The 72,089-nt window shown below is 38.5% G+C and overlaps 1 long non-coding RNA gene and 4 gene segments (V, D, J or C); all 5 read left to right on the top strand.

Annotated features, from left to right (window-relative positions):
• Window positions 1–24,519: 24,519 nt before the first annotated feature.
• Window positions 24,520–25,186, top strand: LOC119262063. The segment is given in 2 exon segments: window positions 24,520–24,681; window positions 24,824–25,186. Coding segments are annotated over 2 exon segments (381 nt in total).
• A 7,473-nt stretch (window positions 25,187–32,659) lies between these two features.
• LOC119264971 lies at window positions 32,660–33,830 on the top strand. The segment is given in 3 exon segments: window positions 32,660–32,725; window positions 32,806–33,098; window positions 33,822–33,830. Coding segments are annotated over 3 exon segments (342 nt in total).
• Window positions 33,831–35,704: 1,874 nt separating this feature from the next.
• Window positions 35,705–36,999, top strand: LOC119262100. The gene is made up of 2 exons (XR_005129428.1): window positions 35,705–35,776; window positions 35,922–36,999. It is a non-coding gene; the product is annotated as an uncharacterized LOC119262100 (long non-coding RNA).
• An 18,686-nt stretch (window positions 37,000–55,685) lies between these two features.
• LOC119262061 lies at window positions 55,686–56,959 on the top strand. The segment is given in 2 exon segments: window positions 55,686–55,764; window positions 55,900–56,959. Coding segments are annotated over 2 exon segments (387 nt in total).
• Window positions 56,960–61,917: 4,958 nt separating this feature from the next.
• On the top strand, window positions 61,918–62,523 carry LOC119262076. The segment is given in 2 exon segments: window positions 61,918–62,089; window positions 62,175–62,523. Coding segments are annotated over 2 exon segments (360 nt in total).
• Window positions 62,524–72,089: the final 9,566 nt, after the last annotated feature.

The raw sequence follows: 72,089 nt of genomic DNA on the forward strand, positions 1-72,089 counted from the left end.
AGAATATTGAGCTGAGTCTGTGTAAAACATGAAGTGTGGAGGAAATCACATTAAAAAATAATGAAATGTTAGAAATTTAAACAAGTGCAAAAGTTTTTGTGCATCAGATTCAGAAATGAAGATGAAGAACTACAGGTCTCTTCTCAGTTACAACATCAGTCAAATTAAAATCTAACATATAATCTAAATCACATTTTTAACTTCTCTTGGGCATTTATAGTTGAAGTATTATGTACGTAAGGACTTCTATGAGTATAATCATAAACACCATTTTATCAAAGGTGGAACAAAAGAAACAACAGCTGATGACCATTAAAACAGAAAAGCTGCATCCCTCAGTTCTTCTAACAGATGCACTGACAAATGTAGGAGGAGTCTTTACATGCTTGAACAGCAGCACCTAATCTCTCCTCACTATCTGAACACTGGAACCACCATGATGTTTCTGTGCTCCCTGACTGTCTTTATCATCGTGATAGGTGAGTACAATTTACTACATTTAAATCTGTGTGAAATACATCTTTACGTTTTCTATTATCACCTTGTTTGGTGTTGTGTATGTTTGATACGTTTGGTTCAACTAAAAATTAAAAATCCTTATTTCTTCACAGAGATCTGTGTTTCACAGTCAATAGAACCACTGGAGAACACAACTCAAGCTCTTGAAAACGAGAAAGTTACTCTCTCCTGCAAATATGTGTTTGATCGTGTTGCAAGCAGTCTACAGTGGTACCGTCAGTATCCTGGATCCAGACCAGAGTATCTACTGATGTTCATTCCAGCTACAAAAACTGTGAGCCATGCAACTCCACCTTTCCCACGACTGAATGCTACAGAAAATAACAAAACAGTGAATCTGACAATCTCCTCTGCTGCAGTATCAGACTCTGCACTCTACTACTGCACCCTGCAGCCCACAGTGACAGGAAACCCAGCTACACTGTACAGAAACTAACTGTCACTTTGTCACTAGCAAACCAATCATAACACGGCCAAACGTCTTTATTGACTAGTAAACAGAGTTTTGAATGATTGAACCCTCATTCTGAAATGTCATTTATTCTTTTAAAGAGGCTCTGAAAAAAATGTTGTTCTGTAGTTACATATTCATTCAGCACAGATTCGACTGTTGTGTCTACAAGCTTTTGAGGCATTTCTACAAATCTACAGCTGGTTGTTAAAGTAGAAGAAAACTCTACACACAAACTGGCCTACTGTGTAGAAATGTCCTACGACAGCACAACAGTGTAGAAAAATAGCTCCCTAAATATTTCAATATGATCATTATGCAGTTTAAGGGAACTTATCAGAAAAAAACTGTTTAAAATTATAGGTAATAAATTTTGTTCTATGTCACACTTAAATAGTCTAATAAGAACATTAAGCTGAGTCTGTGTACAACACGTGAAGTAGGAATGAAATGACATAAAAAATCGAATGAAATTCAAATCAAAGATTTAAACTAAATCACAGGTTAAATGGATTTTGGGCATTTATAGTTTAAGAATTATGAACATCAGAATTTCTATGAGTATAATCACATAAACACCACACTGGCAAAGTGAAGGTAGCACAGAATAAAACAACACAACCAATTACAACAGATGTCTATCAAAAAAAAGTAAAGCTGCATTCCTCTGTTCTTCTAACAGATCCACTGACAAATGTAGGAGGAGTCTTTACATGCTTGAACAGCAGCACCACATCTCTCCTCATTATCTGAACACTGGAACCACCATGATGTTTCTGTGCTCTCTGACTGTCTTTATGATTATGATAGGTAAGTGTAGATGACCACATTTTTATGAGAAATACATTTTTATGTTTCTTCTTATTGACTTTGTGGTGAGGTGTATGTATATAGTAAGTTTAGTTGAGTGGAAAAACATCTAATAAATTCTACAACATTTTTGTGATCTTTATTTCTTCACAGTGAACTGTGTTTCACAGTCAATAGAACCACTGGAGAACAAAGTTCATGCTCTTGAAGATGAGACAGTTACTCTCTCCTGCAGGTATGGATCTCGTGATACTGATAACTATCTGCACTGGTATCGTCAGTATCCTGGATCCAGACCAGAGTATTTACTGATGATATATACAGCAATAAAAGCTGTGAGCCATGCAACTCCACCTTTCCCACGACTGAATGTTACAGAAAATAACAAAACAGTGGATCTGATCATCTCCTCTGCTGCAGTATCAGACTCTGCACTCTACTACTGCGCCCTGCAGCCCACAGTGACAGGAAACCCAGCTACACTGTACAAAAACTCACTGCAGGATGATGCTTTGAATTTTTCAGAGTTTAAAACACGTTTCAGACTTTTTAACTGACTTGGACTGTGAAGTAAAATGACTTTGATTTGAGTGACCCTGTGTCTTAATTATGTTTATTTTATTCAGTCAAATGATTGAACATTCAGTTTTGTCACTAACAAAACAATCATAACACGGCTGAACTACTTCACTGACTAGTGAACTCAGCTTTGAACGATTGTACACTCATAAGATAATTATATTACCTGGTACTGGTTCTTGAACAAGGGAGAATTATTGGAGCTGTGGGCAGTTTTAAATGTTTTTCTCTTAAAAGTGTAACTCAGTAAGTGTACAGGTGTTCTGCTTTTTCTACTGCTTTATTATTGCAGTACAAGTATTTTCCATTACTGGTCAAAATAAAACCTGTAGTTTTTAATGATTTGATGCAAAAATGTCACTGAGTCATTTTATTGATTCCTTCTGCTGATTCTTCTTTGTCTCTGAGCTGCTCTATACATATATATATATATATATGTTATTGCTGGACGTTGATGCCCTGTGTTAGTCTTTTATCAGTGACTGTGAACAATTTGTACATATTCACAGGAGCTTTAGATGTTATTCTGTTTCTCTGTTTACATAATTAATTCAGTGAATGCTAAGGCAACAGGCAACGCCTCAAAAGAACAGTGAGCCCACCTCCTCTGTTTTACAACATAATATCTTCAGCTCCATCCAGAAAGACTCCCTCTGGTTCACATCCATTACTATCAATGTCACTTGGACTGCTTATCTAAGACTGAGTGGTGGAAGAAGAGCATGAAGCTTGACATACACAAATGACTCCTTGAAAATCTATGTGGTGTAATGGCCTTCTGGTCATATCAAGTGTCTTCTTCTTTCGGATGCTCCCTTTAGGGGTCGCCACAGCATATCATCTGCCTCCATCTTGCCCTATCCACTGCCTCCTCTACTTTTACACTAACCATCTCCATGTCCACCTTCACTACATCCATAAACCTTCTCTGAGGGCTACCTCTTCTCCTTCTACCCGGCAGCTCCATCTCCACCGTTATTTGACCAATATATCCACTATTCCTCCTCAACATATGTCCAAACCATCTCAACCTGGCCTCTCTGGCTTTATCTCCAAACTGCTCCACCATCACTGTCCCTCTGATCTGCTCATTTCTAATCTTGTCCATCCTTGTCACTCTCATTGAAAATCTCAGCATCTTCATCTCCGCCACCTCCAGCTCAGCCTCCTGTCTTTTAGACAATGTCACAGTCTCCAAACCATACATCATAGCAGGACGCACTACTGTCTTGTAAACCTTTCCTTTCACTCTTGCTGCTATCCTTCTGTCACACATCAGCCCTGACATCTGTCTCCACCCACTCCATCCTGCCTGCACCCTCTTCTTCACGTCTTTTCTACACTGTCCATTGGTCTGGATGGTTGACCCAAGATATTTGAAGTCATCCACCTTTACGACCTCTACTCCTTGCATCTTCACCTTTCCGCCTGCCTCCCTCTCATTCACACACATGTATTCCATCTTGTCTCTACTGACCTTCATTCCTCTCCTCTCCAGTGCAAACCTCCACCTCTCCAGATTCTCTTCCACCTGCTCTCTACTCTCACCACAGATTACAATGTCATCTGCAAACATCATGGTCCATGGAGCCTCCTGCCTGACCTCATCTGTCAACCATTCTATTACCATTGCAAACAAGAAGGGGCTCAAAGCTGATCCCTGATGTAACCCTACCTTCACCTTGAAACCATTTGTCACTCCAACTGCACACCTCACCACTGTCTCACTATCCTCATACATGTCCTGCACCACCCTAACATACTTTTCAGCTACACCTGCCTTCCTCATACTGTACCACAGTTCCTCTCTTGGCACCCTATCATATGCCTTCTCTAGATCCACAAAGACACAATGTAGCTCCTTCTGACCTTCTCTGTACTTCTCTACCAACACTCTCAATGCAAAAATTGCATCTGTGGTACTCTTTCTGGGCATGAAACCAAACTGCTGCTCACTGATCTGAACCTCTCGCCTTAGCCTTGCTTCAACAACTCTTTCCCATACCTTCATGGTGTGGCTCATCAACTTTATACCTCTGTAGTTACTGCAGCTCTGCACATCACCCTTGTTCTTAAAAATGGTTTACCAGTACACTGCTTCTCCACTCATCAGGCATCCTCTCACTCTCCAGGATTTTGTTGAACACCCTGGTTAAAAAGTCCACTGCCTTCTCTCCTAAACATCTCCATAGCTCCACAGGTATGTCATTTGGACCAACTGCCTTTCCATTCTTCATCCTTTTTAAAGCTGCCCTCACTTCCACCTTACCAATTCTCTGCACTTCCTGATCCACTATCTCTCACCCTGTTGTCCTCCTCTCTCTCTCTTCCTCATTCATTAGTTTTTCAAATTACTCCTTCCATCTATTCAACACTCTCTGTTCACTCACTAGTACATTTCCCTCTCTATAATTTATCAGCCTAACCTGTACATCCTTTCCAGCTCTATCTCTCTGTTTAGCCAAATGATACAAGTCCTTTACTCCTTCTTTACTGTCCAGCCTCTCATACAGCTCATCATAGGCCTGAGCCTTTGCCTTTGCCACTATTCTTTTCGCTATGCGACTAGCCTCACAGTATTCCTGCCTACTTCCCTCAGGCTCATGATCCTGTCTGACACTCTCTTTAAATCCAGAACACTTTTCCCAAGCTGCTCCTTTAGGATTATCCCTACTCCATTTCTCTTCCTCTCTACACCATGATAGAACAGTTTGAATCCACCTCCAATGTTCCTGGCCTTGCTTCCTTTCCATCTGGTCTCCTGGACACACAGAATATCTACCTGGTCATATCAAGTGTACTTTCTTAAAATAAGTGAAATGATCAGCGTTAATTCTCAAAACAAGCTCAGTCACCAGTTGATAAATTCAGCATGTAGGATTCGTGAACAATTGTTTAATAAAAAAAAAAAAACTTTCATGGCTACATTAAGTAGATTTAACATGTCTTCATCTGTCATAATCTTTATGTAGTTGGGTGTCATTGTGGAAGTTATTACTATGTAACACACAGAAGTGTAGTGATGGAAGTCGACCAGAAGAGGGCAGGTCTAATCTAGACTTGCTGGTTTGAAATGAGTTTTGCTTTAGAGGAAGGTGAATCGAGGCACTGAGCAGTGAAAACATTCAAATGTGAGAGTGCAGATTTATCTTGTTATTCACAGATGTTCTGGCCCTGATTCTGAAATGTCATTCATTCTTTTAAAGAGGCTCTGAAAAAAATGTTGTTCTGTAGTTACATATTCATTCAGCACAGATTCGACTGTTGTGTCTACAAGCTTTTGAGGCATTACTACAAATCTACAGCTGGTTGTTAAAGTAGAAGAAAACTCTACACACAAACTGGCCTACTGTGTAGGAAATGTCCTACGACAGCACAACAGTGTAGAAAAATAGCTCCCTAAAGATTTCAAAATGATCATTACACAGTCTAAGTGAACTTATCAGAAAAACATGCTTAATATTATAGGTAATACATTTTGTTCTTCAGATTTAAATAGTCTAATAAGAACATTAAGCTGAGTCTGTGTACAACATGTGAAGTAGGAATGAACTGACATAAAAAATCGAATGAAATTCAAATCAAAGATTTAAACTAAATCACATGTTAAATGGATTTTGGGCATTTATGGTTTAAGAATTATGAACATCAGAATTTTTATGAGTATAATCACCTAAACACCACATTGACAAAGTGAAGGTAGCACAGAATAAAACAACACAACCAATTACAACAGATGTGTATCAAAAAAAAGTAAAGCTGCATTCCTCTGTTCTTCTAACAGATCCACTGACAAATGTAGGAGGAGTCTTTACATGCTTGAACAGTAGCACCACATCTCTCCTCATTATCTGAACACTGGAACCACCATGATGTTTCTGTGCTCTCTGACTGTCTTTATGATTATGATAGGTAAGTGTAGATGACCACATTTTTATCAGAAAGACATTTTTATGTTTCTTCTTATTGACTTTGTGGTGAGGTGTATGTATATAGTAAGTATTTAGTTAAGTGGAAAAACATCTAATAAATTCTACAACATTTTTGTGATCTTTATTTCTTCACAGTGAACTGTGTTTCACAGTCAATAGAACCACTGGAGAACAAAATTCATGCTCTTGAAGATGAGACAGTTACTCTCTCCTGCAGGTATGGATCTAGTGACACTGGGAACTATCTGCACTGGTATCGTCAGCATCCTGGATCCAGACCAGAGTATTTACTGATGATATATCCAGCATCAAAAGCTGTGAGCCATGCAACCCCACCTTTCCCACGACTGAATGCTACAGAAAATAACAAAACAGTGGATCTGATCATCTCCTCTGCTGCAGTATCAGACTCTGCACTCTACTACTGCGCCCTGCAGCCCACAGTGACAGGAAACCCAGCTGCACTGTACAAAAACATTTCACATGCAGAATCACATTTGTTTCACAAGGGGGAGCTGTTTGTCTTCATCTCACTGAAGATCATTTCTCTTTGTGAAGGTTTACAAATGTTTACCTGCCCTGAGTTTAATCAGTGGGTACATATAAGAACATTTCTAGAACCACAGCCTGACATTAGTTTGTTTGGTAACACTTTATTTGAAGGTTATCTACGTAGGGACCACATAACACATTAATAACACTGAATAAGATATTTATGAAGCAATATTTGAGTACATATGACCAGCTCATGCCAGTAACAACAAAATAGCATGAAATGCTCCATTACTTTTAAAAGAGGATTCTTAACACTCTACAGAGTTTTGTCCATCTGTCACTCTGTATACTTCATTAGCACCCTTTTACCCTGTACTTCAACTGTTACTACCCCCACAAGACCACCACAGAGCACTTATTATTCAAGTGGATGGTCTTGTGTTAGTTTTTGATGTGTTTGTATGAGTGGATCAGACACAGCAGTGCTGCTGGAGTCTTTAAACACCTCAGTGTCACTGCTGGACTTAGAATTGTCCACCAAGCAAAAATATCCAGCCAGCAGTGTCCTGTGGGCAGCGTCCTATGACCACTGATTAGACTAGACTAGACTAGAGCATGACCAACACAAACTGTGCAGCAGTAGATGCTCTATTGCCTCTGATTTTACATCTAAAAGGTAAATTAATAAAGGAGTATTCGCAGGATGCAGGATCACTTTGGTTTTAAAAGGGGGAGCTGTTTGTGTTCATCTTCCAGAAGATCATGTCTTTCTGTTAAGGCTTACAAATGTTTGTGTCCTGAGTTTAATCAGTGGGTACATACAAGGACATTTCTAGAACCACAGCCTGATATTATTTTGTTAGTTAACACTTTATTTGAAGTTTACCCACATAAGGAATACATAGCACATGTATAAGCACTGTATTTATGAAGCAGTATTGGAGAACATATGGCCAGCTCATGCAAGTAACATGAAATGCTCTATAAAGTAAATGACATTGCATTGACATAAGGCTACCTACAAAAGGGCTTTATGACGCATTCATAAGCACTGAATAATGTGTTTATGAAGCTCTACTTGAACATTTAGTAAGTGCTTATGTCGGTTCTCGCAACCTGACATAAGATGTTTTATGAAATAAATGACATTGTACTGACATAATAAGAATAAACGTTGAACATATTTACAGCACTAAACATATTTAAACCCCATACATAATTGCATCAATCATCTTATCCATGCCATGGAGCAATGAGGGGATGGTTTCCAGGCATATTTAACCTGATATCAGTACAATGTCGTCTTAAGAATGCTGACATAAATAGTTATGTATAGTGTTTTAAATGTGTTTAGTGCTGTAAATATGTTCAACGTTTATTCTTATTATGTCAGTACAATGTCATTTATTTCATAAAACATCTTATGTCAGGTTGCGAGAACCGACATAAGCACTTAATAAATGTTCAAGTAATACTTCATAAACACATTATTCAGTGCTTATGAATGCGTCATGAAGTCCTTAAGTAGGTAGCCTTCAAATAAAGTGTTACCGATTTAGTTTTGACACTAGGTCTTAACATAGACAAGCTTAATATTTTACCGCAAACCACAGCGATCTCCGACCATTACTTAATTTCATATGAGCTACGATTTAGCCATAACATATATACGTCCCCTCGTTATTCAACAAAGCGCACAATAAAACCTTCTACCGCCCTACAATTTATAGAAAATCTTCCAGAGTTATCAACCCCAGTCTCCACTCCATCAGATCCAATTGAACTAGATTTACTAACCGATTATTTAGAAAATACCTTACGATCCACTTTAGAAAATGTGGCCCCACTTAAAATAAAAAGAATAAGGCAGAAAAAGTTCGCCCCGTGGTACAACGATAAAACCCGGACCTTAAAACAAACAGCTCGGAAATTATAGCGGAAATGGCGTCATACCAAACTAGAAGTGTTCCACACTGCCTGGAAGGACAGCCTTATAGAGTATAGAAATGCTCTCACTGAAGCTCGCTCAGCATATCTGGCCTCGCTGATCGAGAATAATAAGTATAATCCTAGAGTTCTGTTTAATGTGATTTCCCAAATCACACAAAATCAGGCAGGTAATGAACCAGAAATCCCAGCAACTCTCACTAGTGAAGTTTTTATGGACTTCTTTAATAATAAAATTGATAATATTAGACAACAAATTCAACCCACAGTATCAAATTCAAATCCAGCTTTGCTGCCATCTGACTTGGCTGATATAGAACAAAACACAGCTGTAGAAAAGAGTCTGGAAACCTTTTACCCCCTCCCACAGCTGGAGCTAGAGAAGATTATCTCCTCTGCAAATTGCACAACCTGCACACTCGATGCAATTCCATCAAAATTACTCAAAGAAGTACTGCCAGTTATTATAAACCCTATCTCAACTATTGTAAACTCATCCCTTAGTCTGGGCCATGTACCCAAAGCTTTTAAACTTGCTGTTATCAAACCTCTGATCAAGAAACCAAATCTTGATGTCAACGTTTTGTCCAATTACAGGCCTGTTTCGAACTTACCGTTTATATCTAAGATCTTAGAAAAAGCTGTGGCCCAACAACTTAGTTCATATCTACACAAGAACCATATATATGAAAAATTTCAGTCTGGATTCAGGCCACACCATAGCACTGAGACGGCTCTAGTTAAGATAACTAATGATCTTCTTCTTGCCTCTGATCAAGGTTACATATCTCTCTTAGTGCTACTTGACCTCAGCGCGGCTTTCGATACAATAGACCACAATATTCTCCTAGTAAGGTTAGAAAACATGGTTGGAGTCACAGGGACGGCCCTATCATGGTTCAGATCTTACCTATCAGAACGTTATCAGTTTGTTAGGGTAAACAATTTAGCTTCCAATTATTCAAAAGTGAGATTTGGAATTCCGCAGGGGTCTATATTAGGACCATTACTATTTACACTATACATGTTACCGTTAGGCACAGTTATAAGTAATCATGGCGTAAACTTTCATTGTTATGCAGACGATACTCAACTGTACATATCAGCCATGATAAGCCATGACAAATACAGTTTAAAGAAAATGGAGGACTGTGTAAAAGACATGAAATGCTGGATGTCACGCAACTTCCTCCTATTAAACAGTAACAAAAGTAAATCACCAGATTTAATCCTAAATCTCGCCGACTTTCCAGCCGCACCTGGATTAGCAGCAAAAAATCAGATTTATCATTCGATCAACACATAGGCAGCATCACTAGGACAGGTTTCTACATCTTCACAACATTGCCAAGATCAGAAATGCCCTGTCCCTGCGTGATGCAGAAACACTAGTACACGCCTTTATTACTTCTAGGCTAGACTACTGTAACGCGCTACTGTCAGGATGTACGAGCAGGAATTTAAACAAACTCCAATTAGTCCAAAACGCTGCAGCCAGGGTCCTCACTAAAACTAGAAAATTTGAGCATATTAGTCCAGTGCTATCATCACTTCATTGGCTACCTATTAAATTCCGTATTGATTATAAAATCCTTTTACTGACTTATAAAGCCCTACATGGTCTTGCTCCTGAATACCTGCAAGACCTTATTTCTCATTATGATCCATCATGACCAGATCAGATCCCAGAGCGCTGGCTTATTAATAGTTCCTAGAATTCAGAAGGTTTCATCTGGGGGAAGAGCTTTTTCTTATAAAGCCCCCAAACTCTGGAATGATCTTCCAGAAACTGTTTGGGACTCAGACACAGTCTCAATCTTTAAGACTAGGCTGAAAACACACTTGTTCAGTTTAGCTTTTGGTAGGTAATGTTCCCCCCCTAGATAAAGGCAGCAGATCCAGGGGTCCATGGACACAGGGAATTATAGTAAACTGAGACGCTGGTGCTGTCGTCCCGCTGCTCGCACGCGGTCACTCAAGTTTGTGGACGGTGGAGTGGAGGGATGCCGAACTGTTTCAGAGTGCTGCCATGTCTGTGTGTCCTTCTGGTTCTCTCCTTTTAGTTAAGCTGTCATAGTCAGATCTGCCGGAGTCGTTAGCCACACTCTGTAAATGTTTACATTCCCTGTTTATGTACAAACGGATAGAACAAAACTAATCCCATTTACCTGCTTTTTTCCGAGTATACAACCGCCCACATGTCCGGCTGGACACTGAAGGACGACTGACTGCCGAGCCCCCCTGCTACCCACTTCAGACCAGCTGCCCACGCCTCATCTACCACCAACTACCTTGGATGAGCTGCCCACCCTACGCTGATGTTCTCATAGACTCCTAGATATTCCTAATATCAATATTACTGCTGATAATATTAGTAGTATAATCACTTGTAGGTAGTTTGACCAGAGGAGGATGGGTCCCCCCTGGTGAGGCTGGTTCCTCCCAAGGTTTCTTCCTCAGTTCTGAGGGAGTTTTTCCTTGCCACTGTTGCCCCCGGCTTGCCCACTGGGGGGTTTCTGTACATTCTGTACATTCTTACAGTCCTGTTGAAACTTTGTATTTTCTGAAATTCTGTAAAGCTGCTTTGTGACAACATCCGTTGTAAAAAGCGCTATACAAATAAATTTGATTTGATTTGATTTGAGTTAGAGGCCTAGTACTTTGTTCCTATAGCAGATCCACTGACAAATATAGGAGGAGTCTTTACGTGCACCACACATGCACCACATCTCTCCTCACTATCTGAACACTGGAACCACCATGATGTCTCTGTGCTGTCTGAGCTGTCTGACTGTCTTTGTGATTTTGCTAAGTAAGTGTAACTGACAACATTTCTATCTCTATGAAATATACATTTTGTGTATTTAAAGTGTTTGTTGTTGTTTTTGCTTTGTTTCTTAGTGGTGATGTGTCTGAGTATGTCAGAGATAAATTCGGCTGTTTTGGGTGATTATTATTCTATTTCTTCACAGGGAACTCTTCTGCACAGTCAATAGAACCACTGGAGAACAAAATACAGGTTCATGCTCGTGAAGATGAGACAGTTACTCTCTCCTGCGAGTATAATGGTGATATGAGAAGTCTGCAGTGGTATCGTCAGTATCCTGGATCCAGACCAGAGTATTTACTGCTGAAATATCCAGGATCAACTGATGTGACCCGTGCAGATCCTACTTTCTTACGACTGGATGCTACAGATGTCAATACAAACAATAGGAAATTTTGGAATCTCTCAATCTCTTCCACTGCAGTATCAGACTCTGCACTCTACTACTGTGCTCTGACGCCCACAGTGACAGGAAACCCAGCTACACTGTACAAAAACTGTTTTATATGAATGAGGTAGAGTCCTGCTTTTCTCAGCAGGGGGAGCTCTTATTACACTCAACAAGCTTTTCTTTCTTCCTGATGTCAATTCATCTGTGAAGATCTATTAGTGGTTAACAATGTAACCCAAGTCCAGTACTTGAGTGAAAGTAGAAATACCCTTAGTAAAGTCCAAAAATATTACCAAAATATTACCCAAAGGCTGTCTGAATGTTTTTGTTTTGTTTTCATTTGTTTGATTTTATTTTTTTATTTGATTGATTTTTTGCTTGCAGCAAAATGCAGAAAGAAACAGAGCTAACGTTACCAGGGCCGTAACTAGGATCAGAATTTTAGTGAGGCCCAGTTTGCACACATGTAATCTACATCTCATAGTAGATAAAATAGCTTCCAAATATGAGTGTTACACCAACTGTATGTTTCTCCTTTATTGTTTTTTAACCAAATCATTGCTCCTTTTTACCAATCCATATCTGTTATGCACATTTTCCTTTCATTTGTTCTTTCCCCATCCCTCCATTCTTTGCCATGAACTATCACTGTTCCATGCACAGATTTGACTCCTAACCAATTCATTTTATTTAATTAGTTATTTAACCATTTGTTTATATGTTTATTTTCAGCTGAACATACATATTGAAACCTTTACTAAATCAAGTGATAGTTACATATTGACAGCTGCCTTGCTGAAGGTAAAGGTGATGGACTGGCAAAGTATGTTGCCAGATCTAAACCAAATTGAGGACCTGTGGGACATCCTCAAGCGAAAGGAGGCACGCAAGGTAGTATAACATCCACCATCTCCATGATGTCATTATGGAGAAGTGGAAGAGGATTCCAGCAGCAACCTGTGCATATATATTATTTATACTCACACATATATGCACTATATTGCCAAAAGTTTTCACTCACCCAGTCAAATAATTGAATTTAGGTGTTCCAATCAATTCCACTGCCACAGTTGTATAAAACCAAACCCCTAGGCCTGTAGACTGCTTCTACAAACATTATTGAAATAATCGGTCGCTCTCAGGAGCTCAGTGAGTTCAAGCATGGTACCGTGATAGGTCGCCACCTGTGCAACAAATCCAGTCATGAAATTTCTTCTGCTACTAAATATTCCACCAATATTCACCAACTTTCTGCAGAGTCAATCGCTACATACCTTCAAACTTCATGTGACCATCAGATTACCTTAAGAACAGCATAGAGAGCTTCATGGAATGGGTTTACATGGCCAATCAGCTGCATCCAAGCCTTACATCACCAAGTACAATGCAAAGCGTCGAATGCAGTGGTGTAAAGCACCGCCACTGGACTCTAGTGCAGGGGAGACGTGTTTTCTGGAGTGACAAATCACACTTCTCCATATGGCAATCCGATGGACCAGTCTGGGTTTGGTGGTTACCAGGAGAACAGTGCTTGTCTGACTGTATTGTGCCAAATGTAAAGTTTGGTGGAGGGGGGAATATAGTATGGGGTTGTTTTTCAGGAGTTGGGCTCGGCCTCTTAGTTCCAGTGAAAGGAACTCTGAATGTGTCAGCACCAAGAGATTTTGGACAATTTCATGCTCCCAACTTTGTGGGAACAGTTCGGGGATGGCCCCTTCCTGTTCCAACATGACTGCACACCAGTGCACAAAGCAAGGTCCATAAAGACATGGACGAGCAAGTTTGGTGTGGAAGAACTTGACTGGCCTGCACAGAGTCCTGACTTCAACCCGAAAGCACATCTTTGGGATGAATTAGAGCGGAGACGGTGAGCCAGGCCTTCCAATTTGAAAATCTATATCACGTAGCTTGACTGTAGACTAGATAACTCTTACCTGTTACAATATCTATCTGGTTGCTGTTTGCATTCAACTTTATAGTAGAAAAAAAGTGATGTTGGTAATTTATGCTTTTTATTTATTTTTGTGTTCACCATTTAGATTAATGCTCTCCATTTTACCAGTGTAGATTAGCTAATAGTGTGTGTTTATGTATCCTACAGGTGGATTACCTTGAGGCTGAATGACAGAAAAGTGATAATAGCATATGACAGTAAAGTACTTCTTTACTCCCTTCCATTGGTTGACAACCTCAGCCTCTGATAGCTTGACAGACTCAACCCAGCTATAGAGAATGCTAACAACAACAACACCTCTTTAAAACCCAAGGAATAGATAAATAATGACAGAAGACATGCCCTGTTGGATTTGTTATTATGGATTTATTTTACAAAGTCTCCAAAAAGACAGAGCAGTTCAAGACTGGATTACAAACTTGCTGAAAGGGATTCGATCACAACTGAGCCTTCATTAAAATGGCAAAACACCAGCCTTCTGGAAAAAATATGAGATTCAGCATTTCTAAGAAGTGGATTCTTTTATGTACAACATCCTTGAATTTTGCATATGACACTGTAGACCTGAGAGGGTTAAAGAAGCTGAAATGAAATAAAAGATCCACAAGAAACTCTGAGACTGCAGTTTATTTTGTTTCTTATTATAAATTCAAACACAGGTTCATGCTTGTGATCAAGCATGGTATCGTCGGTTTCCTGGATCAAGAACAGAGTTCATGCTGCTGAAATCAGCATCAGCTGATGTTACCCATGCACACCATCCTTCCCATGGCTGAGTACTATAAAATCTACAGTCAAAGATTTTTTCTACCTTCCTGATGACTAAGATCTACCAGTGGCGAACACAACCACTGCACTTCTGCACTTGAGTGAAAGTAGAAATACTTTCAAATGAGCACAGTGGAAAAAGAGCAGACACATAGTAGTTGGCATGGCTTGGCATTTTCCTCCAAAAAAAAATAAGCAGAGATATCCCTGAAAAAGACAGAGTCTAGATGGCAGCGCATGTTGCTGCAAAATACATATGTACACCTCAGCATTAAAAGTACCTTCACAACAGTGCAACTTATGCATGCACTGGTACTAACACACCCCCAAACCATGACAGACGCTGGCTTTGAACTTTGATTTGGTCAGTCTAGATTAAAACTTTACTCTTTGGCCTGTAGTCACTTGTTTCCACTTTTTTATCAGTCTATCTCAGAAAAGCTTTAGCCCAGAGAAGTCAGCTGTGTTTCTGGATGCTGTTGATTAATGGTTTCTGCTTTACAGAGCAGGGTCATAATTTGCATTTGGACATGCTGCAACTTTGAGTGTTTACTGACAAGTGTTTCTTCAAGTATTCCTGAGACCATGTGGTCATATTGTTTACAGAAGCATGGTGCTACTTATTGTACTAATTCTGAAAGTTATTGAACCATATTATTGGAAAAATGGCTTATTGTAACTTATCTTCTCAGGTTGATTACTTCTGTCACGATTGGCCCCTCCTAGCACTGTCCATGTGCGTCTGTTTACATGTCCATGTGCTTTCTTTGTTTTGATTCCCAGTCCAGGCCCCTTGTTTTCTGACTCTGCCCCTGAGTGTTGCCACCTGTATCCATAGTTAGCCCTCGTGTATTGAAGCCCTGTGTTTGCCCCTTGTTGTCGTTGGTCTTTGCTTGTGCTGGATGTGCTATATGTATTGGATGTATTATATGGTTCAAAGTGTTTTGTTAAGTGTTTGGCTTTATGTGTTCTAGTCTGCTTTGTTGTTTCATCAACAATATATAATATAACAACAATAAATCTTGAATAAATCTTGCTTTTCTCAGTGCATTCATCTGCCTCATCGCTCCACATTACAACTTCACTGATATGTGTGGTTAATTTTACTCATTTAATAATGAACTTACACTGGCAACACATGCAGTTGCAGGGTTTAATAACAACATTTTCCCTCTGCATATTCAAGAATTGAACTGGTCCAAACAGGAACCAATTAAACTTCCTTAGTGATAAGTTCTACATGTTGATCATCTTACCTCCATTTGTGAGAAAGCTGGACCAGGTATATTAACCTTGATTAATGATTTCATAGTCTTTTTGATCATTTTATGTCACTCTAAAGTGTCGAACTAGGCTAATTATATACCTTACTTGCCAGTTAGATTATTGGCTGAAATAGTCATATCTTTATTTTCAGAGCATTTTTCACACCAGCTCAAAATGCTTTACAGACAGGTGTTAAAGATTAACAGTAATAGAAGAAATGATGAGTATTAATCTGAAATCATACAAGACAATGGCACTGATCAAATTAAGAAGATAAATACCAAAGAAATGTTAAAGATATATTGCTCTATTCTGCACATACACTCAGACAAATGTTCACATTGACATAGAAATATGTAGAATCAAACAAAAGTTCAATGTTTCATTGTCAAGTCTGACAACATGGGCAAAAACACTTGCTCTGTGTCTATTAGCATAACAGTGTTAGCTTCTTAACTAGCATAAGTCTTCTTATGATGAACTATCAACAAAGCCATCATCCTAAAAATATTAATCAATTCATTAATGCACCGTATCACTGTACATTCTGATGCTGTGATTGATCATATAGTAGAGGTGGGCAACTTCATCTTCATCTAGAAGAGTAGCAGATTAGCTTCATTGTAATTTTCAGCTGTAAGTTTGAGCAAACAGATGATCCCTTGCTGGGATTAGTAATGCTTGAAATTGTGCTTGCTGTTTGCTTTGCTGTTTGCTTTGAAATCTGGACTATAGGATAAAGGTATATAAAATCCATTATATATTGGGTGCATTTGACATCACAGCCTCAAACACAACATGCTTTTACTTTTATCACCAAAGTTTTCTCACTTCGGTTTGTATTTATTATTTGAATTTATCATCTGCGGCAGACTGAGGTAACTAAGGCTAATATTAGAGAGGTGATTAAACAGGCCCAGACGATGTCCAATGCCGTAATCTGCTCTGGCTGCATCCCAATGCAGCACAGCGCTGAAGCCTACAGGGCAAGCCTGGTCTTATAGGTAGGGATGGTGTCCACCCCACACGGGAGGGTGCTGCCTTACTTTCATGCAGCATAGCACATAGTCTTTTAGTTAGTCAGCAGAGTAGTGTAAACAGCTGCTGACAGTCCAGAGCCGGGACCAGGCCGCAGACAGACAGGCTAAACCGACCGTCTGCGATCCGCCTTGAGGCGTCACCCAAGATCAACTTTATAGAGACTGTGTCTTTGCCCCGAATTAAAACTAAATTTAATCATAGAAAAACTCAATCAGTCCATTTAAATAACCTAATCAACATATATCCATGTTCTGATGATAGCACTAACACCTTAGATCTAAAATTTGGACTACTTAATATAAGATCACTAAACTCTAAAGCAGTCGTCGTAAATGAAATCATAAGTGATCATAAATTTGACTTACTGAAACGTGGGTTAGACCAGATGAATATTTAGCTTTAAATGAAGCCACGCCTGTAGGCTATAATTATGCACATAGGCCATATATAATATACCAAAATACTCTCGATATCAGTCAGAAACAATGCAACACTTTTACTTCCTTTGAGGTCCTTTCTGTTCACGTTACAAATCTAATCACAAAAAAGAAGGCGTTCTCATTATTTAACATTTACAGGCCACCAGGGTCATACTCTGAATTTATAAAAGAATTTAGTGACTTCGCTGCAAACCTGGCTGTGTGCAACGATAAAGTAATAATTGTAGGGGATTTTAATATTCACTTTGAGAAGGTAGACGACCCATTAAAAAAGGCATTTACCTCAATCCTAGACTCTGTTGGTTTTACCCAAAATGTAACAGGGCCTACACACTACTGTAGTCATACGTTAGATTTAGTTTTGACACTAGGTCTTAACATTAAAGCTTAATATCCTATCGCAAACCATATATATACGTCCCCTCGTTATTCAACAAAGTGCTCAATAAAACCTTCTACCACCCTACAATTTATAGAAAATCTCCCAGAGTTATCAACCCCAGTCTCCACTCCATCAGACCCAATGGAACTAGATTTACTAACCGGTTATTTAGAAAATACCTTACGATCCACTTTAGAAAATGTGGCCCCACTTAAAATAAAAAGAATAAGGCAGAAAAAGCTCGCCCCGTGGTACAACGATAAAACCCGGACCTTAAAACAAAATTAGAGCGGAAATGGCGTCAAACCAAACTGCAAGTGTTCCACTCTGGAACCAGAAATTCCAGCAACTCTCACTAGTGAAGTATTTTATGGACTTCTTTAATAATAAAATTGAAAATATTAGACAACAAATTCAACCCACAGTATCAAATTCAAATCCAGCTTGGCTGTCATCTGACTTGGCTGATATAGAACAAAACACAGCTGTAGAAAAGAGCCTGGAAACCTTTTACCCCCTCCCACAGCTGGAGCTAGAGAAGATTATCTCTTCTGCAAATTGCACAACCTGCATACTCGATGCAATTCCATCAAAATTACTCAAAGAACTACTGCCAGTTATTATAAACCCTATTTCAACTATTGTAAACTCGTGCCTTAGTCTGGGCCATGTACCCAAAGCTTTTAAACTAGCAGTTATCAAACCTCTGATCAAGAAATCAAATCTTGATGTCGCCGTTTTGTCTAATTACAGGCCTGTTTCTGAATTACACATTCATACAGTATGATACCATTCCACACACAACATACAGGATCTTAGGAATTTCTTGCAGGATTCTCATTTAGATGCTGTTGGCAGAAAACCTTCTTTAAAACTGTGATGCTGTGATTCTAACAGTAATCCTTGTGGGGCAGCTGCCTTAGTGACCTGGATCAGTTTGATGTCCTGTCATTTTCTTTTCAGCCACTTTTTTTTTTGCTCTCTGTAATGAGTAAGTCATGTTTCTAAGATTATTACGAGTTATTAAATGGTGTAAAAAGTGCTCATGCTTGTGATGTTTATATATAATCTATTTTTATTTTTACTTTTGTACAATAGAAGATGTGGTGTGTGAACTTCCTCCTTCTCCTTGTGGTTTGTCTGTGGTGTTCAGTGTTGAATTAACTCATGAATCCAACTGCCATTTGTTTAATATACCTTTATTCATTCATTCATTCATTCATTTATTCATTCATTATCAGTTTCTTTTAGCTTATGCTTGTGGTCCAACTTTTATTTCTTCCACAAAGACAGAAAGCTCAGTGGAGCAGCTCCCCAAAGCAGGAGTTTCCTGTTGTAGTTTCTCATAACTGTACTCACTTCAGAGAGACTCACACTAACACACAGATCAGCATTAGAGCACTGAGAGCTTAAACACACTACTCATCTCGACTCATCTGATCATATTCACAATGAAGAGAAACCTACTCATCATCCTCATCATCACATCAGGTACTCACTGTGAAGATGAGCTTGGAAATATTTGAAAAATTATCGCTTTAGTGAAATGTTTAATATTCATTTTCTTCTTTTTTGAATTGTTTACAGGTGTGTTTGGTGCTGATCAAATTGAACCATCAGAAGATCAGAAGACTGATATTTTTGAAAAAGAGGGAGAATCTGTTACACTGAAATGTTCTTATGACACAAGTAGTGAAAATGTCTATCTCTACTGGTACAGACAGTATCCTAACAGAGTTCTACAGTATTTACTGCGGAGAGGAGCTCGACGGGAGAGTTATAGCCATACCTCAGACAGCAGATTTTCATCTACTACATCCCGGTCATCCACTGAGCTCACTGTTAGAGAACTAAGACTGGCAGATACAGCTCTCTACTACTGTGCTCTACTGAGGCCAGTGATCCAAAGTCTATGAGGCGCTTTACAAAAACTCACACACCTTCTGTTTGCTTTGAACACAAGAAGATCAAAGTAACCTCCAAACCACAATGTATTATCTGTTATTACACACTTTCTAAGCAGAAAAGGTGAAGCTACATGTAGCAGATGCAAAATAAAATGTAAGTATGCTGCATGTTGCAGGGTGTTGCATTCTAATTTATATTAAAAATGTGTGTGTAGTGCACATCCTAATGTATTCAATAATAAATTATGCAGAAGTAATGCAAACTCTAGACTGACACGACTAGAGCGATATGACAAGAGAGCATTATATGTTTGTCAGACAAGCATAAGCAGTTGATGATTTAGTATAAAGCCATATATATAGTCGTATTGTGGCTAGGTGTGAAATCAAGTCTAGATAATTCAGAGAATATGGATTCATGGAACTGTGATGTGAGGACAGATGGCAAATTTCGAAATGGCTAATGGGGCTATTACAGTTATGTTATAGCATATTTCCTGAGGCCAAAAGTCCAAATATCTAAACTAAATTCACAAAAGTTTGCATAAGCCCAAACAAACAGAATCTAAAAAGAACACGCATTAATAAAGATAGCAAATTATCTCTCAGGGGTACACCATCAATAGTGACTCTATAAACTTGATTCTAGGCTTTTTGTTTAGTATTTCTGTTTCAAAACATTCGGTTAGGAAAATGTACAAATATGTATTTTTTTCTCCAGGGAGAAAAAAGCTTAAGTACAACATTGGACCTTGATGGTACATTGATATATTTCGGATCTTGATGAATGAAAAAAGGACCTGCACTGTACTTTTTTTCTGACAGTGTACAGTTGCTTGATCTGAGCATGCTGTAAATAGTTGGATAGCATTTAAGTCATATTAGATCTGTGCCTAACACAACTATCAAGAGACAGATCTTCTATGTGCCAACTTCACCAAATAGTAATAATTTTTAAATCAATTTAATGCATATTGATAGTCTCACCAAAAATATGTATTTTGGGGACATTAAAAGAACAATGCTCCAGGGGAAGCATGTCTCCACACATTGGATAGTAAAGGCTAAGCTCTTAACCATAAACCTCTAGTGATGCCTCTGGTTAGAATGATGGTCTCCATGTTAGCTGGGGTTCCTCTATTAGTCTGTTTTGGCCAGTGTCCTGTGTCTGGATGTTGTCTGCATAAACATTTAAAAGATAAGCGCAACTGCATGTCATCGGAATGTGTTAACCAGAGGTAGTACAGCACGCACTGTGATCAGACCTGTGTGTGCAATGCGGCCAGCTTGACCACATTTGTGGTTTAATGTTAGGTGTGTGTCACCCGGAATAGTTAATATTTAGTGAGAGAGGAGGGAACGATATTTAATGTTGTCAGTAGGGTTTTTTAGACTTTTGTAGGGTTATGAACATGACAGTTGAAACATAGTTTGTTATCTGAGATGGACAGAAGACAGATCTCCCATCACTCCTGTCTGTATTTTCGTCCATGTGTTTATCAATTGTGCTTGAGTTGTGGGTCCTAAGTGGAAATATCTGGAAACAGAGGCTACAAATCGCTTCCTTCCCCCCAGAACTAAACTCAGCACCATGGGGCACCGGGCCTTCTGTTCTGCTGCTCCTCGCTTATGAAATTCTCTCCCTGACCATCTGAGGGGACCACAGTCAAGTGAGAGTTTCAAAAAAGGACTTAAATCCTTTCTCTTCAGCAGAACTTACAACCCTTAATCTTCATATGGAGTGTAAAGATGTTTTTATAGTAGTTCTTCAATTTTATAGAGATGTTTCTACTATATAGCACTTTGAAATTCAGTTCAAATGTAAAGCGTGTTACAAATAAAATGTATTATTATTATTATTATTATTTGAAAAGCGCAAGTGTAAATGTGCCATGTCTTGACTAGATTATGATCTGATAAACACAATATGATCAAGGTGATTGGATGCAAATGTGAAGTGTATACAAGGCCTAAGCTGTGCAGAGGTGAGTAATTGCATGTTATACTTATGCTGTTACATTTACTTAGATAACCTTCTGAATGAATTATATTTGGGTGATGGGTTTGACTGCTTTTGCCTACAAGACTCCTGGATGTTATTTTAAAAATGAATCTGAAAATGTGGATTAATAGAAGAAAAAGTTCTTTTTAGAAACTGAATTTCAGACAATTGAACATCAACTGTAAATTTTAGTTTCAGATTTGATCTAACTCTATTGCAAGTTCAGTTTTAGTTCAGAATTTTGCATTAAAATTCAAATTTCTAATGGCACAATTCTCCACTCCATCTCATTAGCTGTGGAAACTACCCAGCACTGAATCATATTCTATTTCAAGGTATAGCAGGATTTCCTTTTCATGCTCAGAAACATAATTACAGAAATCTTCCAGCAGAGGGCAGATTTCTTCTAAAAATTCTTTAAGAACTGACAGATGGTGTCATGTGTTCCTGTTTTAGGGGAAACTGAAGTAACATGAAGCAAAACTGAGCTACAATCAACTGCTGTTCAGTCATGGCATGTCTTGGTGGTTGGTGTCTTCTTTTTCTCATGTTAGGTAAGATACATACAACTAATGCAGAGCTTTGTCAGATAAGAAATGTCACATCTCCAAATATGCATTGAAGAAATGGTTCACTTTGATAAATTTTCACTGAGCTTATGATAAATCTGTTCAGCAGGTTACGCGTCTGGAGAAGGAATAGAACCAAGTTCTTCCACTGTCAGTGTTCTACAGGGAGATTCTGTAACTTTGTCCTGCAATTATACTGGATCAGCTTTCACTGATTATTTGCTATGGTATCGTCAGTATCCCAGATCCAGGCCTGAGTTCCTCATCTTGGTCAGTGAAACTAACATTACACAAAATGCTGATCCGCCAGTTGCTGGAGTGGGTACAAATATAATTCAAGAGAAAAACCGTGTGGATCTGTTGATCTCCTCTGCTGCAGTATCAGACTCTGCGCTCTACTACTGTGCTCTGAGGCCCACTTTGACAGGACACCATGAAATACTGTACAAAAACTCTTTGGCACTCAGACCTCAGTTTAAGAGATTTTCTGTCTAATTTATTCTCTTACCACAGGGGCGCTCAATCCTACACACCCTCACTCAAGCTTGCATCATGTCCCATCTTGCTCAGTACTCTATGGATCACATACAGGACATCTTTGAGCAAAATGTAGCATAAATGCTCATTGACGTGACTTTTAGTGCCACATTTAACTCTAAAAATGTTTTCTTTGTCCTCTCAATCAGGTGTCATGATAGTTTCATTTTTTTATTTTTAACACACAGTGTAATCTTGGATAGGGTGACCTTGGATAGTTACTCAAAAGGTAAGATAACTTGCTTCATTTTAGAAACATTAAGAAGCTGTTCAGGAGCTAAAGTGCCAGATCTTATTGATGAGGTTAGTCACTGAATCACTAAAAAGAACTGCAGTGACCACATAGTCAGTATTTCCAGAATATGTTGTATTGCTTTAGGACATCTACTGGTTTTCATCAGTTCATAAGCACACAGCCAGGTGGTTTTGATGCACTGTGTTGTGTTTTGTTTAATTTATAACAATTAAGCAAAATTTCTTGTTCATACGCAGAGATGCAATTGTGGAAATCTTCCAGAAGAGGGTAGATTTTATCTTGAAATTATTTATGTGCTGAAACTTATTTTGTGTGTCAGAGCTTCATGAGACTGAACTTGCCATTCATTGTATGTCAGTGACTCCCTTTTTCATTTTAGGAAAAAAATGAATATTTCAAGTATATTTTCTAGTTAATTACCACAGTCAGGCTTACATTTGCTAATCCAAAATATCCCTAAAGATACTGGTATCATCAGCATTGCAGATCAGAGTTCCTGTTTCTGGTTAGTATCAGACTCTCTAATATTGTGTTCTGCTCACAGTAAAAACAAAAAAACAAACAAAAAAAAACACACCATGACACACTGGACAAGAGTCCTCTTTAGCCTGAGCAAAACTACTGCTTTATTAATCTCTTCTACTGTCTTAAAATGCATAACAGAGTTGTGTTCTTTAGGGACGGCACTGGCTTTCCAAAGTGCTCTCTAGTTTATATTTCTTGTAAGGAGATGAACAAAATCAACCATGTTGATGTTGATTCAACCATTATTAATTCTATAAATAGTGTGGTATTAGATTAATGAGTTAATTAATGAGATTAATGTGTTAGTGTATATCATTTTTTTCAAAAAACATATTTTTTTCAAAAAACAATAAAGTTTGTCAGTTTAAACATTTGATATGTTGTCTATTTTCAATGAAATATGGGTTTTAAATGGTTTTCACATCATTGCATTTTGTTTTTACATTTTGCACTGCGTCCCAACTTTTGGAAATGGTGTATTATTATTATTATTATTATTATTATTATTATTATTATTATTATTATTATTACTTAGCTTTCTACATTGCCATTATCTAGCCCCTGTAACCAGTCAGATCCTTTCCAAGGATGTCTGATTTAACTGCAGTTTTATGTATTACTGGTTCTGCTTCTATGTTGGACAAATACAGTCTTTTATACAACAAAGTTTATTTTGGGCCTGTACATGTGACTTACACTTGACTACACCACTGATTTAGCCAATTTGTTGCTGCACAATTGATCACCACCCACCCCCACCCTATCTATCAATGAAAAGGGTAGATGATTCTTAGAACAGTAGTGACACTAAAATGGGGCCACTGTGGCTGCAGATTTTCATTCCACCAAAGCAAAAGCAAAAATGGTCAGTTGTTCGAAGAATTAGCAATTAATTAAATGAACAGAATCAGCTGTGTGACAACTCCTGATCTGCCTTCCTGTGTTCTTATTACAGACTCAATGACAAATGTAGGAGGAGTCTTTACATATTGGAACAGTAGCAGCAAATCTCTCCTCTTTATCTGAACACTGGAACCACCACGATGTGTCTGTGCTCTCTGACTGTCTTTATGATCATACTAAGTAAGTATAGCAGACTAAGTTTTTTCTACTTTTTTATACTGATGTGTATGTGAGTGATAAATTATGTTGTGTGCCAATTATTTTTTTTTCTGCAACACTGAAAGCTTATTAATGTTTTTAAATTAATTACATTTTTCTACAGGGAACTGTGTTTCACAGTCAATAGCACCACTAGAGGACAAAATGCAGGTTCATGCTCTCGAAGGTGAGAGAGCTAATCTCTCCTGCAAGTATGATAAAGCAGACTATCTGTTTTGGTACCGTCAGTATCCTGGATCCAGACCAGAATATTTACTGACGATCATCCCATCAACAAAATCTGTAACTCCAGTCCTCCAACAACTGAAAGCTGAAGTGGATGGAAAAAGAGTGGATCTGTTGATCTCCTCTGCTGCAGTATCAGACTCTGCACTCTACTACTGTGCCATGACGCCCACAGTGACAGGAAACCCAGCTACACTGTACACAAAGTCTTTCATATGACTCACACAGGGCAGTGCTGTTATCAACAGGGGGAGCTATTTGTCTTTTTTCGTTTAGACTTTCAGCTTTTTAAACCTCCAGGCTAGAATACTAGATTTCTCTGGAACCCAACTCTTTATCAAGTTGACAACAAAAAGCTGATGCTGCTTTTCTAAACTAAACACACATTTATCATATTAGTGTTTAATCAGCAGATACACAGAAAAACGTTTCTGGAATCATATGACATCATAATGTTCTACTATTATGATACAAACAGATTTGCATTTTGCAGTGTGTGATGTAATTTGTTAAACTTTTCCCTTTTTCCTTATTTTAAGTACTCAATATAATTCTGATTCAAATTCTGGTGAATACCAGAATCTCATCTGATTTAATCTTTAAAGATTTAATCTGATATCACAGCGCAACAACAGTTTTGGGTCTATTTTAGCAGAAAGGTTTGAATATGTCATTTTGGTCTCATGATTAAGTCTTTAATGTAAAATAAATACAGCAGTTTAGTCCTCAATGTCCCTTTAGTTTTATTTTCAAAATTCTGAACTGTGTGATTAAGCTTTGTAGGAATGCTTTGCTGCAGCACATTTCCCAAAAACAAGCTTATTCATCTCTGCTTTGTGTGGAATTCCTTTTTAGCAATTAGGCCTGAACTACAAAACATGTCTAACACTGAATTACTGTAGACATTATTAATTACTTAAGGAATAGATTTGATTCTTGTATGAGAAACCAGCTGACAGTGTTATGCATAATTTCCCAGAAGAGAGTAGGGTTTAATTTTCATTTGCTAAAGGGCTGAAACAGAGTTATGTGATGAAGTGAGAGACCACATGTAAGAGAAGACATGTAAGTAATGTAGTTCAAACATGGCATTCTCTGTTTATGTCTGACTTCTACTTGTACTTTCCACTGTAAATATAATCAGTATATATATTTGGATTATAATTTGTATTATTTAAGAATATAACACACAGTACACATCATATAGACTGGGAACAAAAAAGAAATGAGAGCAGGGGAAGTTGGGGGCAGTAGTAGTGATATGTCTCCCCCTCTATAGAGACTCTACTTGGACTCTCCCTTGCCCCACCCACCTGCACATCTGCAAGTGACCCTTGACTCTTTACCTTCTTTTTATAAAGCCATTTGTTTGGTAAAGAGTTTGTGAAGTCTGTGTTTGTTTTCTTGAGTTCTGAGCCTGTTTCTTTGTCTTGGTTTTCCTTGTTCTTGACCCCTGCTTATCCTTATCAATCTCTAGTTTTCGAGGATGGCTCTGCCTCTTATTTTGCCAGTCTGTGTTTTGACCCCTGCCTTCTGTGACTGAGCACTGGACTGCCCCTAAAAACCAGCTCACAGTTGCAACCTGCTTCAACCTTTATATTACATATATAAAATATATATATATTATATTATAGGCAGGCCATATAATAAAAAGAAGAAATCTAGAATTGCTTTGCATTAATATCAGGTGCAAAGCATAGCTGCTGTAGGATCTTCTTTGCAGATATAAAGCCTGCCATCAATTGCATTTTCTGAGTTAATGAATACTGGTAACATGAATTATCATTTATTATCATTTATAAGTCAGGAGTTGTTCTTCTAACATAACTTACAGACCACATCTTTCTGGAAACCTAAAACAACCAGGCAATCCCAAAACATAAGAAGAAAGATACATTTTGAATTATTCTCACACATCTTGCAACTAGGATCTGTTTAATGTTTCATTAAGTGCAGTTCATGTGGTGTACAGTACATTCTATGAATAGCCTTGAAATGAATGGGCACATACAGATAGAATCCCAGCCAGACAAGCTCTCTTTTCAATACAGACAGTATGCAATGGTTTAAAGTATTATTATTATAGTTTCTTTGAATGATCCTTTGGGGGGGGGGGGGGTTTGTCTGTGTGTGCTGGCCTTCCGCCTGACTCTCCTCTCTTCTGCCAGGTTCAAGGTCTTCTCCTCACCTGTCTTTTGCTGTTTCTTGAGCAAGCATTGCCAGCTGCTGTGGTTTGCAGCAGTGTCCTCCCAGATGTCTGTGTTGATGTCCAGAGGTTTCATGTCGCACTTGCAAACAACTTTATATCTCAGCTGGGGGCGACCTTGGGGTTGCCTTCATACTGTCGTGATAAGATGCCCTCATACTTGCCCCTGATGTTACCTGTTGCTGCTGCATTGGACATTGTGACTAAGCTCCTGCCAGTACTCGTTGGCACATCTTCTTGATGTGTGCTGTACTTTTCTCCTGGCTGATCTGGTCTTCTCACTTAGTGAGCGCTTGTATTCAGAAAGGGCAGCACGCTTTATTTCAATAACATGGGTCAACTCCGCAGACTTGGCATCAAACCAGTCGCAGTTCTTGGAGGTCTTTCTCCCAAAGATAGCAAGAGCTGATTTCTGAATTGCCTCACGCAGGTACTTCCATGACTCGGAAGCGGTGTTACATGTGTAGCCTGTAGTCAGAGCATCCTCAAAAGGTCAGAGTCATAGTCAGTGCAGTGGTATGAGTGGGTGAGAAGCATGTGCTTAAGGCTTGTATGTTTGACACTGACCATGTCGAACTGGTGCCATTGTTACGATCGAGGGTGGAGCCATGACACTCTGTGTTGTGGCTTCGTCTGGAAATAGGAATTGGTCACGCATGGTCTCCACCAACTCTGGCATTGAGGTCGCCAAGGAGGACAAGGTGTTCGCCTCTGTGGATGTTCTTGATGACGTCGTTCAGGTTGGTGTAGAACTCATCTTTTGCCTCAGGTGTAGAGGTCAAGGTTGGGGCATTGGCACTAATGAGTGTAACTGGTCCCTCAGAGGTATGGAGTCAGAGAGTTAGCAGATGTTCTGATCCCTTGTCATCAGGTTCAACCATATTCAGCAATGTGTTCCTGACTGCAAAGCCTACTCTGTGCTCTCTGCGATCCTCAGCGCTCTTTCCTTGCGTGAAGGTGTAGTCTTTCTCCTTCAAAGATTCAGATTCAGCTAGGCATGTTTCTTGCAGAACGACTATGTCTACCTTCAGTCTCAGTAGCTCGTTTTTGACGACTGCTGTCTTTCTTGCGTCACTAATGTTCTGGGGATCTTCAAGTCCAGTTGTCATGGTGTGGACATTCCAACATCCCAGTTTAAAAGCTGGTCTCTTCTTAGTGTTTGTTCTTGGTGTATTCTTGCCTGGTGCAGAAGTTGCAGTCTGCTTGTCGGATTTCCTTATCCTCATGCACCCAATGAGGAAGGCAGACTGCGGTGGGACAACACCTTACTGGCTGGGGACTGCCCAGCTTGAGGCGGGGATAGCTTGATAGCTTGATAGCTGTCCAATGAGATGTAAAGATCTCTCCCACTGTCGGGAGCAACCCCTGGTGCCACTCTCTACGCCAATTGAGCATTGTAGCTTATAATTGGTAGACCGCTGCTTGCCGTGTTGTTTTGACACTGTGAAGCAAAGCTAGAATGTATGGGGGGCTGATGTTCATGCTCTGTCTGCTTCTCTCTCTCCCATTTATGCTCTACATATACACCACTGACAACTTTTTTTATGCACCTGACTTAAACTAGTTAAGCCTGTATGCATACATCACTGCATTGCTGTGGCACAGGAAATGATTTTCATAGGTGACACTGTCACAAACTCAAATGCCTCTTATGTTGTTTATGGTTGCTAAATTAATTCCAACTGAGAAACTACAAATAGCAAATGCAAGAAATTAATCAACAATGGCAGCAAAAATATATTTTGCACTGAGTGTGCACAGGTGATAGACATAAAGCTACAAGCAACATCACTTACACTTAAATCAGGGTTACAAGTTGCTTATATCTGATGCCTCGATAGAAGGCAATCTTTTAATTCAGTTAAAAGATCAGGATTACACCCAAAATATGTTGTAATTTTCTGTTTGCACATTTCTCTCGTATCAGCTAAACTAGTCCAATACGGGTTTGATTCTATGTGGTTCATTCTTTTTTCCCCTTCCTGCCTTCTATCTAGATTTTGCGCATAATTGGAACCATGTCACTGCAGACAGTGTATTAAAAATTGTAGTCCATCTGTTTCTCTGCATAATTTGTTTATCCCTTTACTCAAGTTACTATTTGGATGGTGCATCATTTTCAGCACTGCAGTAACACTGTGATGCTTGTGTGTGTTACGCTGGTGTGAGTAGATCAGACACAGAAGTGCTGCTGGTGTTTTTAAACAGTGTTCATTCACTGTCCACTGTAGACATTCCTAGTTTGCTTGTCTTTGTAGATGTAAAGGCAGAGACATAAGCTCATCTGTTGATGCACAGTGTTGATCCTCTAGTCCTTCAACAGTGCTCACAGGATGCCTTTGGCTGGATGTTTTTGCTTGGTGGACTATTTTCAGTCCACCAGCAACACTGAGGTATTTTAAAAACTCCAGCAGCACTGCTGAGTCTGATACACTTATACCACCATATCAGTGTCACTACAGTTCTTAAGAATGCTCCAAAACCCAAATAATACTTGCTCTGTGGGGGTCCTGACCCAGGGGCGATTCTAGGATCAGCGCTTTAAGGGTGCTGAGACACCCAATGAGACACCCCACCCTTTATTTCATCATATCTTCTATAATTCTATAATGTTATTTAGCTGATGCGCATAGGAACAGTAGTAGTCTAGCACCTTAGCTTTAACAACATATAGGGCTACCATTGGCACAATAGCTCCATCTTCTCTTACTCGAATTCAAACAGTGAGCGGTCATTGACTGACGACCTGTAATATAACTTGCTAGATAAAAAATAGCTAACAATAACAAAGAGTGACCTGTGATTCAGATTGTAATGTGTTGGTGCTGAGTGATAAGAAATCCTCGTCTGTGCTGCTGACCACCACACTGTAACTGGCTCTAGTGTGCCTGCATGTGTGTGTGTGCAGATCATAACATTTGCTTATCAAAGACATACTTGTGTTTAAAAACATAAGAATTTTTAATCTTATTTTAAGGGGTGCTGGGACTCAGTTTAGGGTGGTTTTAAGTGGATCTGATTAAAGATAAAATGAGCAAGTAGGCCTACAAGGTAGCTGTAAAGAATAATGTGGCAAATGAGCGTATATACTCCTTGTATACATATATCTACATATATCTGCATATATCAAAGCACAGTGGTGTTCTGCACATTTCAGTTTGGTTTATATTTTTCTTTAACGCCTGTTTATCGGCATATGATAATTGATTATTCACCTGTGTATTGATTATTTAATTTTGTCTGTGTTGTAGCCAAGTATGTTATGCTGTAAATTGAGGTATGTGTGGTTAATAAATAGAGATTTACACTTTTGTAAAAAGTATCTGGATGTGAATATATTGACTATGTTTTGTTAGCTAGGCGTGTTGATATCGCAGTGTACCCAGATGTGAGTTGAGCATTTGGGCTAGAATTGGGCCTAGATTCAAACCAAAGTCTGGACCAATGAAGTTTATGACAGCTGTGCAGTATTTGGCCTAGATGATACGTGGGAGATCCAAGCCTGAATTGTAAGATGTTGATTCACCTTTCAAAATTGAAACAAAATCCAACAGTGATTCAACCTTGAACCACAATGTTGATTCAACTGTGAATAACTTCTAGCTGGGTAGATAAACAGCTCAGTAACACAGGATAACAGAAATGACACTTTTTTGCTTGATGGGTTAAAACATACACAGCCCCAAGGCCCCTGGCATTGCATTCCTTTGTAAGTAAAATGAGTTTATTCAGCAATTGTTCTCTGCAGTGTCTGTAGCTTTTACTGTACAAGGACACTCCATCCCAGTTTCAGTTTGAGGTCACTAATAACAATTATGCTTGATTTTGATGAGAAAACTAAGCTGATAAGTTTAAACTCACTCTTACTCTATCTGTGGAAAGCTGACAGTAACGATGTAAAGAGGAGGAGATTAGAACTGAGTGCTGTACAGTTCAGACTGAACAGAGATCAGCACACAGCTTTCAGAAGAGCAGCTGCAGTTCAGCCTTTAAACCTTCCTGTTTCAGTGACCATGTTATTTTTAATAGTGATGTTTATGTTGTCTGTTAAAGGTAAGACTTTGTATTCTTAATACGCTCCAAATCTTTCCATTTTTCTTATAAAAAATAATGCTAGATAGTAATATAATTAAGTTACTCATTCTTTCATTTATTTGAACATAGTCTCTGTTTTCTTGTTCAGGTAACAGAGCTGCAGAACTAATCTCTCCATATAGTGCAGCTGTGTTCACCAATGAGGGTGAAAATGCTACACTCTCTTGTAATTACAGCGGTTCTGTTAGAAGTCTTTACTGGTATCTCCAGAATTCAGCATCACCTCCTCAGTTCCTCATAGCAGATTATTCACCTCCTGTTACTGGAATATCAATCAAACACAGAAAAGAATCCACCAGTGTGGATCTGATCATCTCCTCTGCTACAGTATCAGACTCTGCACTCTACTACTGTGCCCTGCAGCCCACAGTGACAGGAAACCCAGCTACATGGTACAAAAACCTGCCAGTGTTTCTCACAAGCTCAGCGTCTTGACTACTGCAATTCAAAATATATCCAGTAGGTGGCAGCAGTGTATTAATAGTCAGCCCGAAGCCCTGCTTGGATGATGTGTCCTGCTTCGATGGAATTCGACTGATACACATTCACTGAAATGCAGCCTTTTGTTGCTTATGAATCATTTAGAGTCATGAGTCTGTAAGTCGTTTGAAGTTTCATAGGGTTAGTTTATTTGGCCATTTTTTAATCATGGAAAGCACACCGAGGATGACACACAGACATAGTTGAGCTCCAGTCATAGGCAGGTTGAGTTCAGTCAGTCTTGGTGTAAAGAGTCACTGGCTAGAGTAACTGAGAGTTTACTTCACCTCTGGTTTTCAGCAGGCTGGTTTGCCTGACAGACCACCCCAACAGCTGCAAATGATGAAGTGATTTTACAGGCTGTACTGGATACCACAACAAAAACTCTGACGCCTGACTACTACTACTGCCAAATCCAGCCAGAACTATAATAGAATATGATACGAATTTGAATTTATCATTTTATATATCTATTGTCTATCATTTTAACTATCTGGTTTGCTATTTTTTCTTTTTTTTTCCCCATAAATTACAGTTTATTAGAAATGGTTAGTGTGTGTGTGTGTGTGTGTGTGTGTGTGTGTGTGTGTGTGTGTGTGTGTGTGTGTGTGTGTGTGTGTGTGTGTGATATGTAAAAGTAAAAATCTATGTTGTCTTGGTTGTCTAAGTATAATTAACACATGGTGTACTGAGAACAAACTATGGCACAAATATATTATTTTCACTCAGAAAATCTACAAAACGTATCATTTGAGGGCCAAAGAGCTGAATACAACTGTAGTTCTAATCACAGGTTCACAAACACACTGAACGGGGCTGATCCAGCTTTCTCAGTGATAACATGTGGAAAACTCAGAGAGTCAGAAGGTGGAGCTGTGTGATTAAATCATGAAGAAACATTTATAGGACACAGACCTCATTTCTGACTCTTCATCTCACTGTCATTTTCTTTATCCATCATGTTCTTCTGTGCTTTTCTGATTCCTTCAGTGCTGACAGGTAAGAGACCCATGAAACTCCTGTTGTATTCAGTTTAACATTTGAAATTTTACTGAACATTTTCTTTTCTTTTTTAACAGGTGTCTCTTCTGAAGACTTGATAACATCTCATGGGTCTGTTAAACAAGCCAGAGATGGTGAGAGTGTTACTCTCTCCTGCAACTACAATGTTTCTCAATATGGCCTGTTTTGGTATCGTCAGTATTCCAGATCCAAACCAGAATTCCTCCTCTCCACCACTGAATCTGGAGGAACTGTTAAAGCTGATCCAGCTGCACAGTTTTCTGCTACAGTTGATAAAATTCAGAACAGCAAAGTTCTGAACCTGGTGATCTCCTCTGCTGCAGTATCAGACTCTGCACTCTACTACTGTGCCCTGAAGCCCACAGTGACAGGAAACCCAGCTACACTGTATAAAAACACTGTTTGGAATGGAGCTCTGTTCTTACTCATGTTTCTGTGTTTCTGTACAGTGTTGTACTGATTCACTGCTGCATTTCACTCTCAAAAATATCAACCTTGAAATCAGTATTGCTCATATTGTAATGTCACAAACAATAGTTTAGAAAATTTTAAAAGCACAGATGTTTTGGATTATAAAAATCTTTGGTACTGTTCAAAGTAGTGACTGACTTGTGTTCTTCCTGCTTGATATGCACATGAATAAGTTTCTGAAAATAAAATACATGATTCTTTCTGTTAGTGGAACTACTGTTAGAATCATATGACCAAACATGGTGTGGATCCTTTCACTGTATGATCAAAGCGATGTTAGTGTTTTAATCCTACTGTAAGACTCTTGAAGAAGTGCTGAACTATCTCACTCACCTTTTCAAGATCTTACATTATCTCATGTGTGGATGCAGAAGTTGTATGACTTTGTGATTTGCTTTGGTTTCTATGGTTATTGGTTTCATCAGATTAATTACAATAATACTGAAATCTATGACAGCCACATTATAAACAATAAACAAACAAACAAACAAATACAAAAAACAAATACAAACTTTGGCTAATGACTTTTTAAATATAAACGTGTTTATAAACTAAACGTGCATTCCACTTTATCATTCTTTCATGTGTGTTTGCTAATCAGATCAAATGATCAGACAACTGATATTTTTAGTAAAGAAGGAGAATCTGTTACACTGAAATGCTCTTATGACTCACTGGAACTGACAGTATCCTGAGTATGTAACCAGGGTCTGGTAGCCATACTTCAGATCATTTTTATCTGCTACTTCCAGATCATCCACTGAGCTCACAGTTAAAGACTAATACTTGCAGATACAGCTCTCTACTACTGTGCTCATTTAGTTTAAACTCAGTGATACAAAGTCTCTGAGAATACAAGGAAATCGCAGTAAAATGAATGTATCTGTTATTATCTGACATGACTGCAGGTGGTAAAACTTGCAAAAAAAAATTAATATGCACAACACAAAGGTTTTTTTATGCTCTAGTAAAAGTTATGCTCAAAAGTTTGCCTAACCCTGGTTAAAGTACACGTTTTCTTGATTTTCTAAGTGACAATAAGTCAACATATCTTCTACAGACACCCAATATCTGTACAATTTAATGCACAGTTACCATTTATTTACTGAATTTAACATAGAAGAAAATGAAACATGAAATGAGGAGTGTAGAAAAGTTATGGCAAATTTGATATATTATGTTTCATTTTTTCCAATATGTTAAATTCATCAAGTATATGTAAACTGTGCTTTAATTTGCAGAGAAAAAATGCAACTGCTTTGTTAGTTAATCATTACCATGTATAACCATTTCGGGAAAATATATCTCAAAGTCAAGTCAGTCTGACCTCTGAAGTGCACCAGGCACCTCATCAGAAGGCATGAATGGCCGTTAGAAGCTGAAGAATTATCAGTGAAGAACAGTGTCGATGAGTGTAAAGTGTGTTTTTCTTTTCTAATCAATTTCAACAATAAAGGTCCAATTTCAGAACTCAGAACAGAAGATGACACCACTTTGTCACAATTCACATGTTCACATGGGTGTGATGTCATAATGCTAGACTTTGTTGTTTAAACGCTGCCATATTCTTGTTTGGACTAGTCTAAAAAAACAAAACAAAAAAAAGGAAGAGCAACATTGCTGTTTATTTACACTAGAATTACTATGATTACATACAAGGGCAAGACATGAGTCTTTGATTTCTTCATCTGCGTATATTTGGTTAAATATACAAGAGATATTTTAATATAATTGACATACTTTGCAGTTACTGAAAAAAGCAAACTTCAGCACCTTCAGCATATAGCACATGTACTCAGAGAATGGATGAAGGGTGAAATGACAAGACTGGTGACTCATTTAGCTGCTCCTTGGTAATATTGTATCAGAATAGCTGATTTTGTGGGAAAAACCCTAAATAACCTGTGACAATGTATTTTATATCAGTACATTAATACATGTAAAAGGCTACACAGCCTCATTGAAAACAGGATTACCAGCTTACAGAAAACATTGTTATTCAGTATTGAATATGATTATGCTCAGATGTTGTAAAATGACATGAACAAAATGATGGACTAGACACAATAGTTTGTTATAAATGTTTAAGATGACGTACGCAGTAGAGGAGAGTTTGGGTAAAATCTAATATAAGATAATATGTCCAACTTACTTAAAGTCAACTGTCAAGTAGAGACAGATGTTTCCTAAGAGACACATTTTAAACCATATTTTTGTAGAATGAAAATAGTTTTTTTTTACATCTTTTTTCAGTTTCACTGATATTTGCTATATTGTTATAAAAAAATACATGTCAGACATCATAAAACTGGATTAACTGTGTGAGTTAATTGTGAGTATAACTCATTGCTTTGCTTAAATGTATTAAAAAATGTAATGTAAAAAGTTGCCTGCACTCTCCTGTACACAGCAGACTGTACTGCATTCTGATTGGCTAACAAAAATGGCAGGATGGAGTAGTTGAAGGTAAAACAGAATGCTACAGTGCAGCTTCCAGGAAAGGAAAGTAGAGCACAATGTTTCTCTGTTCACTACTGCTTTTTACAGCACTCACAGGTAGGATTTTAGCTTCATTTATTCAACATGTCTTCTTTAAGCATTATATTTGTTTGTCAAATGTTCTTTAGTTGTATTCATGGAAGTAAGATTCCAATTGTTTTCAAATTTTTAATTGTTGAATCAATGTGAAAAAATTTTTCAGGTTCCAGCAAACAAGACAGTGTTACTCCTACATCTTCTGCTGTGAGTGGTAAAGAGAAGCAAACTGTTAGACTCTCCTGTAATTATGACTATAAAGTGTCTATGCACAATCTACAGTGGTATCGCCAGAATACCGGTGCAGCACCTGAGTTCCTTGTTCTAGTGATGGAATCAGGCCAAAATCAGACAGCAGATTCTTCTCATCCTCGTTTATCTACTGAAGTTCAGAAGAACGTAAAGCGTCTGGATCTGATAATCTCCTCTGCTGCAGTATCAGACTCTGCACTCTACTACTGTGCCCTGCAGCCCACAATGACAGGAAATCCAGCTACATTGTACAAAAACCTGTGTAGATGTTGCAGCTCAACTCAGATTATATATAGTCTACAGACTGTGTGGCTACAATGATAAAACCTTTGGATGCTTTACAACAGAAGAAGAAGACTCTTAGCACATGCTGCTGTTTATCAAACAATTTATCCCCAGTGAAAACAAGACTGTATACAGAAAATGTGGACATAAGCCAACTACCACAAGGTTGCAGCGCTACAATGTCTCTTCATCTCAATTCCTCTCCAAAAAACTTCAGCATTCCTCAGTGTCAGAATGAAAACATTCCTGAAGAGGGAAAATGATTGTGGTCCTTATTTATACGGGAAACAATGTCAAATTAAATTATTTACTTTCTTGGTAAGTTTCTTGTTAAGACCTGATCATCATAATCATCCAACAATGTTGCTATAAATCAGTACTGAACAGATTCAGTGTTGGTTTTAATAAATCTGATTTTAACAGAGACAGACATAAACCACATTATCATTCTTCAACAAGCTTATTGATCCAGAACCTGTATGTCTCTGTAGTGTAATACTCTGCTGTGAACTCTGCCGCTAACAAACTTTAAACTCTGAAACTTTTTTTGTCTATAGGTGAGATTCTAATATGATGTGAAGGGACTTTATAACTGATATTACTGAGAAGAAGAGTTTTAGTATTATTTAATCACACGTTTACTAAAGATCTTGAAAGAAACAAATGAAGCAAATGAATTGAGTTTGAATTAAATACATTATTCTGTTTTTTAGTCTTCATCACTGTCTCATCATTATGACTTCTTCATTTTTAATATGACGATGAATCAGGATGACTTCTTTTAGGCAGTGAAACACTATCATATAGTACAATATTGACTCTGTCTATAGTTTATATACACATTGTGCTGATCAAACACAAGAGGGCAGCAGTGATGTAAGCATGATGTGAGCACAGCTGAGAATCTGCTCAGAGGCTGAGCTTCTGTTTATTTCAGTTCAGATAAGAAACAATAGCAGAGAATTTAAAAGTAAAAATGCTGAGACTGTTCTTAACAATGGACCATCTGGTGAAAATAGCAGTGCTGTCAGGTGCACTATATTCTGGTACGAGGCTGTTATTTATAATAAATTACATCAAAAAATTAATATGCACTACTTTTAAAGTCTTTCTTTTGCTGTTGTTATTATTTCTTTTTTTTCAGTCTGCAGGGGACGAGACTCTGTAAAACAATCTACAGAATTAATCTCTGCCAATGAAGGAGATGCAGCAGTTTTACGCTGCAAGTACAGCACTGTTGATCAGTCACTGTATCTCTTATGGTACAAACAACAGAGTAAAGCATCTCCTCAGTTTGTTCTGATGAATTGAACTTTTGGACAAGGACACAGTGGACTGGAGTTTAAAGACAGATTTAGTGCATATTTAGATTCCAATTCCAGTTTAGTTCCACTGACAATCCAGAACCTGCACATTTCTGACTCTACTGTGTATCACTGTGCTTTGATGTCCACTGTGATGACAACACGTGCATCCCTCATACAAAACCATCAGATGGAAGTCAGTGAGTCTGTTACCTGCAGTCACTATTTATATATAGTCAGATTGGAAAAGTGATTGTTTCTTTTTTTAACTTCAAGAAAAAATCTTTATTTACAACAGCGACCATTTCAACAATGCATTGTCGCAATTTTTCACATGTGTATAAGCCAGTCAAGAAATCTTAAATATGTAATATTTATTTGTGTTTATAAGGGTTTTAAGAACACAGCCTTCTTGCACTTAAAGCTGTGTTCATGGAGAAGCATCATTCTCTAATATAAAATACATTGCCTTTGTGAATAACACTGGAATTGCTCTGTATTGTTATGGTGGTTCAGTTCATAGTCACAGATGCTGCTGAGTGAAGATCTGTGCTGTTATATTGCAAAACAAGCACTTCCTGACTTACTTCCTCATCTGAGTTCAGCACATAAATCACCACTATTACACAGACAGACCTCACACAGCTCTGTTCCAAAATGCCTCAACTACACAACTTACTGCACATGAGGAGATTCATACCACTGATTATCACTGTAGCATCAGGTAATGAACGGCTAATGAATGTCCATGTATTTCAGTGACTCTGCCTTTTAAAAACTTTAGCATGAAACACTTATTCTTTTTTCTTAATTCAGGTGTATTTGGAGATAAAATTGGACCGAGGGAGGAAGATGGCAGCATTATCAGTAAAGAAACAGACAACGTTACTCTGAAATGTTCTTATGAGTCAACCAGCAGTGATATTTTGCTTTACTGGTTCAGACAGCGCTTTAACAGAGCACCACAGTATTTACTGTATAGAGGCGCAAAATCATATAGCAGCTACAAGAGCACTCCAGCTGACACTCGACTCGAGGCAACAACAACTGATACATCTACTGAACTTATTATCAGTGGCCTAAAGCTCACAGACTCTGCACTCTACTACTGTGCTCTTACAGTAGACCCAGTGATACAAAGTCCCTGAGAGGCTGTACAAAAACTCAAAGACGTATAAGAAGCTCCTCAAACCACAGAAGATCAAAGTTATTTCTTTATCACACTTTGTCATCAGTGAAGAACAATCACAGATAAAGTTTGTGGTAGCACCTGCAGCTGGGAAAAAGAAAAGAAAGAAGAATACTTGAGTGTTTAAGAATCAGTACAACCTAGTCACACTAAATTAAAAAATGCAGCCACAAAGAATTACATTTACAATAAAAAAATAACCTCATATTAAACTCACCTCAGTAGTTACAGCCTTGCTCATTGCAGTAGATTGATTTACTTTAAGTCTGGGTCCTTCACTTACCAGCAGAGTGAGCTGACTGCATTCTGTATGACCTGATTATTCAGACCTCACATTGAGGCTGTTTGTCACTGAAATTGAGCATCAGCTCTGGGTCAGCTGTGTCCATCCTGCTAAAGCACTCTGAGAACATTTCCATCCAGGCTGATCCCAGTGTTAGGCTGTTTGTCTGAATGGCTCCTTAAGACTGATATGATCAACACTTGGAATATTTCAGATCATTGGGGTCCAGTCAGGAGGAAATTGATTTTGCATGTGTTGATCTGAGAGATTCAAACAGAGCAAGAACAAAACTGATAGCTGTCCCACATGGGCAGTCGTGAGCTGGAGGTTAGGGAGCCAGCCCTGTGACCGGAAGGTTGCCGGTTTGATCCCCTTGGCTGACAACCCATGACTGAAGTACCCTTGAGCAAGGCACCTAACCCTCAATTGCTCCCTGGGTACTGGTGGATAGAGCTGCCCACTGCTCCAGGCAAGTGTTCACTGGCTCCTAGTGTGTGTGTTTGCTAGTGTACATGTATGTGGGTGTTTCACTGCATGGATGGATAAAATGCAGAGGTCTAATTTCACAGTGTGCAAACACAGTGACAAATGATTCTATCTTCTATATCATGATCACAACATTATGTAACGCGGAGCGATGAGGTGGACGCATGTGCGGAGGTAAGCGACTTTCATTAAGGGCAAATCCAGGGTCATAGTCGAGACAGTCCAGGTTCATGTAGCCAACACGGACAGACTGGGGGACAGACATGACATAAACCGGAATAACCAGCAAACAGAGACCGAGACATCAAACAAAGACCAATACAAAGACCGGCAAACACAAGGGGCAAACACAGGGCTTAAATACACGGGACAATGAGGGACAGGTGAACACAATCAAGGGCGGAGTTGCAAAATGAAAACAAATGCACATGGAGTGGGAGGAGCCAATCGTGACACATTAATTACAAGTAGTACTATTTTTCTGTATACTTCTCAGTAAGATCCAAGCATACTTCAGTAAAACTTTGTTCAGTATGTCTCTGTTATGAACATAAAAAGTAATCTGAAAGTATTTTCACGAATTTGATTAAAAGAAATTTAGTAATAGCACATGAATGAATGTCTTTTGCTACCTCCCAGGTGTCCAGTAAAGCACCAGCACTGCCACATCTCTCCTGATGTTCTACCCACTGCAATTGATTGACAGCAGTGCCTCACTAACAGTAAAATCCAATTGTAAACAGGCTTGCAAACAGATTTGAGCTGTGGCAGAGTGATTAAGCATATCAGCTTGTAACAATGGGGAGGGATGTTGAGGTGGACGCATGTGCAGAGACAAGCAAGATTTATTATGGGCAAACCCAAAATCAGGGTCAAGACAGCCCAGGTTTAATGAGCCAACAAGGAGAAATGGAGGGAAAGACATAATGAGATCAACAGAAATCCAAATGCTTCACACCGAACAAATATCAAACAAAGACCAACACAGACCAGGGCAAACATAGTGCTTGTATAACAGAGGCCAGACCAGGGACAGGTGGGAAACAGGTGGTAACAATCAGGGGAGTCAGACAACAAGGGGGTTGGACTGAAACAAAGCAAAGGCACGTGGAAGATCAAAAGGTAAACAAAAAGCACATGGGGGAGTGGGAGGAGCCAAGCATGACACAGCTGTATTATGGGTGGAGCTGCATATCTCAGCAGAGAGCTACACTGATCTCATTCAGCTCTGACTCTGCTCTCAGTCACTTCACATCTCTATCAACATGCTGCTCTCCATCCTTTCTCTCATAGCACTGCTTGTAGGTAAGACAGTTTTAATGACATATATATCCTAACCATTGTGAAAAATAACAAGAAATCTGAAGAAAATGGAACATCATAATGTAATGTTTTATCTTCTTCAATTACGTTTCTATTTCCAGGAGACTCATCAGCACAGACAATTCAGCCACCTGCAGGGGAACTGCATGTTTCAGAGGGTGATAATGTTACTCTCTCCTGCAACTACAGTACCACTAATTTTGGTGATGCTATTCAGTGGTATCGTCAGTTTCCCAAATCCAGACCAGAGTTTCTTTTGTACATTTACATACAAGGGACTAAGAGTGATCCTCTTCCTCCTCGCATGTCTGCTGAAATGGATAAAGACAACAAGCGTGTGGATCTGTTGATCTCCTCTGCTGCAGTATCAGACTATGCACTCTACTACTGTGCCCTGTAGCCCACAGTGACAGGAAACCCAGCTACACGGTACAAAAACGTCTTATTATAGCAACGGCTTAAACTTTTTTTCATTATTGTAATGAACATTTACAGCCCTACATGGCCATTGTAGCTACACACAAGCTTAAGATCACCTAGCACAATGCAAAGCGCTGGCTGGAGTGGTGTAAAAAGCACACTGCCACAGGTCTCTAGAGCAGTGGAATTGAGTTCTCTGGGGTAATGAATCACACACATTGTGCCCCTGTACACAAAGCGAGGTCCATAAACACATGGTTTGATGAATTTGGTGTGGAGGAACACCAGTGGCCTGCACAGAGCCCTGCCCACTGAACACATTTAGGATTAATTGAAATGGTGATTGTGAGCCAGGTCTTCTGTGCCTGACCTTCCACATACTCTTTTGACTGTAAGGGCACAAATTCCCATAGACACACTTAAAAATATTTACTGTGAAAGACATCCTTTAATATTCTTATGATTTTTCCATCTGCAGGGGACAAGACTCTGCTGAACAGTCTGTAGGAATACTGATGGCCCCTGAAGGACATGCAGAAGGTTTAAATTGCAAGTACAACATTGTTGATTAGTCACCCCAACAAAGAAATCTCCTCAGTTTCTTCTACTTAACATTATATGCAAGGACATATTAAAGTAGACAATTTAGAAGCTGCATGTTTCTGACTCTACTGTGCTCTGATGTCCACTGTGGCAACAACATATCCCTCATACAAAAACATCAGGTGTATATCAGAGTCTGTTGGCTACAGTGGTTATTACTATCTACAGTATTACAAACAGTATTATTATCATTACTAACAATTAAACAATTAAATAATCATTGTTCTTTATTAAAGTGCATGTATGTACAATCTATGCAACCATAAAGTAATAATATATTTGTCTGTAAAGGTGTCTTAATATGCTTTTGGAGAGGATTCATGCTTTCATGTAATTACAGCATCTTTGTGAATAACACAATTTGTTTTGCATTGTTCTGGTGGTTCAGTTCTTAGTCTTGAGTGAAGCTTTGTGCTGTTATGGAGCTACAGAAGGACTTCCTGACTTCCTCCCTCATGTGAAGAGTTCAGCACATAAATCACCACTCTTATATATAATTTCATAAATCACCAAATAGGAAAAATGTCCATTGTAAACTACCTTGGCAGAGCTCTGAGCCTTACCCAGTTCATAAGATTTATTTACCTGAAGTCCATGTTCTTCACTTACAGCCAGGAGCTTGAGCTGACTGCATTCTGTGTGCTGAGACTATCCAGCACTCACACTGAGGCTGTGCATCAGTCGAGTTACCTGCCCAGTTAAGCCGTGTTCATTCTGAAAAATGAGGAATTTGAGGAAGTCAGGAGGAATTTGAATTGCATGTGATGATCTGTGAGACTCAAGCAGAGCAGTGATAAAACTAATGACTGACACCTCCACAAGGAGGAAATGCCAGTGGTACATGACACAACAGTCTTCTCAATAATTACCTTGAAAAATGAATATTATGAGGTAACTTTGGATAAAACAGTCTGGACTGAAATGCCTTTATTATACATAACGGGCTGATAGGTTCTGTCAAGCACCACATGCGCTGTCTTCTAAAGTTTCTGCTTTTCATAAAATGATGGCAGGGATCATTTGAAGACATCATTCCCTGGAGTGATTTACTGGAAAAGCAAAATATAATTTCAAAATGTAATAATTTGATGTGGTCACTCTTATTCTAAGATGTGGTGAACAGTTAAAATCAGGAAGATCATCAGTGACTCTATAAATATAACAGCTGTTCTATACTGAACCAGTAACTCAGTTCATAGTTACTTACGCACAGAGCAGCCTGTCACATGCTGTGATGCTTCAATACAGGCACTTCCTGGGTGGGTTTCCAAGAGTCTAATTTTCTCATGTAAATGACTAAACATAGAGACCACTCTCATACACAGAGACCACGTTCATACACAGAGACCACTTTCATACACAGAGACCACTGTGTTCCAAAATGACTGTAATCATACTGCACATGGAGAGATACATAACACTTTATTTCTTTGTCTCATCAGGTAAACTAATAATTTATGTACATGTAGATGCAGTTACATTAAATGTGATATTAAATAGATTATTTAATACTAATTTCTTCTACCAATTTTCTTTTCTTAATTCAGGTGTTTTTGCAGACACAATTGGTCCGAAGGAAGAAGATACCAAACTTGTCATAAAGGAAACAGATGCTGTTACTCTGAAATGCTCATATGAGTCAAGCAGTAATTTTATTCGGCTTTACTGGTACAGGCAGCGTGTTAATGAAGCTCCAGATTATTTACTGTTTAAAGGAGCAAAATCACGCAGTAGTGAACAGAGCACCCCCACTGACCCTCGACTTGAAGCAAAAACAACTGATATATCTACTGAACTTACTATCAGTGGCCTAAAGCTGACAGACTCTGCGCTCTACTACTGTGCTCTTAGAGTAGACCCAGTGATACAAAGTCTCTGAGAGGCTGTACAAAAACTTATTTCCTCACTACACCATGATATCAGTGAACCACAAACCCAGATAAAGACACCACTAACACCTGCTGCTGGAACAGCTAGAAAACATAAGTAAAATGTTGTAAAACATGACAACAACATGTTCAACTCTCAAAACAAATGTATGATCTAAAGTCATTCCTTTTATATTACTTTCAAAACTGTGTATATGAAAAGTCTAAAACATGTATGACTGCAAACACGCATATATGTGTAAATGATCAACAGTCAAACTGTTTGTATGTGCCTTTATTTGTTTATTACTTTTAATGGTATGAACAGTTATTTCTGTGTGGCCTTTACACACATTCAGTATCAGCTCTGTATACAAATAACTGTTAATAAGTAGTTGCATTCTGTTTTTTTTTTAATTACATTTTGCAGTGTCACCAACTTTTTGGATTTTTTTTTTTTTTTTTATGCTTTGATCGTCCACAAAAACAGAAAGCACAGTGGAGCAGCTCCCCAGAGCAGGAGTTTCCTATTGTAGTTTCTAATAACTGCACTCACTTCAGAGAGACTCACACTAACACACAGATCAGCATTAGAGCACTGAGAGCTTAAACACACTACTGAGTCCATCTGATCATATTCACAATGAAGAGAAACCTCCTCATCATCCTCATCATCGCATCAGGTACTCACTGTGAAGATGTGCTCAGAAATATTTAGATAATGACAATTTCCTAAAATTTTAAATATTATTTTAATACTTCTTTTTATTTCAGGTGTGTTGGGTGCTGATCAAATTGGACCATCAGAAGATCAGAAGACTGATGTTTTTATTAAGGAGGGAGAACCTGTTATATTAAAATGCTCTTTTGAGAGAAGTAATCAACACATTATGCTGTACTGGTACAGACAGTCTCCTAACAGAGCGCTACAATATGTATCATATAAAGGTGCTCGACAACAAAGTTCTTATGCGGACACTTCAGATGATAGATTTTCATCTACTGCATCCAGTTCATCTACTGAGCTCAGAGTTAGAGAGCTAAGACTGGTAGATTCAGCTCTGTACTACTGTGCTCTTAGAGATTTTGGAACCCAGTGATACAAAGTTGTTGAGATGCTTTACAAAAACTCACACACCTTCTGTTTGCTTTGAACAAAAGAAGATCAAAATAACTACAAAACCACAATGTATTAACTGTTATTACACTCTCTCTGACTGTTTGAGGTACTAACAGAAAAAAAAGCATGTGAGACATACAACCCCGATTCTAATGAAGTTGGGACGTTGTGTAAAACCAACAAAAACAGAATACGATGATTTGCAAATCCTTTTCAACCTATATTCAATTACAAATACAAGAATACACTACTAAGACAAAATATTTAATGTTCAAATGGATAAACCTTATTGTTTTTTGCAAATATTCATTCATTTTGAATTTGATGCCTGCAACAAATTCCAAAAAGATTGGGACAGGGGCAAGAAAAGACTGGAAAAGTTGAGGAATGCTCAAAAAACACCATCCATCCATCATCGTTGACCGCTAGTCCAGACAGGGGGAGCAGTTGGGAGAGCAGAGAATCCCAGATGACTCTGTCCCCTGCAACTTCCTCCTGCTCATTCCCGGGGACAACAAGCCACTCCCAGGCCAACTTGGAGACATAATCCATCCAGCGGGTTTCACTTTGTGAACAACTGCGTAAGCAAACAGTCCAACAGATTAAGAACAATGTTTCTCAACATGCAATTGCAAGGAATTTAGGGATTTCATCATCTACAGTCCATAATATCATCAAAAGATTCAGAGAATCTGGAGAAATCTCTGCAAGAAAGCGGCAAGGCAGAAAACCAACACTGAATGCCTGTGACATTCCATCCCTCAGGCGGCACTGCACTAAAATTCCACATCATTCTGTAAAGGATATTACCACATGGGCTCAGGAACACTTCAGAAAACCACTGTCAGTGAACACAGTTCGTCGCTCCACCTACAAGTGCAAGTTAAAACTCTGCCATGCAAAGTGAAAGCCATATATCAACAACACCCAGAAACGCTGCCGGCTTCTCTGGTCCTGAGCTCATCTGAGATGGACTGATGCAAAGTGGAAAAGTGTCCTGTGGTCTGACGAGTCCACATTTCACATTGTTTTTGGAAATCATGGGCGACGTGTCCTCTGGGCCAAAAAGGAAAAGGACTGTCCGGATTGTTTTCAGTGCAAAGTTCAAAAGCCAGCATCTCTGATGGTGTGGGGGTGTGTTAGTGCCCATGGCATGGGTAACTTGCACATCTGTGAAGGGACCATTAATGCTGAAAGGTATATACAGGTTTTGGAGCAACATATGCTGCCATCCAAGCAACGTCTTTTTCAGGGACGTCCCTGCTTATTTCAGCAAGACAATGCCAAGCCACATTCTGTACGTGTTACAACAGTGTGGCTTCGTAGTAAAAGAGTGCGGGTACTAGACTGACCTGCCTGCAGTCCAGACCAGTCTCCCATTGAAAATGTGTGCTGCATTATGAAGCACAAAATATGAGACCCCGGACTGTTGAGCAACTGAAGTTGTACATCAAGCAAGAATGGGAAAGAATTCCACCTACAAAGCTTCAACAATTAGTGTCCTCAGTTCCCAAACGCTTACTGAGTGTTTTTAAAAGGAAAGGTGATGTAACACAGTGGTAAACATGCACCTGTTTCATTGGAATTGGGGTTGTAAAAAAACTTTATAAGCTAGAATATGGGCAGAATATGTTTGGACAATTGCCCAGATTTTTTGTAGAATGAGAATGTTTTGTAAACTAAAGACAGATACAGCCTCATTTTCTAACACTTAAAAAGATAATCTTTGGTTTAATGAACAACGTACAGACATATTAGTACAAACTGCGTATGTGTACATATTTCTATATTGTGGTCTATTTACCCAAAGTTAGGTTAGTTCCATCATTTAGGTGATGTATGTGCTCCCAAATTTTTACACTGCTGCACTGATGTTGAACCGTGTGCTTGCATTGGGTCGGTATGACCAACAGGTCAAAAGAAGCTCAGAACAAAGTGGCTGCTGTGCCCTGATTGGTGCTCTTGCTTTGTGCTTATTTTGTTTTGACATGTTATGTTTTTTATACACAAAAACCAAAAGGAACAACAGATTTCTCAAAATGTAGTGGAGTAAAAAGTCAGATATTTGACTTTGAAATGTAGTGGAGTGAAAGTAAAAAGTCACCCAAAATGGAAATACTTAAGTAAAGTACAGATACACGAAAAAACTACTTAAGTACAGTAACGAATTACATTTACTTAGTTACTGTCCACCACTGATAAAGTAATATACTGTAGTTATCTATTTACACTAATTAGTTGATACAAGCTGCTTTAGAATATAAATATCTGTTTTTACAAATACAAATACTAGGAATTCTGGATATTTATTTGAACATCCTTCTAAGTGTTGTACAGCTTTCTTAGTCATTATTTGTCACTTATGGCTCTGTTTATCATTCAAGACGCATCTAAAATGTCTTCATTTTATACAGTTTCTCACAAATGACTTGAAAGCCCAATAAATTAATAGAGTAATAGTATCATAATACAATAACGCTGTAGATGTATCTTCAAAAACACACACATTATTACAAGTATGATTCCAACATTTCGCTTAAATAAAAGTCATAAATTAAAGTAAAATCTATCATTTTTGAGAAGCAACAAATGTTTATACTGTTCAGTCAATAACGACAGAAATGTTAAAATCTTTCAGGTTTGCTGTTCATATTGACAAACTGCACTCTACTGTTGTTGTGACTTAATATATAAAACAATTGTGAAATTCTGGTGGTGGTGTTTTGTGTGGAAAAATACTTATAATTAAACAGAAGAACTGCTTCTGCTACTGAAAAACACAGTAATACCAAACATGCTTAATGATATTTTATTTTATCAGATAAATGTTGAAATGTGTTAATATAACAATTAAAATGAATATTAAATTATTTTACTATCTTGTAACAGATGCCTTTGTCTCAGTGGTTCATATCTACACTGATCCCACTCAGCTTCCAGTTCACGCTTCCAGTCTGTTTCTTTTTTTTTTCAGAGAAAATATCAGCTCATACAGAGGACAGCAGAAAAGCACATCTCACTGAAGGATGATGTTACTGTTTCCTGCAATTACAGAGCCACAGAAGATGAATTTTAATGAAATGTTCCTATAATGAACTGTATTCTGTCTGTTTACCGGTCGATCTACATCCCAACCCTCACCTATAGTCATGAGCTGTGGGTAATGACCGAAAGTATGAGATTGAGAATACAAGCGGCGGAAATGAGCTTTCTTTGTCGGGTAGTGGGCTACACGTTATGTAATAGAGGAGCCACTACTCCTCCACATTGAGAGGAGCCAGCTGAGGTGGCTCGGGCATCTGATCCGGATGCCCCCTGGACACTGGTGGGGGTGTTCCAGGCACGGCCTACCGGGACAAGACCCCGGGGTCGTCCTAGGACCCGCTGGAGGGATTATATCTCCAAGTTGGCCATAAACCATTGTCTATTGTGAGGCACTGTGTATCAACATGTGAGTTAAAAGAGCACTGTGTCTAAAAGGAGATCTTGTGACAATAAAATCTCTTATTACCACATGAATTCCTGACAAAGTCGATGTTGAAGAAAGCCATTATTATCTCGATCTTCATTCATTACTACATGCATTCGTCACAGTAATTTAATCTTTAATCTTGTGGTTGTTAATACACTGTGTGCACAATTATTAGGCAAGTCTTATTTTTGAGGATTATTTTTATTAATGACCAGCTACAGTGCTCTCGGTTAATCCAAAATGTTAATAAACCTCAAACATGAATGTTTAAGAAAGTAAAAGTGAAGTTTTGGCTTTCTTAGGAGAATATCTATATGTGCACATTTATTGGGCAACTATAATGGTGCAGAATTATTACACAGCTAAATGAAAAACACACATTTTCCCATCTCACTTTTTTATTGTCATCTGTTCAAGTGAGAATTATAAACAAACAACTCAAAGCTGTCCAATGAACATCTCTGAGAAATAATAATAAAAAAAAATTGTGACCAATATAGCCCCCCTTCTTTTCAATAACAGTAAACAGCCTTCCATTCATGGAGTCTGTCAGTTTCTTGATCTGTTGATGATCAACTTTTTGTGCAGCAGCAACCACAGCCTCCCAGACCCTGTTCAGAGAGGTGTACTGTTTTCCTTCACTGTAAATCTCCCGTTTAAGAATTGCCCACAAGTTCTCAATTGGGTTCAGGTCAGGTGAGGAAGGGGGCCATGTCATAAGTTTTTCATCTTTAATGCCTTTACTGGCGAGCCATGCAGAGGAGTACTTGGATGCATGTGATGGAGCATTGTCCTGCATAAAAATCATCGTCTTTTTGAAAGATGCAGATTCTTCCTGTACCACTGCTTAAAGAAAGTGTCTTCTAAAAACTGGCAGTAGGCTTGGGAGTTGATTTTGAGCCCATCTTCAACCCGAAAAGGTCCAACCAGCTCATCTTTAGTAATACCAGCCCATACCAGTACCCCACCTCCACCTTGCTGGCGTCTGACTCGAAGTGGAGCTCTGTCCCGTTACTGATTCAGCCGCAGGCCCGTCCATCTGGTCCATCAAGAGTCACTCTTATTTAATCAGTCCATAAAACCTTTGAAAAATCTGTCTTCAGATTCTTCTTGGACCAGGCTGGACACTTCAGCTTATATGTCTTGTTCAGTGGTGGTCAGGTTTCAGGCTTCCTTACCTTGGCCATGTCTCTGAGCGCTAACATCTTGTACTTCTTGATACTCCAGCTAGGTTGCAGTTCTGGAATATGACAGAAGATAATGGGTTCCTGGTAGCTTCATGCTTGATTCTTCTCAAAGTTATTTTGCGTCTTTTTTTCTCAGCACATTTCTTGCGACCCTGTTTACTATTTGCAACAAAACGTTTGATGGTTCTGTGATCACACCCCAATATCTTAGCAATTTCAAGAGTTCTGCATCCCTCTGAGAGACTTTTGGTCATTTTTAACTTGTCAGAGTCAGTTCAATCTCTTTTTTGGCCCATTTTGCCTAAAGAAAAAAAGCTGCCTAATAATTATGCACACCTTGATATAGGTGTTGAACTCCTTAGGCCACACCCTCCCTCATTACACAGATACACATCACCTGCTATGCTTAAATAGCTTAAAAGCATTCAAGTTTATCCAGCTTGGAGTTAGAAAATATGCCTAAAAATGATAAAATGGTCAAAATATTCACTTGCCTAATAATTGTGCACAGTGTATATGACAGGCTCATTTGTTCCTGAATAATGACTCATTAATTTCTGATTAATTATTCATACAGGTAGATCACCAGTGTGAACAATACAGGTAGTACCCTTACTATAAAGTGCTACCTTTCTTTCTTCTGACAGTGAACACTCACTGAGCACTTTATTAGGTACACCACTTTGGATCTACACTCTTTACCCATGTAGTCCATCTGTTTTACAGCACTTATTGTTATTCTCATTATACTCTGCACTTCAATTGTCATGTTTGCATTTAATAATAAAATAAATAAAAAATAAAAATGTTGTTTGCATTATATTTAGTCGACTTAGGTTTTAGAGAAGAACCTCAACTTTACTTCTGTTAAGTTGCCGTGAGACAAAAACTACATTATAATAATAATTCAAAACATTTTTAGACTCTAGAATACTTTGTGTCATATGGAACAAATATGTTCTAAAATATAATATTAATAATACATTCCCCTTTTTGAACTCAGTCAGTATGAAAAATGAAGAAGCAGAAAGCTTCCATTATTTATAAAATGCACCAACAGGGGGAGATATTTCAACATCTATCAGGGGAAAATATTTCAACATCTATCATGCTTCCAGCCTTAGAAATACTCCTCCATCCTTCAAAAAAAAAAAAAAAAGTACTGTACCTCAGTGAAGAACAACCCTAACGGCAGACAGACAGAGAACAGCTTGCATGGTTTGCTGTTGACGGATGTTGCATGATGAACTGCTTTACCAGGACACATTTTCTGAGGACTCTGTTAATACTTCTTGCATGTTGCTTAGGTAATGAATAATCTCCATCAATAAAGTACTGCTTTACTGTTCATTTCAGATACTGCAGTTTTACAAACACTGACCTGTTTTAATATCTTCACAGAATGTCGAGGAAAGGATACAGTTTTCCAGCCAAGAGGACAGCAGTGGGCATCTGAAAGAGAAACAGTGACTTTAGATTGTGAATACAACACCACACGCACAGATCCAACTCTGCTGTGGTACCAACAGAAAGATCATCACTCTCTAAAATACATTTTACTGACAAATTCATATGGAGCTGGAGATACAGCAGCAGAGTTCAGAGAGAGATTTCACTCCAAACTCAATTCCAGCACAAGAACAGCTCCACTGATGATCCAGAAGCTGAGTGTGAGTGACTCTGCTGTGTATTACTGCGCTCTGCAGCCCACAGTGACTACATAACACTCACAACTCCAACAAAAACCTACTCAGCTCAGCTCACTCTGATGACAAGAGATTCATGTAATATGTACAGCTGCAGAGTGTGTGGAACTCTCCAACAGAGAATACATTGTTTTTGTTTATAGTATCAAACATTAAATTGTCCTTCCAGTTTAACCATGGATGTACAGTGGAGTGTGATGATGATAATTGTTTTGATGCCTCTTAGACAACTGCCTGTCTCAGAGAAATGCTGAAGATGTTGGTTAGAACATCCCCTGAGCACTAAGATACCCAGATATGTTGTCAGGGCAAATAGCTTTCAGAGTGTCAACTCTGGAAAGAGTAGCCTAATATCTAGTGTGGATGTTAGGGGATAGTTAATGGATACTGTGGAAGTACTTGGTTGGTGGGAAGTGGAGTGATCTTCCTCAATAGCTGTTTGTTCGTCACCTCAAACCACACACAGAAATCATCCAGTGCATCTGGGAGTGAGACATCACCCCCACAAGACTATGATGTCACTTTGTAGTCAGTGATGGACTGAATGCCCAGCCACATATGCAGCGTGTCTCTGCTGTCTAGAAAATGTCGGTGGATTGTCTGTGCTTAGCTGAGCTTTGTCTCTCTGCTGTGTTGAGAGTTGCAGGAGCACCCTTCTGATCCCCTTCATGCCTCCAGCCCTGGCTCCACTGTGACAGCCACAAGAGGCATGCAGGTGTCATGTGTGTCCCAAACTCCTGGGCCCTGCTTCCTGTTCCTCAGCAAGGCTGCTAGACAAGGCCTCATATTCAAGCCTGGTAGCCAAGCTGGGGAGCGGGGGTGGTGATGGGGAGGCAGAGCATCAAGCTCTCGTTCCCTCTCGGCTCAGGAGCTTTTAAAATGAATAGAGAGAAGGAAGACGGACGAGCAGCAGCAAAAGACTGAGGAGCTGAATGGCATACTATCTGTGTTTACAAGAGAAACAGAAGTCAGTGTAACATTGTGTCACTGATGAGTTTTTAGTGAAGAAGAATAGAAGATGAGGAGAACTTGAGAAGACATACCTTGTAATTCATGTACTCACATTTAAACAGCATTTGATGAAATTATTTTATGGGCTGTACTGGATAACAGGACAAATTCCAAGAAGGAATCTAATATCAAAAAACTCACAATAATATGGAATAAAAGAACATGGACAAACTTTTAAAGACGACTGCTTTCAATTATGTAATATAACATTTCTCAGGCTTCCTCAGACTGAAATAACTAACTGTGTTTAACTAAGTAAAGCTGGCACTCTCCCACAAAATTCTCAAGTGGTACAATAAATATACCGGGGAGGTCCAGCCATGATGTTATCGGCTTGCTAGTCACTGCATCATTTGTTATTGGCAATATAATCTGTAAAAAATGCAGATGGAAAATTTTTCTCCAAAACAGTCCGTCTCCTTTTTAACCAATTAGTTTTGCTCTTATTCATTATCAGTTTTTCCCTTTTTCATACCTAAAACATTTTCTCATAAAAAACACTTTAATAAACACTTTCTACATATTAATATCTCTTGATGTACATCATCTGAATAAACAGATTTTGACTGCAGCACTACATCATTCTGCCTTAACACAGCTAAGTAATCTACTAACTGCATATACACTTCATTATAAATATTAATCCAAATCCAAACATGTATGATCGCGCCTTCTGCTCTATATAAACTCATTATTACAAATAGACTGGGACAAACAACAATTTACATTCACATAAAACTCTCATTAAGAAATTACAGTAGGCTACAGCTCTTTCTACAAAGCTTAGTTTTCTTAATTAACCATCCATTAGATTATGCATCACTATACCAGAAGGTGGCACTCTAGTCTTCTTTTGAACTAAAATGGGTAACTGAGTCTGTGTCAGATTATCGTATTGGCCTCTTTTAAGAATAAACTCAGTACTGACTTTCAATCATTTTGACTGTCTGAAGATCAGTCATGATGTTGCTCTGTGTATTCCTGATCTTTACTCAGTTTGAAGGTGAGTAATTTAGTAGTGCATTTATGCTCAATAAGTGTTTTATTATACATTTAGCCTGAAAACATCTGATTGTAGATACATCTCACACATAACAATTAAACAGGATTTAAAAACCTCATGATCTTCTTTTTTTTTTTCTTCCTAGGAAATACTGCTGCAGATGGAATATACCCACTCTCCTCTGAAAAGCATGTACTGGAGGGAGGAGATGTCACTCTCTCCTGTAACTACAATGCAACTTCAGTACAAGGCTTGCAGTGGTATCGTCAGTATCCTGGATCCAGACCAGAATTCCTCCTTTTTCTCACTGAAGTTGGTGGCGGGTCTGATCCTGCTCTTCGTCTGACAGCAGAGGCAAACAGACAGATGAAACGTGTGGATCTGAACATCTCTCATACTGTAGTGTCAGACTCTGCACTGTACTACTGTGCTCTGGTGCCCACAGTTACAGGAAACTCAACTACACCGTACAAAAACACACTTCACTCACACACAGAGCATTCAAAAGACCTGTTTTTGACTGGGTTGAGTTCATATGTTCTCATAACTGTAGAAAGCAAAGGTTTTTACAGTAAGACAGAGGATGCATTGTAAGAGAATCATTTTAGCCAGTGTTATATAAAAAAACTGAACTGGTTTGCTGTTGGTGTTAAAGAAATGAAAGAGCAAATGACTGTTAGAGGGTCACATGCAGCAGTTACTTTGACCAGTTTAAGATTTTTTAAGACACTGTGGACAAGGTCACTTACAAGTTGATGGGCAATGCTAAGGAATGAGATATTAATGAACACTAAACCTTTAATCTGTACAATAAACTATCACAAGATGAAGAAATGAGGCATGACAGTAGAATATTGTGAAGAAGGGTTTCAAGAATTTCAAAGGACGTGAAAAAAAGACTTTGATTCTATAATACACATCTGCATATGCATCGTATTCTGATTGTAACTGTATCACTCAATTTGAAGGAAGGAAAAATATACACATATATTGTACTGTTGTATGCAGTTTATATGAAGTGTAATCCAAACTCATGAGGACCTGCTGATCTCCTCTGCTAGAATAAATTCCCATTCTATTGCAACCCTATAACCCAAAAAATGTATATTTGAATTTCCCTCTGTCTGAGCTCAGTCTTTTACAGTCTGTCTTCAGTGGTGTCACTGGTGAGATCGTGCTCTAGGATTGGCTGCTGTGATGCTAAATGTTTACAAGGTGAAAAATACAATCCTAAAAATAAAGCTGCCAAAAAGAGTTGTTGTGTCATAGAAGAACCTTTTAAATTTAATTAGAAAAAAAACTTCAATTATTAGTTCTATATAGAAACATTCTGGTAAAGATGTGGGAATGTGAAGAACATTTTTAAAGATTAAAGAACCTCCACATGACTTAAGGTTCTAGCCAAGCTTTTAAACTGGTATAGGACATTTACAGCAGTGTTATTGTGCTTGGAGAAAAAAAAAAAAACTTGATCCTGGCAAAGCATCAGTTTTCCACTGAGAATTTGTGAACATCTGAGAACAGCTCTTGAAAGAAAAATCACAAACCTTCTTTAACTGAATAGAGGGTATTAACTGCTGCATTACTGGTCACCTTTGCTTCTGATAGGTCAGGTTGTATTGGTCCTGGACAGTATCTGGTGTTTCAGACTGTTTCTGTTGTGCTCATGACGTCAGTGAGAATGAACAGCCAATGAGCTGTTCTGCTCGCTAACCAATCAGCACTCAGTAGCAGTAATGTTCGCGTATTGCTGCCCAAAACCCTTTTACTATAGACAAAAAGAAAAATACAGGTAAGTTTTATTTGCTTTTCTAGTGAAATACGTCCTTCTACTTTCTTAAATTAAAGGAAAGTTCCCTCTGGTGTTTTGCAGTCCTTTTTTTCATGTAAATGGGGGAAATAAGAAGAGGCAAGGCTCCTCATATACCGGCTCTGGTGCAGCAGCAGTAGACCCAGAATGCACCCTGCTATTACAGCATATTGTGAATACATACTCAGCATGTGGTACACAGTTTATTTAAAGTGAAGCTCAAACTGAGAAGGATCTGCTGATCTCCTCTGCTACAGAATCAGACTCAAATGACTGATCAGACTGATTCACTTCAGAAAAAGTTTAATGCTTTTCTGACTTCAGAACAAACTTGCACAAGAAAAGGTCCTCTGCTTTAACTTCCTCAGGCCCGAGCTGAGTTTCTTACAGGTTACCTTTAGTGCTGGTACTGGTTGTGTCGCAATTGACTGCTTTATTAATCAATGTTTACAAGGTGAACAATTCATTTACAGAGCCAATAATTAACTCATGTTTATGGAATTCTTAAAAAAATAAATAAACTTTCTTCAGTCAGGGGGAGGAGCTGAGTGTGTGAAGAGAGTAGAGATGATCAGCACACTGCCATGCTGACACATTGAGGAGCTTAAACTCAGTGTTTGTTCTTTTCTCAGTCAGTGCAGATCACCATGATCATTTTCACTGTACTTCTGCTCTCAGCTCTTAAAGGTAAACTTTTAGAGATTTTGAAAAGTAGACAGAGTACTACAACAGAAAACATTCTTAAAGCTTTTATTTAGTTAGGTCTGAATTGTGTTGTGTATAAGTGGTTAATCATTAACACAATTGCTTTAAAAATTGTAGGTAACAGAGCTGAAGACGTCATCACTCCAGACAGAGATGTTGTTTTTGCTGTTGAAGGTCAAAAAGTTACACTTTCCTGTAACTACAATGGAACTGAATATGGTCTTCACTGGTATCGACAGTATTCAGGTTCACCTCCACAGTTCCTTATATTGGAATATTCAGGGAATCCTATTACTGCTACACCTCCAGTTCCTGGAATATCAATTGAACATGCAAAAAAACGGAAGAAAGTGGATCTGATCATCTCCTCTGCTGCAGTATCAGACTCTGCACTCTACTACTGTGCCATGAGGCCCACAGTGACAGGAAACCCACCTACACTGTACAAAAACCCCTTACTGTAGCAAAAGCTAAAACTGACAATGGCTCATTATTTAACAAACCTTAGAAGCTGAACAATGAAGGCTCAGAATGACAATGCGAGCTGATATTTTAGCGATGATAAATTATGTGGAAACAGCAGATTTGTGCAGAAGTTGAAACATGATATACTGTGAAAAGGACACAAATGAATAGTAATATCTCCTCTGAAAATGCATATATAGTATGAATATTCAAACTTAAAACTACAATGTGTCTGACTTTATTTTTGTTTCATTATACAGTCCATATCGAAATGTTGAATGTTATGTTCATTTCTAACTCACAGTTTGATAATGTATTCTACATGATTCTTAATTCTCTACATATTCCATCCACCTTTAGGACCACATTTAGGAAAACAGTTCTAACCTAGATCAGTGTCTATGTCTGTTCATTCTCAGGGTGAATAATGTTTATAACAGAGGTGTAATGAGGGAAACACTTCAAAACTTTAAGGAAACAAATGCTACATGATCCAGCAATTATCACATTCATGTAAAAGTTCTGTGAAGCCAGCAGGGGGAGACACACACATTTAATTCTCAGTAGTTCTGAGCATGCATGCATTTTTAATCCGTCAATTCTTTTCAGTCAGGAGAGATTACAGAACACTGGCTGAGATATCTGTGCATTTGTACTGCATTATTGGTATGAAAGACTTCATCAATCATTTCTCAAATCAGCCAATTATTTCTTTAATCAAGTCATCAACATCAGTTCCACTGACAATCCAGAGGTGGTATGCATGTGTTTGCTTTTGTGTGTGTGTGTGTGTGTGTGTGTGTGTGTGTGTGTGTGTGTGTGTGTGTGTGTGTGTGTGTGAGAGAGAGACTGCTTTGTACTGCTGTGTTCTGAGTGCCACTGTGACATCACCACATTTAACCATCACACAAACAACAAGCCTACAAATGCACCTGTAACTTTTGTTACAGTTATGTTACATATCACACTGTGATGTCAGAGGCACCAGGACTGTTTATAGTGTACCTCACTCCAAAGACTTTAAAGAGGCATTGATCCATCCATCCATTCTCCGCTGCTTCTCCGTCAGGGTCGCGGGGGCATTGATTATATATAACAAAAATCTTCTAAAGAAAGAGCTGTGTTAGTTAACTCCTATAGGAATAGTGGCATTGCTGAGTGTGTCCTCCTCTAGGAACTGGCAGGATCCACATTAATCCTGAGAAAGGGGAAATATAGCAAAGGTGAAACTGTAGAGGCAGGTGAAATAAGTTTAACTAAAGCTACTTACCAATAAGAAAATTAATAGAAAATTTCCATGCACTGAACCAATGACTATGTATAGAATGTTAATGGAAATATTTTGCAAAGCTTGATTAATGCAACCTTTCTGCAATTGCATGTTTTTAACAGACTTTGCAGCTTTAGACATGAATAGACCTAATCTAAGTTTTGGTGTATGAACAACTGCAGGAGGCTGACTGTGGAGTCAGCAGAGTCACCAGGGTAAAACCTTTGCTTTTAATACCTTACATGGCCACTGACTGCCCAACGTTTTATAACACTCTTCTAAAAGCTAAAAATACCTTGACCAATTTGTACTGAAGTCTCTGAAGTTAATGAATAATAAGCCTTTGTATGTAAAAGACTGAGATTTTAAGTGGTTAATGTTTCCTGAACAGAAGCACTGGAGCTCACACACCAGAATCTCAATGAACACCAAAGCTCAAATGAACACAAATGAACACTGAAAGAGTTCATTCAACACTGGAGATTTTTTTTTCCTGTGTGGCTACATCTCCTACTGAATAAAGAGTTTTTATTGTCATGCATTTATTTAACTGCTCTTGATGAAAATGTGTTTATTGATTGTGGTTCTGCTTTTATTTCTGCTTTGATCTCACACAGTTCAGTCAGGGGGAGGAGCTGATTGAGTGTAGGGAGTAGAGATGATCAGCACACTGCCATACTGACATGCTGACATGCTGAAACTCAGTGTGTCTTCTTCTCTCAGTCAGTGCTGACATGAACATTTTCACTGTCCTACTGCTCTCAGCTCTTAAAAGTAAACTTACTACAAATAACATGTGGTATAGTAACATTTTAACATTATTCAGTTGCTAGGTTTTTGTATTCTGTGTAGTTGGTTGATCATTAACACAGTTAATTTAACAGTAACAGTTACTTTAAAAATTGTAGGTAACAGATGAAAACGTCTCCACTTCACTCCAAACAGAGATGTTGTTTTTGCTGTTGAAGATCAAAAACTTACACTTTCCTATAACTACACTGGAACTGCTGACAGTCTTCACTGGTATCGACACTATTTGGCTAATGCAGAGAGCTAATAGCAGGTTTTACAGTGGTTATGGCTGTGTCTGGAGCTGTATTACTGGGTTGTGGGATATTAGAAGTGGTTCCTCTTATGCTGACTAGTGAGGGCAGGTTCTGCTGAGTGTTCTGATGTGTAAATCATATCTTTATTTTTAACTCTTTGTTTACAATATGAAGGCTGGGATGTAATATAACAGCAGCAAGGGGATTTGGGTGATTTTGGAGCTGGATTTCTAACTGATGGGCTTTCACAGGTGGATAAAATCATTCTGGTTTGTGAAGGCAGGGTCTGCTGAGTGCTCTGATATGTGGACCACGTTGTTCTTTTAACCCTTTGTTAGAATCTGAAGGCTAAAAGCAGAGAAATATTATCAGGATTTTTGGATTTTCCAAATTGCTTATTGGTGCCGATGTCACAGCTCGCTGACATCACATAAGCTAGAGTGTTCAGAGACGTGGATGCTTGTAGCTTAAACCTTTCTGAAGTTGTGGAGGCTAGAAGTGTTTTTTTATTTTTTTCATTGATGACATCTATGTAACACACTGTAAATACATGTGTGTTGTTATTTGACATTAATATATTCACTATTATTCTAAAATGTGGTCAAAAGGAAAGATAAAGAAAAATCACCAGTAGGCCTGTCCAAACTTTTGAATTGTACAGTATGTATCTGAACCTATTCATTGTGGACAAGATGGAATTCAGCTCTATCCTCAGCTCAACAGCAGTGACTCTGTAAACAGTACTAATTTGTACTATACTAATGATGTAGTTCATAGTTCAGACTCTCAGAGCAGATTGCCACCTGCTTTAATAATCAACACATTTCCCACAAGCATTTCCTGGGTGGGTTGTCAATAGTGTGGTTTTCTCATGTAAAGAGCAAAGCACAGCGACCACTTTCATAGGCAGAGACTACTGTGTTCCAAAATGGCTCAGAGATGCATCAAACTGCACGTGGAGAGATTTATAACACTTTATCTCATTGCAGCATCAGGTGACCTATTAATGTTGATGAATTAGTGAAAACAGCTACTAAAATGTCTTTAATATGATGTTTCAGTATGTCGTTATGTATAGACAAATGTATTATATATGCATTTCTTAATTTCTTCATTTTATCTATTTCATTTTATTTTCTTCTTTATTTCTTTAAATACAGGTGTCTTTGCAGATACAATTGAGCCGATGGAAGATAAAATTTTCAGCACAGAAACAGAAACTGTTACTTTGAAATGCTCATATGAGTCAACCAGCAATGATATCAGGCTTTACTGGTTCAGACAGCGTGTTAATGAAGCTCCAGATTATTTACTGTATAAAGGAGCAAAATCACGCAGTTGGGACCAGAGCATCCCCACTGACCCTCGACTAGAAGCAAAAACAACTGATACATCTACTGGACTTACTATCAGTGGCCTAAAGCTCACAAACTCTGCGCTCTACTACTGTGCTCTTAGAGTAGACCCAGTGATACAAAGTCCCTGAGAGGCTGTACAAAAACTTATTTCCTCACTACACCATGATATCAGTGAACCACAAACCCAGATAAAGACACCACTAACACCTGCTGCTGGAACAAATACAAAACACGAGTAAAGTATTTCTATACTTGACTAAACTACATATTCAATCTTCAAAACTGAAATCCACTGTAACATCTAAATTTGTTCCTTTTACGTCTTACTTTTTAAAAAGTTTACTTTCATCTCCTGTAATATGAAACATGAATTGGGCTGTTTTTTTTTTTTTTCTAAAAGATTTGGCATATGTCCACCAAGCCAGGAGAGGGTGCATGATAGCATGGATATGTATAGCTAATGTTAGCATCTAAAATAGGAGCTTTCAGCAAAGTGTTGAACAGTTCAAGGCAGCTTCATATATATGGAATAATTTGTTTACATAATCCATCCATCCATCCATCCATCCATCCATCCATCCATCCATCCATCCATCCATCCATCCATCCATCCATTTTCTAAGCCGCTACTCGCAGGGGGGATGCTGGAGCCTATCCCAACAGTCATCGGGCGGAAGGCAGAATACACCCTGGACAGGTCACCAGTCCATCGCAGGGCAGACAGACAGACACAGACAGTCACTCACACACTCACACCTAGGGGCAATGTAACATGTCCAATTGGCCTGACTGCATGTCTTTGGACTGTGGGAGGAAACCGTAGAACCTGGAGGAAACCCACGCAGACACGGGGAGAACATGCAAACTCCACACAGAGAGGACCCAGGCCCTCCTCGCTGTGAGGCGACAGCGCTACCCACCGCGCCACTGTGCCGCCCCCTTATTTACATAATAATAATAATAATAATAATAATAATAATAATAATAATAATGACTTCAAAATAGATCAACGCATCTTTAAAATCACTTTGAAATAACTGACAGGCCAGAATGTATGTGTGTGTGTGTGTGTGTGTGTGTGTGTGTGTGTGTGTGTGTGTGAGTGTGTGTGTGTGAGACTCTACTGTGTACTACTGTGTTCTGAGCCACTGTGACATCATCAAATTCAACCATCATACACAAAATGTAGTTCTAAACAATAATCCTACAAATGTGCCTGTTACCTTCATACAGTCATCTTACAAACATCACATTCAGTGATCAACCTTACACACAAAAAACTGACAAAATACATTGATAAATGAATTTGTTCATTTTATTATAATGTTAAAGAACTTTTATGCAGTGAATGCCAGTATTGAAGAACTTGTTCAGTACTATAATGTTTCTTAATTGTCTTTGTTGAAGTGAATATTGTGTTTAATGCAGTAAATTAAAGGTGTCAGTGACTGGATTTAAAAACAACAGTAAAGACTGAAATGAAACTCGAGAGAATTTGTCTATATGTTTCTTCTTGGCCACTAACTGCTGTTCTCTCTGTGAGTCATTTAGTCATAACTTTAAGAATACATAGACTGATAAAAAGGTGCTTGTAAAGGTGTTTAGATTTGTGAATTTTTTATTACATTTTTAATGTAATGTCTATATTATTTTTAATATGTATTACTGTGTTTGAATCTCTATCCGTGTGTGATTTGTTTTTGTGGATGTAACCTTTAGTCTGCCTCTAGTGATGCATACAGAGAAAAATCTTCCAACTGAGCACAAATGGACAGTGTAAGAATTCATTCAACACTGGAGATTTCACTGTGTGGTTACACCTGTTGGAAAGTGTTACAGTTAAAAAATCTGCTTTCTAGGAGTTCTTATTAGTTTTGTATTAATGAAAAAATATTGTTTCATTATCATGCATTCATGTAACTATTTCTTTCTCTTATTTCATGTTTATTTCTTTTTTCTGCTTTCATCTTCCACAACAACAGAAAGCACAGTGGAGCAGCTCCCCAGAGCAGGAGTTTCCTGTTCTTTGTTTCCTGCACTCACTTCAGAGAGATTCACACTAACACACATCTGCATTAGAGCACTGAGAGCTTAAACACACTACTGACACCATCTGATCGTATTCACAATGAAGAGAAACCTCCTCATCATCCTCATCATCACATCAGGTGCTCACTGTGAAGATGTGCTTAGAAATATGTGGACAGTGAGATTTAAAATGTTAAATATGTTTGTATTCTTTATTCCTTTCAGGTGTGTTTGGTGCTGATCAAATTGGACCAAATGATCAGGAGACTGATGTTATTAGAAAAGAGGGAGAACCTGTTACACTGAAATGCTCTTATGAAACAAGTAGTCAGTATGTCTATCTCTACTGGTACAGACAGTATCCTAGCAGAGCTCTACAGTATTTACTGCTTAGAGGTGCCCGATCATGGAGTGATGAGGAGGACACTGCAGATCAGAGATTTAAGTCTTCTGTGTCCACATTATTCACTGAGCTCACTGTCAGTGAACTAAGACTGGCAGATACAGCTCTCTACTACTGTGCTCTTAGAGTCGGAACCCAGTGATACAAAGTCTCTGAGACGCTTTACAAAAACTCTCACACCTTCTGTTTGCTTTGAACACAAGGAGATCAAAGTAACATCCAAACCACAGTGTATTATCTGTTATTACACTCTCTCTGAAATTATTGAGGTTAAAATTCTGGAGAACAATAAGGCCAAAAAAGTGCATGCACATGTAACAAAAACAGGATACGGTTTAGTGCAGCTGGGTGCACTACAGAGTTTTTATTATTTAATAACATGCATATTTTTTGTGACAACAAATGCAGGGAGAGACTAACATAGTAAATGTCCACAGTACCCTTCCTCCAGTCATACTAGAAATTTCACAAAAAACACAAGTAAACACTTTCTATGTATTACTTAGTATGTATCACCTGAATCAGCAATTTTTCCTACAGCACTACATCGTTCTGACAACATATTTTCAGTCTACTATGAGCACATGCACTTAAATATATAATAGAAACTAATATAGATATATGAATGTGATTTCTGTTCCATGTAAAAATCCATAATAAGAAACTTACAGGAACAAATAAAAAATTATATTCATATAAAACATAGAACAACAATTACAACTCCTTCTATAAATCCTTATATTCATCTGGAAACAATCACTTTCCATCAAATTTTTGCAACACTCTAACCTTCTACAAGATCACAGTGGAGCAAACAGTCTATGTGATGGATGGGAGGGATCCTTCCTGATGCTGTACACTTTTTCTTTACACCGTTCAGTGTAGGTGTCCTTAATTAGAGGGAAGCTTGACTCACTGATGGGCTGGACAGTTTTCACTACCCACTGCAGTGCTTTCCTGTCTGGGATAAAGCAGTTCCCATATAGATAGTGATGCTGCAGATCTGGATGCTCTCTGTGATGCTTCTGTAAATGCAGTTGAGGATGAATGTTTACAGACCAGCCCTCTTTAGGAACAAGGGGTACTGTTGTGCCTTCTTCACTGAGGAGGAGGTGTTCATGGACCAGGAGAGATTGTCAGTGATGTGCATCCCCAGGACCTTGAAGCTGTGCACTCCACTGCTCTACCACTAATGTGCAGAGGGGTTTGAGGAATCTGTGTCCTCTGAGGTCGACAATCATCTCTCGTCTTGGTGATTTAAATAGAGATTGTGTTTTAGGCATTAAAGTTGTTTCATTCCTCTCTGTAATCCATCTCATTATTGTTGTAGATGAGCCCCATAACTGTAGTTTTGTCAGCATACTTGGCAATATGGTTGTTGTGAAGTCAATAAACAGCATCTTAACATAAGTGTAGTTGTTGTCCAAGTGTGATAAGGCCAGGTGGATGGTAGTGGTTATGCAGTCCTCAGTGGAGAGATTTCACCTGTAGGAAAATTCCTTGGGGTCCAGGATTGATATTTAATGAATTCATTAACGTGAGCCGTGACCAGCCACTCAAAACCATTCACAACAGTTGGGTTCCGGATCAGATGCCTGAACCACCTCAGCTGGCTCCTCTCAATGCGGAGGAGTAGTGGCTCTACTCCAAGCTCCTCCCGGATGGCCGAGCTCCTCACCCTATCGAATAGAGTGTAGTTATCGAACCACCCTGCGAAGAAAGCTCATTTCCGCCGCTTGTATTCACAATCTCATTCTTTCAGTCATTACTCACAGCTCATGACCATAGGTGAGGGTCTTTCTGCTTTGATCTTCTCCCAAGACAGAAAGCTCAGTGGAGCAGCTCCCCAGAGCAGGAGTTTCCTGTTGTAGCTTCTCATAACTGCACTCACTTCAGAGAGACTCACACTAACACACAGATCAGCATTAGAGCACTGAGAGCTTAAACACACTACTGACTCCATCTGATCATATTCACTATGAAGAGGAACCTCATCATCATCCTCATCATCACATCAGGTACTTACTGTGAAGATGTGCTTCGAAATATTTAAACAATGACATTTTATTATAATTTCAAATAATCTCTGTTCTACTTTTCTTTCAGGTGTGTTTGATGCTGATCAAATTGAACTATCAAAAGATCAAAAGACTGATGTTTTTAAAAAAGAAGGAGAACCTGTTACACTGAAATGCTCTTATGACTCAAGTAGTGAAGATGTCTATCTCCACTGGTACAGACAGTATCCTAACAGAGCTCTACAGTATTTACTGGATAGAGGGGCTCGATCAAGGAGTAGTTATAGCAACACTGCAGACAGAAGATTCGAGTCTACTGCAACTAGATCATCTACTGAGCTCAGTACTAGTGAACTAAGACTGGCAGATACAGCGCTCTACTACTGTGTTCTTCCCGTCATAGCCCAGTGATACAAAGTCTCAGAGACGCTTTACAAAAACTCTCATACCTTCTGTTTGCTTTGAACGCAAGGAGATCAAAGTAACATCCAAACCACAATGTATTATCTGTTATTACTCTCTCTGAAATGACTGTTTGTGGTAACATATGCAGGAAAGAAAAAAAAAAAAAAAACAGTATAAGAACATTACAGATCTTGGCAGTGGTGTGCACAGACTGTTCAAAAGATAATATTTTGGATCCATTTGTGGATAAGACCATGTTAGGATTTTTTGTCACTATATGAAAATACCACAAAAATAAATAAAAATTAAAATAAATAAAAATCTAAATTATTGACAAATTCTAATATAACAGAGTATAACATTATAATATAACATATAACAATATAACATTCTGTAAGCAGATCAAATGTTAATTATAGAAATGTTATATATGTTTAAATACATTTTTCTTGTTGCAGGAACCAAGAAAAGTCCTAATGATAATAAATGCCCTATAAAATAAACAGTTAAAACATAATATTCAAACACATTATTTAATTTCTAAAAATCTCAGGTTTGTTACATACTAAGGGTTATTATTCAGTAACTACATGGACTCCAGTGCCACCTGGATGAGCTGTACTTAGGTTACAGAAGTGTGTAATAAAACTGGCTTTTTAAAGAGTTTAAACAAATTATATTTAACTCACCATTCAACTATTATTATTAGAAAACTATTCGCTCCACCTTCATCTTTTCTCACTCATTTTTTTCTGGCTTTGAAAAACTGCTGGCAAAATATATTAAATATCAAAACTTTCTCAATAGTCTTACAAATGTCATAATCATTAACCAAAGTCTGTTTTGGAAAAAAAATTATAAATAGATGTGTGTAAAAACACACACACACACACACACACACACACACACACACACACACACGGCTGTGGATGCAGCGTGATTCCCAAGTGCTTTAAGGAAACCACAACTGTTCCAGTCCCCAAGAAATCGTCTGTCACCTGCCTGAATGACTGCCACCCTGTTGCACTGATATCTACAGTTATGAAGTGCTTTGAGCATCTGGTGAAAGCTCACATCAGCTCAACGATTCCAGCCACGATGGACCCTCACCAATTTGCATATCGCTCCAACAGACGATGCCATTGCACAACAGTACACACTGCTCTCACACACCTGGACAGGAAAAACACATGAATGCTGTTCATAGATTACAGCTCAGCATTCAACACAATTATCCCTGCCAAACTCATTCCTAAGCTTGGGTTTGAACTCTCAGCTGTGCAACTGAATACTGGACTTCCTGATGAGCAGACCCCAGGTGGAGAAAGTTGGGAACAATTTCTCTTCCACACTGACTCTGAGCACAGGGGTCCCCAGGGATCTGTCCCCAGACCTCACCTGGTCCCACCACACCAACACTATTGTGGGATCTGCCCGTCAGCATCTCTTCTTCTTGCGTAGGCTTAGGAAGTTTGGTCTGCATCCTCAGATCCTCACCATATCATCTCTTCTATGGACAATAACAGTTTAACACTAAGCCACTTTAAAGAGCAATAGCACAGAGTCACTCGTCACTTTTATTGTATATTGTCTCTGTGTCTTGTGTTTACTGTGTCTATATTTTGTGTATATTTCACTATATTTTGTGTATAATTTCTCTAGATATTGTGTAAATTTAATATATTTATTTTTTTTATACATATATTTTACTTTCTGTAGAGTGATTATCTGAGCCTCACCACAATCATTTCAATGCACAAATATCCTGACATGTGCAAATGACAAATAAACTTGAAAACATTGCCAACAACAACTGCAGTCAAACAATCGCGATAACTTGTAACGAGTCTTTGTTACACCATTGTGGAGGTATTTGGACTCTTTAATTTAGCTATATTGGAGGGTTTTCAAGCACGAACTGGTTTAAGGTCTTAAGATGGGATTCAAATCAGGACTTTGACGCGTTTGGTGAAGATCAGCTAGACTGGTGGGCTGGATCCGCATAACCTGCAACTCTCCAGAGTTCAGCACATTCCAGTGTGTGATATTTTACAATAAATAATACAAGTGGCTACCAAAGAAACCCATGCATAAAAATCAAGCTCAGCTTAGTTTCTCACTCGTGAGCTTCTCATTTTAGTTTTCCGTTCCACCTTAAATGTTGCTGCAGTTACACTGAGGTGAACGAATTTAAAAGTTGGCGAATACGAAGCCACAGCAGCTCAATAAATACATCAGTTTACCTCAATAAATAATCCTTGATCAACAAATGACCTCAGACTTTTGCTCGGAGACGTTTACTGAGCAGTTAATGTGCAGCACAGCGAATCTACAATCAGCCGTTGGAGCTGCTGATCGCGTCTCACTGGTTGATCTAACGCTGCGTCCCAAACCACACACTGCTGTACTTCACCTACTACACTAATGAGTGCACTTCTGATAGTATAGGCGCTATGTTTGTAGACTATTCAGGGTGCTAGTGTGCGGTTTGGAACACGAAAATAATATCCCAGCGGAAATGTCAGCCGTTTAGATTACAGCTTTCGGTTGTTATCAGTACAAACACAAACCGAAAGAAATCAAGTCAGTAGACTCAAATACACTGATTAATGTGCTTTACACATTTAAAAAGTGTTTCAAAAATGTTTTTCTGTCTTTGCTGGATCGGTTTTGGCTTTATTATGTCATTATAAACCGCCACAGCACCGCTGAGTGAACTTGAAGTTGACAATCAGATTGGTGGCAGCGCGAATGTGACGTCATCGGAATACTATCTGTATGAAACTGCAGGCATTAGAATGTTGGGGTTTGCAGAATGATTGGATAATACAAATAGCTATATGGAATGGCGTCATAATGGCCGTTTGTGACATCATTCGGGAAAACCTATATATTCGCCAGCAGAACATCAATTCTTGACTACCTAACAAACTTTCACAAGATAAAGAAATTAGGCATGACAGCAGTATATTGTGAATGAATGCATCAAGGAATTTAAAGAGCATAAAAAAGGCTGTTTCTACATCATATACCTGTATATGCATCACACTGATTATAACGATCACTCAGTGAAGTAAAGAAAAGAGTAAAATCAAAATACACACATCATACCACTATATGCAGTTTATGCAAAGTGTAATCCAAACCCATAAGGATCTGTTATTCTGCTCTGCTGGGGTATCAGACTCTGCACCACAGTTGAGGCAACCAATGAAATGAGAGAAAAAGCAGGTTAACTTCTTTTTAGCCTTAAAAAAAAGCATGAATTCCCATCAGTCTATTGTAACCCTGTAACCCATAAAATGTATATTTGAATTTCCCTTGGTCTGAGCTCAACCTTTCACAGGCAGTGTTTAGTGATGTTGCTGCTGAGATCACACTCTAGGATTGGCTGCTGTGATGCTAAATGTTTACAAGCTGAAAAATACAATCTTAAAAATTAAGCTGCCATAAAAGTGTTTTATATATTAAGGATACCCACGGTGGAATGAATAAAGATCACGAAAAGAATTAGCCACCTGCCCTGGCTGATCAAGAATAATGAGTAACTGAGTCCAGACTTGACCGAAGAGGGTGCTCATCATAGGATAGAGTCTCACACGGACATGATGTTGGATGATTACTGGAACTTAAAGTGTGCACTGCCTCCAGTTCTGCATGAGAACACATTGTCCATCAGGAGTTCACTAGGGACTTGCATGACCCTCTCTGTAGCCAGAAAACAAAAACAAAGTAAAAGTTAGATGCTTTGCTTGAGCATGATGCCCACACAAAGATAAACACAAGGCCTTCTGCTGTTAAACTGAGTAGTGTAGTAAATATATGAGAAATCAGCATTCAGCAACACAGTTCTGCAGGTCAATTTTTGGGAGTGAAACGTAAACAAGCACACATTTCAACACGACATCATCAGCATTTGTTCCACCTCTGTCGACTAGTAGACTAAATCCGCAGATGCCTCCAGTCAGACACCTAAGCAACAACTTAGAAACATCCCAGCTGCAAATTGTTAAATCCTAGTATACACCCTAGCAACTGCCAACAAACACAGTAGTTCACCTTAACAGGCATAACAACCTGGCAGCCACCTTGTGCACCTAAACTGTAAAAAAAAAAAAAAAAAAAAGAGTTTGCACAAGAAAAAAAAAAAAACTAATACCAATTTCCCCTGGCTTTATCTTGTTCGGTCAACTTCCATAAATGACTGGCTTTACTGTCTGATATGTCAGCACTAAAATATTTAGTTGAGCTAACATAAGAATATTTACTAGTTTATTTAGTACAACTAGTCTCAAGCAAAGAGGAGAAGAAGAAGTACAACACAGGTGAACACAGTTAATTCATATCAAAATCCAAATACAAAATAGAAAACATGAGTAAAGTGTCTTAAAAATCACAAATACATAATCAAGCTTCAAAATAGAAATGTAATGTCAAATATGAAGCAATTTATTTTATGTTTTAATTCGTCTTCCAAGTGAGACGAAGGTGCATGACACACTGGACATGTTAAGGTGGTACAAGTAGCAGCTAATGAATGCATGATTTACTCTCAGCTGTGTTGAACTGTTCAGGGCAAATTATGCTGTTTCACTATATCATTCAATAATTTACATATACAATAATCATGAATTTAAAATACATCAAAACCTTTTGACAATCCAGAAACTGTATGTGTGTGTATGTGTCTGAGAGAGGGGGACTCTTTGTACTGCTGTGTCCAGCAAGCCACCGTGGCATCATCACATTCAACCGTCATACACAAACCTGCAGTTCTGAACAATAAACCTAAAAATGCACACATTTAGTATTAAGTCCTGCACACAAAGAGCTGACAAAAGTAGCAAATATATTCATGTCTTAATTTCATCTTTTATAGGAGTAAAAGTCGTATGCCATTTAATCAAAATATTGAACAGTTTGCTCTGTCATAGAAAATTTCCTGATTGAGAACCTGCAGTGCTGAATTAGTACTAAATTCAACTGCATATGGTCACGTGGACCTGAAACGGACAGGAGTTTCCTGTTGTAGTTTTTCATAACTGCACTCACTTCAGAGAGACTCACACTAACACTCAGATCAGCATTAGAGCACTGAGAGCTTAAACACACTACTGACTCCATCTGATCACATTCACAATGAAGAGAAACCTCCTCATCATCCTCATCATCACATCAGGTACTCACTGTGAAGATGTGCTCAAAACTTTAGCATAATGACATTTTATTTAAATCTATTTGTTAATTCTATTCAACTTTTAGGTGTGTTTGGTGCTGATGAAATTCGACCATCAGAAGATCAGAAGACTGTTGTTTTTAGAAAAGAAGGAGAACCTGTTACACTGAAATGCTCTTATAAAACAAGTAGACAGTATGTCTATCTCTACTGGTACAGACAGTATCCTAACAGAGCTCTACAGTATTTACTGTACAGAGGTGCTCGATCAGGCACTGCTGCTGGCAACACTGCAGACCATGGATTTGAGTCTACTGCAGAGGTGGACGAAGTAAACAAATCATGTACTTGAGTTAGAGATACCAAGGTAAAATATTACTCCAGTAAAAGTAGAAGTCCTTACTCTAGACGTCAACTTGAAGTACTAAAAGTAAAAGTACTAAAAGATTAATTATGGCTCTAATGTCCTGTTATCATTTTTATAACAAGACTCGCTTCATGAACTCATTTTAGGTGAAAATCCTCCAGTGTCTCTCTTGTTAAACCAGTCTTTTAATAGAACGTCATTAATTAGTGACGTTGACATCTATTTAAATTATCATAAGCACAAAACACTGAAGGCAAACAGTTTCCATCAGGGAGAACTGAGTGACTCTGAAATCACTTTATACAAACAAGCAAAGTTTCAGTTTAAGATTACTTTGTAAATTAGTTACAAGCTGAATAAAACTGTCTTTAAACTCTTTTACGTTTACTGTGTTGATGTATAGGTCTCTGTCTCTGAAAAAAAATGCCAGTCACAACTGCATATGTGTACATATTTCTATATATATGACGTATGTGCTCCCACATTTTTACGTTGCTGAACTGACATTGAACCGTGTGCTTGCACTGGGTCAGTATGACCAACAGGTCAAAGCAAAGTGACCACTGTGCCCTGATTAGTGTTCACTTTTTGATTTTGACATGTTACGTTTTTATACACACAAAAACCAAAAGGAACGACAGATTTCTGAAAATGTAGTGGAGTAAAAAGTCAGATATTTGACTTTGTAATGTAGTGGAGTGAAAGTAAAAAGTCGCCCAAAATGGAAATACTTAAGTAAAGTACAGATACACAAAAAAACTACTTAAGTACAGTAACGAATTACATTTACTTAGTTACTGTCCACCAAGTTGAGGAATGCTCAGAAAACACCTGTTTGGAACATTCCACAGGTGAGTGTCATGATTGGGTACACAGGGAGCATCCCTGAAAAGCTCAGTCATTCACAAGCAAGGATGGGGTGAGGTTCACCACTTTGTGAAGAACTTTGTGAGCAAATAGTCCAACATTTTAAGAACAACGTTTCTCAACGTGCACGACAATATTACCACATGGGCTCAGGAACACTTCAGAAAATCATTGTCTGTGAAGACAGTTCGTCGCTCCATCTAAAAGTGCAAGTTAAAACTCTGCCATGCAAAGCGAAAGCCAAATATCAACAACATCCAGAAACGCCGCCGGCTTCTCTGGGCCCGAACTCATCTGAGATGGACTGACGCAAAGTGGAAAAGATGTCTTTTTCAGGGACGTCCTGCTTATTTCAGCAAGACAATGCCAAGCCACATCCTGCACATGTTACAACAGCATGGCTTTGTAGTAAAAGAGTGCAGGTACTAGACTAGCATGCCTGCAGTCCAGACCTGTCTCCCATTGAAAACCTGTGGCACATTATAAAGCGCAAAATACGACAACGGAGAACCCGGACTGTTGAGCAACTGAAGTTGTACATCAAGCAAGAATGGGAAAGAATTCCACCTACAAAGCTTCAACAATTAGTGTCCTCAGTTCCCAAACGCTTATTGAGTGATGTTAAAAGAAAAGATGATGTAACACAGCGGTAAACATGCCCCTGTCCCAACTTCTTTGGAACATGTTGCAGGCATCAAATTCAAAATGAGTGAATATTTGCAAAAAACTATAAAGTTTATCCGTTTGAACATTAAATATCTTGTCTTTGTAGTGCATTCAATTGAATATAGGTTGAAAAGGGTTTGCAAATCATCGTATTCTGTTTTTATTTCTGTTTTACACAATGTCCCAACTTCATTGTAATTGGGGTTGTAGTTTTTAAAAAGACCACTTTCACCAAAAG

Source organism: Pygocentrus nattereri, chromosome 2 (assembly GCF_015220715.1).
Source record: "Pygocentrus nattereri isolate fPygNat1 chromosome 2, fPygNat1.pri, whole genome shotgun sequence".
Taxonomy (NCBI): Eukaryota; Metazoa; Chordata; class Actinopteri; order Characiformes; family Serrasalmidae; genus Pygocentrus; species Pygocentrus nattereri.